The 71879-nt window shown below is 42.0% G+C and overlaps 5 protein-coding genes and 2 long non-coding RNA genes across 10 annotated transcripts in view; 3 read left to right on the plus strand and 4 right to left on the minus strand.

The window, feature by feature from the left end:
- Positions 1-5012: 5012 nt before the first annotated feature.
- On the minus strand, positions 5013-6599 carry LOC122764077 (PWWP domain-containing DNA repair factor 3A-like). 3 transcript variants are annotated; one of them, XM_044018443.1, is made up of 4 exons: positions 6445-6599; positions 5794-5889; positions 5317-5405; positions 5013-5204 (listed from the first exon to the last, which is right to left on the minus strand). In XM_044018443.1, the coding sequence occupies exons 1-4, from the start codon at positions 6499-6501 to the stop codon at positions 5078-5080; spliced, it is 369 nt and encodes a 122-aa protein (XP_043874378.1). In that variant the 5' UTR covers positions 6502-6599; the 3' UTR covers positions 5013-5077. The 3 variants fall into 3 exon arrangements, with proteins under 3 accessions (XP_043874378.1, XP_043874380.1, XP_043874379.1); XM_044018445.1 differs by lacking the exon at positions 5794-5889; XM_044018444.1 differs by lacking the exons at positions 5794-5889; positions 6445-6599 and adding an exon at positions 5525-5664.
- Positions 6600-7441: 842 nt separating this feature from the next.
- LOC122764080 lies at positions 7442-11240 on the minus strand. The gene is made up of 3 exons (XR_006359499.1): positions 11215-11240; positions 9246-9251; positions 7442-7490 (listed from the first exon to the last, which is right to left on the minus strand). It is a non-coding gene; the product is annotated as an uncharacterized LOC122764080 (long non-coding RNA).
- LOC122764079 lies at positions 7448-11214 on the plus strand. Its single transcript, XR_006359498.1, has 3 exons — positions 7448-7493; positions 7754-7788; positions 11191-11214. It is a non-coding gene; the product is annotated as an uncharacterized LOC122764079 (long non-coding RNA).
- A 1356-nt stretch (positions 11241-12596) lies between the features above and the next one.
- LOC122764076 (NLR family CARD domain-containing protein 3-like) lies at positions 12597-35934 on the plus strand (the record flags this gene model as incomplete). Its single annotated transcript, XM_044018442.1, has 7 exons — positions 12597-12619; positions 12740-12945; positions 13351-15154; positions 15686-15859; positions 16193-16366; positions 34616-34789; positions 35772-35934. Coding segments are annotated over exons 1-7 (2718 nt in total), but the record flags the coding sequence as incomplete, so codon positions are not given.
- LOC122764081 lies at positions 17563-19796 on the minus strand. 2 transcript variants are annotated; one of them, XR_006359500.1, is made up of 5 exons: positions 19390-19796; positions 19167-19235; positions 18464-18583; positions 17906-17995; positions 17563-17615 (listed from the first exon to the last, which is right to left on the minus strand). XR_006359500.1 is itself a non-coding variant. In XM_044018448.1 (4 exons), exons 1-4 carry the CDS (start codon positions 19708-19710, stop codon positions 17862-17864), a joined length of 732 nt encoding a protein of 243 aa, XP_043874383.1. In that variant the 5' UTR covers positions 19711-19796; the 3' UTR covers positions 17808-17861. The 2 variants fall into 2 exon arrangements, 1 of the variants encoding a protein (XP_043874383.1); XM_044018448.1 differs by lacking the exon at positions 17563-17615 and having other exon boundaries at positions 17808-17995; positions 19302-19796.
- Positions 35935-42372: 6438 nt separating the features above from the next.
- On the minus strand, positions 42373-44802 carry LOC122764078 (protein EFR3 homolog B-like). Its single transcript, XM_044018446.1, has one exon. The coding sequence runs from the start codon at positions 44698-44700 to the stop codon at positions 42373-42375; it is 2328 nt and encodes a 775-aa protein (XP_043874381.1). The 5' UTR covers positions 44701-44802.
- A 20276-nt stretch (positions 44803-65078) lies between these two features.
- The window catches only part of LOC122764075 (NLR family CARD domain-containing protein 3-like), a 12625-nt gene continuing 5824 nt past the window's right edge, over positions 65079-71879 (plus strand). Inside the window, exons 1-6 of the mRNA XM_044018441.1 lie at positions 65079-65186; positions 66205-66324; positions 68143-68262; positions 68944-69143; positions 69542-70878; positions 70921-71450. Coding sequence (XP_043874376.1) covers positions 65137-65186; positions 66205-66324; positions 68143-68262; positions 68944-69143; positions 69542-70878; positions 70921-71450 — 2357 coding nt within the window. The 5' untranslated portion in view covers positions 65079-65136. The remainder of the gene's footprint in view (positions 65187-66204; positions 66325-68142; positions 68263-68943; positions 69144-69541; positions 70879-70920; positions 71451-71879) is intronic.

A 71879-nucleotide genomic window follows, 5' to 3' on the forward strand; every position in this document is an offset into this window, starting at 1 on the left:
TCGTTTCCCTAATTCCTCAGTGTATATAACCACTCCCCCTTCCTTTATCTGTCGCCTCGTGATTCGCTGTTTTTCTGACCAGAGGATTTCTATGCACGTGTGTGCTTCAAGTGACTCTGTCAGTGTTCAGTTCCACGTCTTTACGCATATTTGAGGATCTTCGCTCTGCCTGCATTGTCTGTTTCGAGTGTTAATGAAGACTGTTACTTACTGTACTGCATCTGGGTCCAGTCCTGTTTGTTATACATGTAGATGTTGACAGTGGTAGTCTTAGCTGCACATTTAATTCACTGTTAGTATCAATTGGTTTTATTCAACATGTGAATAAAACCAATAAACACAAAGTCAATAAACACACACCATATTTATCACACCAGAGTCCAGTTTTTTCTTTGTCAAAACATTTTGCAAACGTGTTTTTAAATTTTGTTGCTAAAGGTTTTGACCATGTTTTGAAAAAGTCCAGTTAAAGAAGACAAAGGATGTTAAATTTAGAGAAATGAAATCCTTTGAATCCAGAGGACGGCATTAATGCAACGTTATAGATATCACCTGCTGTTCAACACCACGACCAAATGACCACTGAGACTGCTCGTCCAGCACATGAAGGATGTCGCTAATCTAAGTCTGACCACAAGAGGGCACCCTTGTCTAACAGACCAATTTAACAGCTTTAGGTAGAAATTGGTTTGTTGCGTCTGAGTGTGAAGGTGCAGCAGAAACTGCACTACACCACAGTAGTATAGTATCATAGTATTCATTATATAGTGTAGTCATGTGATATTTTCAATACAGTTAGTTAGTAATTGTGTTTATTGTGTGTTTGTATGCTGCCCAGTTTACAACAAAACAATACAATTTACTGCTTTTTTTAGATAAAAGAGATCAAATTTAATTTAATTCAAATGAATTCAAATTTGGCCCGGCCCTCAACAATATTGTTAGTTTCTCATGTGGCCCCTTGGGGAAAATAATTGCCCACTCCTGCTCTAAATGTAAACATGTAAGCTTATATAAACTAAGGCTTATACAGTCTAACTACAGCTATAATGAAGCTATGTGTCAAAATCCATTAAATGTATTCCCTCTATATTTCCACTCACACACCTATAGGGCAGCAGTGAAGGTGGTGAGGAGTGAGGAGTGAGGAGTCTCACCTTAGAACAAACAAAGTCATTATGAGGAAACAGAAGAACAAAAGTCACTCTCACATATGACGTCCTCTCTGAACAAATCACCTGACAGCACTGGTCACCTCCCATGTTGTTGTTGTTGTGTGTGTGTGTGTGTGTGTGTGTGTGTGTGTCCTCTGGCTCAGAGCTTTATCATGCAGCATACCAACGGTTTACCTGGATTGATCCTCTCCCTTTAGAATACACTAATATCCTGCCAAGAACAAGTTGAGCTGAACGTTACAGACGTGCTGCTCTGTAAGCACAGCAGCATAAAGACACTGGACTGTATCACCAGTGCGAGTGAGGTGTTCCCCCTCTGCTCACACATCGTGTGTTTGCTATTTAAAGGTACACACATGTCATCAGAGGACGAGGAAACATTTGACTGACAACAGTGGTCTGTATTTATATCGTGCTTCTCTAGTCTGACATGCTACAGTGTTTGCCATTCACCAGTTCACACCCATTCATTCACTCACACATTCACACAGTCCATTTATGTAAAGCCCACGTTTCTACCACTTGTCTTTCATATCCATTCTCATGCTTCCAGCACAGCCATCAGGAGCAACGTGGGACCGAGAGTCTTCATCAGCATGAGAAGGAGCCGGGAATCAAGCTCACAACCTTGTGGTTGAAACATGGAGGTGTGGTTTAAGGTTATAAAATGGCCGTCTTTAAAGTGGCCATCCATATGTCCAGAATCATCAGTGATATTTTGACGTGAATGCTGCTAATCCACTCATAACTATTCGTTGTCATCACCTGACTTGCTTGAATTCCATCCATCTATGATCTACTGCTTTATCCTCCACCAATCAGCTGAGCCACAGGATGATAGGTGGGGGTCCCACCCTGGACAGTTCACCAGTCCATCACAGGGACACACACAGAGACAAACTCCCAGAGAAAAGCCATGCTCCAACCCAAATCTTCCTGCTGCAAAGGCCAGAGTGCTAACCACCACAGCCACCGTGTGTCAGGGTTCGTACCACAGAGCACGAGACTGAGTCAGATAGGTGAAATCAAAAATGAGGCTTTATTGCTCTCTCAAAAACATGAAGAAAAAAGAATGCGGACGGCAAGAGAAAAAGGCCAAAAATCAAACCTATAACTAGAAAACAAAAACCAGATCAACTTGAATCTACACTCTAAACATGAACAAGGTCACGAAGGACATGGAGACGAGTGAGGGAAAGGGACCAGGTGCAAACACTCAAGGTAAACAGACAAGACAAGGACAAGCTAGAAGAAGTGCAGAGCAACAGGAAACCCTAAACCCTCACCAAAATAAAACAGGAAATGACAAAACGCGACTCCTTAAACAAAACAGAACTAACAAATCTGCCGACGTGTAACCACCGTGTGGGCGTCATTCTCTTCTCCTGCTGTGACTCTGTTGCTGCTGAAAATTGACCAAACAGGTGATTGTTTATAATAAATAAAACAGATATCAGGGTTCACGTGCTGCTCTAATGTTTTGAAGTGGGATTGCAGTCACTGTTTCAAACACTAGTGGCCGCACTTGTGATGTCATGTGATGACGAGCTCATGACGGAGCGCTGCAGTCCTCAAATGTGAGGACTGAAGTGACATTTTCTAAATTCAACTGCCGCTAAAGTGGTAACTAGCGCTATAGACGTGTTTGTAGCATCAGAAAAGTGACCTTAGGTGGAAAAGCCTGGATTTAAACATGTTCTGAATGTACTGAACCACGCTATCAAATGTCAAGAAGGTCAAATCTGACTATAAAGGTGTTTCCTTCCATGTATGATCATGTTATTGGAGGTCAGAGGTCAGATTTAGTGACCTTAACAACAGACTGATGGACCTTCAGAGCAACACAGACTTAGAGGTGATTAGAGTTCATCTTCATTCCAACTCTTCACGCTGTATGTGAAGCAGAAGTTAGTGTGAACCAAAATGCACATCACTGTTATTTCCTCTTACAATAGAAACAAGAAAAACACAGTTTGTTGTGACTTGGTTGAAAGTGTTTCTATAGGATATGATGTGTGTCATCAGCAGGAAAAAGAGTGCATTTACAGAGTCGTCAGCTGTCAGCTGACGTGTGCCACCCACAGAAACTCCGAGGTGAAAGACGTCATAGTGCTAACCGCGCTGCGTGATTGACAGGTGATTTCTGGGAAGGGCAGAGCACAGAAATGACTCCACGATGATGATTACTCAGACCTTTGCCATGGAGCCTGTGTTTCTGCCTCTGTTTGTCTCTTTGTGACTTTTTCAAGTCAACAATAGATTTTGATGAATATTTCTGGGGATGTAGTTTGTGGCGCTACTGGAAAAGTGAAGATTGGAACTGTTTACTTGACCAACCAAAGCCCAGTGAGACAGCACACATGTCTTTTCTGACCCTAACCTGAACCTAAGCACAGTCACATGCATCACAATCCAATCCATTAGTTTGGACGGTGACTTCATGCATTCATTCATTCATCGCTTACAATCATGATGTGAAGATGATTTTACGCAACACAGTTGTTCCACAAAATGATCTCTCACCCGAACTTGAACCTACAGTATGTTGAAAACCCAAGTAGGTCCAGCTGCAGACCCGCAGACCACTCAACAAAACGCCCCTTTACTAAACGAAACGCCCCTTTACTCAACGAAACGCCCCTTTACTCAACAAAACGCCCCTTCACACTACACAACACTCTGATTGGCTCTCAAGAGACTGCGAAACGTGATGATGTTTACTAACGTGATGACGTTTACTAACGTGATAACGTCTTCTTTTATTGAAACTTTATTTACACACGCGTATCTCATAGACACTTGTTGACAAGAGACTTTTATCCCGGTGTGCGACAGGGAAAGAGAAGAATAAATACTCGTGTTGACTTTTATGAACACAGAAATGTACTTTCTGTGAAATTTGTGAATAATTAATGTCACTTTGTAAAGTATGAAATGTTATAGCCAAACTGCTAAAATATATAAATGCCGATTGGAAAAGTTCTTTGAACATCACGTTTACACAATATAGTATCACGTTTTTGTGATATAATTATCACGTTTCTACAATATAATATCACGTTTATGTGATATAATTATCACGTTTATATAATATAGTATCACGTTTATGTGATATAATTATCACGTTTATACAATATAATATCACGTTTATGTGATATAATTATCACGTTTATACAATATAATTATCACGTTTATACAATATAATATCACGTTTATACAATATAATATCACGTTTATACACGTTTATACAATATAATATCACGTTTATACAATATAATATCACGTTTATACAATATAATATCACGTTTATACAATATATATCACGTTTATACAATATAATATCACGTTTATACAATATAATATCACAAATTCCACTTTGAACACACACTTTGAATAATTTCATTTGTTTTTGCAAACTTCCAACATCATGGCAACCTGTATGTTACAAAAAGGTGTGTTTAATATAGGCCTACATTTATTGAATGTCTTATTAGTCTGTAGTTTGACATGTTGTTCAACTGGACAGAACAACGATTAGAACTAATAAAAGTCTACTTGATCAGGTTTTTAACCTGAAAGAAACCCTCCTTAAATTCTGTGCTGGTGTGGTCCAGGTGGTGGTAGACAGAAGTTAAGTAGACAAGATCTGCTGAGTATGTCATTAAGGAGATGTTACCTATTTCCAGGAAGATATGTGAAACATTGGTATCTGAATCAAACCCAGCCAGTTGGACATCAGTGGGTCTTTTGATGAAAGTAAAACAAATGCACTGAAACCCTTGATTCTGCACAGAAAGTTGTATAACTTTCAAATCCATGTAATGAATACAAGTGATGAATGATATATTTTCTTTATTTTATACACAACAGACTATCCAGCAGACACATTCACTACCCAGGGATTACAGGCGCCTGAGGAATTCCTCACACTCCAAGGCTTTCTTGTAATTGCTCAGGAAGCTATCCAGTTTCTGCCTCGCTTTTGAGGAACTGTGGCTCTGAAGCTGTTCCCCAAGCTGGGTTATCTCACTGACAAGACAAAATGATATAGCAAAATAATGAAGTCGTTAAAGACACTCAAATACAAAATAAGATATAAACTGAAAATTGGATTAACAGTTTCCTAAACTATCCGGCTTACCTTGAGTCAAACTCTGTGCCACGCATGTACATCTCCTTGGCTTTGTCCAGGGAGATGGAGTGAACAGCTCCGAGGGCGTGTACTGTTGCCTGTGGCATGAAGATTAAGATTTAAGATTGTGTTAGACAGTGACCATGTGTTAAAAGGAGACAGACATATGCAGTCATATAACACATGTAGTCTACAAATCAGTGTCAGTGTCTGAGATCTCTGGCAAAAGTACATCCATTACGAATGCCACTGGATCTGCAGACTTCTTGTCTGTCTCAGTACGTTCGAGTACTTCAGACAAGAAGTGCATGACTTTGTCCACTTGTTCATCATCTTCAAAAAAAAGGATGACCCTGTCCTGTTTCTTGGCCCAAGGAGACACCGTGTTGCCTGTGATGATGATGAACTGATGATGTTTAGGATTTTAGTTTGGTATTCATCATATACAAATACACAAACACCACACTAAATGCCATTGTCACTCACTTTAAGGTGTTGCAGCATGCCCTGATCCTCTGTGATTACACTGGTTAACAGACAACATGCCTCGCGTCGCTTCTGTTGGGCTTGTTGGGCCCTTTCCTAAAATTAAATTACACATAATATGCAACACTGAATACATGTGATTAAGAACTTTGAATAAGACATTTTCTTTCCCTGATTATTTGCACTTCCTCTGATAAGAGGTGTCATCCTGGCTGGCAACTTGTTTGGCCACAGTAACATCACTGCCCTAAATGGATATACAGATAAGCCTGTCTGAGAGGCAAATTGTTACATTACTTCTGAGAACAATCATTATTATCAGGGGCATCTATAAAAATGCAGGAATCTTGAAACTTTTTCTCAATATCTAAATTCTCAACAAGAGTGAAAATAAAATACACATTGACTTAAGATTCTACACACATGAAGTACAGTACACATAGATGAAATGGCTCCAGCATTAGTTTACTTTACTTTACTTATTTTGAGTTTCTGATACTCAAATGGATGAGTTGAATAGTCTGATGGTCACAGTTATCCATGGTCAGGACAAACAGAAATAACATCACATTTAATAATACATAAGGCTCATGGGGAAATTAAAGCCTTTCAGCGTTGAAATGAAAAAATATTTGATAATTTAGGACTTACCACCGTACTCCACCATTGACCTTTGGTGTCCCTGCAGATGAGACACAAGCTTTGCATAGCTCCCCTTTTTTGTGCAGATCAGACACTGATAAGTGTCCGAGTCGCATCTCCTCAGCTCAGGGTCTGCTCCTTCACTGAACGTAGTGTTGCTCTATAAGAGAAAATGTAAATTAAAATTGTATTTTGTATTTTTAACATGGAAACATTTTTAATCCAGAATCAAGTAGTAATACACTGGACTGCATTTGCCTTTAAGACTTTCCCTGTCCTAAAATATATGCAGTCTAACTGAAATAAATCAAATCAAATGACACTGTTGACTGTGATTCAACAGAACTTCTCATTTCTAAACATGAAAAATATTATTCATCATCAAATCTTTTATCTTAACAATTGTAGAACTGAGATCACACGTTTTCAAATGAGCAAAGCTGTGTGCAACTTGTCAGAGTCATTTAAAGATTAAAAAACAGATAAATACTAATATATAGAGATCATATAGTTTATCTTATACGTTTCTTGGTTGAAAATGAGACAATGTTATAACCTGTACATATAAATAAAAGAAAAAAAGGAAAAAAAGAAAAAAAAGGGAGAAAATCGCTGCGTCTTGCTTGCTGTTACAATCGCTATCGTTACAGCATGCAGACATAACTGGTTAGTAAACCGCACTTAATTGATATAATAGATACAAATAATGACTATTCATCCAGTGTTCAATATCAAAGTGTGTTTTTTATCCATTCTTACCTTTTCCTCCGTTATTTTCCCGTGTTTTAACCGTGTTACTTTTTCGGGTTCTCTCTTCATACTCGGTCAACGTAAACTTCATCACGTTTCAGACGCAGTCTCTTGATAGCCAATCAGAGTGTCGGGTAGTGTGAGGGGGCGTTTCGTTGAGTGTGAGGGGGCGTTTCGTTGAGTAAAGGGGCGTTTCGTTGATTAAAGGGGCGTTTCGGACCTACTTGAGAGAGATGAGCAGAGAAAGTGAAAGTACCTGTAACTTTGCTTCAGTCGCCATTTTAACTGCGCAGCACGAAGACAGACTGGTGAGTGTTGACGTGATTATGATGATAATATATGATGATATATGATGATATATGATGATTTAGTGCGTGTGAGTCAAGTACCTTAAAGTGAGACTTGAGTAAAAGTCTTAAAGTTTGACATTTACTCTACTTGAGTATCAAAAATCATTTCTGATATAAAATGTAGTCAAAGTTGCTAGAAATAACAAAGTTAAGTACAAATACGTGGAATGTGTACTTAAGTACAGTCATGAAGTATATGTACTGCTTAATCCTGACAGATTAGAATGGAAACTTCCAGCCTGTCATAACTCCAGTCAGTCGTCTTTTGTTTTTCCTAAATGTGACGTCATGTTTTCTTCTTTATGTCAATTCTACTCAAGATCATTGTAAATGATCATTTGGATTAAAAGTGAAATAATAATGTCATATATTCATATTATCATCAAAATAATGACTTGATTTAGTAGCTTTAAGTACTATAAGTGCTTAATGCACTGAAGTCGGATGAAGTGCTTTTACTGTGAACTTTTGAGACTGTCAGGACCTTTCGTTGCAGACCTGCACTGTCAGGACCTTTCGTTGCAGACCTGCACTGTGAGGTCTCCTGTACTGTGAGGACCGGAAGCTTTTCAAAATAAAAGCGAGCATACCGGAAGTACGTATTTTTCGTTCCCGATGTTTATTTCTTGGGTCTTTATTTTATATATACAATGTAAATATGTTTATGTGTATCCATGTGTTTAATTGAAGAGATTTAAAAAAAAACTGTATATCTTTCCAGTTCAACTGGATAAGGTGAAAAACGCAGGATAATAATAAAGATAAAAAACCAACAAAATATTATATAAAAAAATAAAATACAAAACGTTATGACCCACTAGGGTTATTCTACAGATAATCAGTGCAAACTAGATGTACAGCTATTGTTATGATCCCCTTAAAACATTATTAGCCTCCTCAAAACATGCATTATTTTACTCCAGTATTTTAATTTAATTCGTAAAAAGGACAGCTGTTAGTTTAGTGTGCACTATAAATTAATTTTGAAAGAATAAATCTCTGTAAATACACCTTAATGTGTGATGGCATAATGCATCTACACTCCAACCTATTGCTGACTGTTCTTTTATACCATTATTTAGCATTGAAAATGTAGCCCCCTGCACTGTTGGACCCATTTACATATTGATTATATAGGCATATCTTATGTGTGTTTGCAATTGTAACACCTCATAATTAGGTACAGGGTTAGGGTTACACCAAACCCACGGTTCGATTTGTATCACAATTTATTATTTTCTTTGGGGGGGTTGAAAAAACCTTTATAAACTGAACACCAAAGAACAAGATTAACTATGCAAATTATTAACAATATAAATAGCCATAAATAGCCAAAGCTATAACACTTGTGTTTTCTTTGTAACAAAATACTGTTGAAAAACAAACAGAACTAAACTCCACTGTGGAGATGATTCGAGCATGTTGAAAATTCTTCTTCAATCAAGTTCTCTTACATTTACAAAGTAAATGAAATGGCTAGTGTTTCACACTGAGGTAACTGAGGCTTACTGCCTGTGCTGCAAACCACACATCAAGTAAGTAAACATGAAACAAATAAACAACTTCTTTCTCTTAAGAAAACCAAACTTGATTTAAGGGAGTTGAACATTCTTCTTCTTCTTCTTGTTCTTCAGAAGAGGAGGCTTGCTCTCTGTGCTGTGACAATGTCACCTGCAGTGACAGCTTGTGTAAGGGCAGCTGTAGCATCACCTGTTTCTCCTTCAACACAGCTGCAGCTGTTGTGCTGCGGTGGAAAAACGTGACAACTTTCCTCACTCTGCCGAGGAGTCGGGACATCTGGTGAACGCCCATCGCTCTCTGCGCAGCCAGATTAACGTATATGCGGTGAAAATCCGGCCGCTTCGACAGCATTGGCAATGTTTCTGCCGTTATCTGTTGTCACTTAAAGCACTTACAGCAAATTGTGTGGGTCTTGTCGACTACACGATTGCCGTCCTTTATCTCCACCATGTAGCCCAAATGTTGCCATACTGCTGACTGACATGAAGAGGGAGGATCTGCTATTTCTGGGTTGGTTGCCATTTCTCCTCACGTTCTTCTTCAACTAGCTCAACTTTTGCAGGCAGGCGTCACATGATTCATTGGATCTGAACGGGAGGGATCACTCTGGGAGTTGGAAGGGGTGTGTCGCGATTCTGCCTTCTCACACCGCGACACAGGATTGTGCATCTGAGTGTCGCGATTTCGGTTTCATATTGCATATTGTTACAGCCCTACTCATAATTCATTTAATAATTGCTTAATATTGTTTGTGCTATGTTCTTACCTTGTGGACCACATGGATTTGCCAGTGGAGGGTGTGAGGGTTGATGATTTAAAATGAACTTAGCTTTGTGTATTCAAAGTGAATGACTGAATACCTAATTACATGACCCACATAACCAATAACCTCTGTTACAAGAGAAAACAGTAGACACAAAACACGCTTTCAAATGTCTTTTTATTTTATTTTATTTTTTTGATTATTATTATTATTTTTTGGCTCACATAACGCACATAAATTTGGACTTGCAGAGCAGAGAATCTGATTCTAAACTTTTCATTTTTGAAAGTGACTAAAACTGTGAGGTGAGGTGTCAGGTGTTCTTCACTGCAACTTACATTCCCTTCATTTTCCTTTTCCCCTTTTACCAGCCAAACCACAACCTGTCAGAAGTTAGTAGCGTTGGCTCATACTTATGAGTACAAACACACAGACAAATACATTATGCTTACCTTTAAATAAAATGCCACCTTTCCTATGTGCCTCTAAGTGGCTCTGCAGCTTGGACAATTGTGTTGGTGTCACTTTTAGGAACAGGGGGCAGTGAAATCGCTTGCAGCATGACGTGCAGCGTTCAACTTTGGTACTTAAGATTGAAATATGCATCTGTAAGAGACAAATAATGTCGTAATAAGTAAAACAAAATGATATAAAAACTATATGATATAACTCAGTTTTCTTGGTCTTTGAGTAGGAAAATGGCACATTTAAGTGAGCACTATCGATACGATAACAACGCTAAAAACTACCCAAAAGTCCAAAACCCAATTCTTTCAAATTAATATAACTTTATATAGTCAATATATAGTGTGCAACATAACATTCTAGTGAATAAAGACTGTTTCTGTTTCTTCGTCTGACACAAAGTTGTTGTCACTTGACTTTTACTCACCTCGTCGTCTCCACACTTCTCATGGAGAACGAAAAATACGTGCTTCCGGTATGTTCGCTTTTATTTTGAAAGGCTTCGAATCAACTTCCAGTTCTGACAGTGCAGGAGACCTCACAGTGCAGGTCTGCAGCCAGACTGTCTTGGAACTTTGGGAGTAATCCAGGGTCAAAGTTGACTTGAACAAAACTGAGGTTATTCTTTTTTTGAAGTGGTATCAAACCCACATTTATGATTTAAATGTAATTGTACTTAATACTTTTTGTCCTTGATGAACAAATATGCAGTTAATAAGTAATCCAGGATCTAATTGGACTTTTGCTCTCAAAACTGAGCTCATCAGCTGACTTGAATGCAGACAACAGCCCTTCAGTCACATACAGAGTAGCCTAGCACCATCTACTGGCACAAATATGTAAGTGACATGAACAGCAGGTTTCATAAAACACCTTCTCTGACAGAAAACTCCTGATGTGTTACAGTTTTCTCTCGTGTGATCACTGGACTGAACACAGATCCACATCAGACGTCCTCCAGGAAACATGAAGGAGATTTTCCACTCAAACTGAGAGGTAACTCTTTAAAGTGCTTTCAATATGATGCTTTGAGTGGAGCAGTGATAAGTCAGTGAGGAGCTCATTTGCACAAACTCATGACAACAACAAAGAGAAGACGTGCTTTTTATATATGAGGTTTACACTTTACAGTAGAAAACAAGTTATTCTCTGTAAATCTGTATATTGGGACGGTTTATTCAATTGAATTTTATTTGTATAGCGCCAAATCTTAACATACATGATCTCAGGTCTGTACATAGACAACATCAAGGAGAGCAGAGAAACACAACAGTTCACACAATGAGCAAACACTAGGCATCAGTGGAGAGAAAAAACTCCCTCTTAACAGAAGAAGAAATCTCTGACAGAACCAGACTCACACATGTGCGGTCATCTGCCTCGACCGGTCGGGGTGAAAGGAAAATGGGGGACAGAAAGGGGGGAGAGAAAGGACAAGAGGGAGATGAGGTAGAGACACACATCTTCTAAATTTCTGCATCAGTAAATCTGTGATCAACCTGTGTGTGTGTGTGTGTGTCTCAGAATGACTGAAGTCCAGCAGATGAGTGGTTGTGTGGAGGAAGACGAGGACAGAGCAGAGTCTCCAGGACCCAGTGGTCTGTCTGTGAAGAGTAACCGGTCTATGAGACAACCTTATAACTTCAGTCATGAACCTGGAGCCTCAGAGACAAAGTAAGAGACTCAATAAATAATGCTCTCAAATCAATATGATATGCTCTTGAATTAAGATAAGAAATAACCTCCATCTGTTGGAGGGAAACGTCCAAACTTCAGAGCAGCTCTGAAAGCAGCTTCACATCAACAGCTCATTTCTTTTATTTGTGGTTCAAATTGAATTTGACTGGACTTTTGTGAAGGAAGAAGAACTAAATGTGTGTGTGAGCAACAGACTGAACTGAACTGATTCAGAATCTGATGAAACGGATCAATGAGTCAAACCATTGACGAGTCAGAGAGAGTGTGAGGATGAGCCTCAGGGTTAGACCTTTACAACAGTCCATCAGAAGCACTGTGAGACAAAGCTGTAAGGATGTCTTCACAGAGACATGTCCACCTGTCCCCGACATGTTATTGATAAAGAAATGTCTTCACAGACACATGTCCACCTGTCCCTGACATGTTAGTGATAAAGAAATGTCTTCACAGAGACATGTCCACCTGTCCCTGATGTGTCAGTGATAAAGAATTGTCTCCACAGACACATGTCCACCTGTCCCTGACGTGTCAGTGATAAAGAAATGTCTCCACAGACACATGTCCACCTGTCCCCGGCGTGTCAGTAATAAACAAATGCCTGTGCAGTGATAACCATGTCTGTCAGTGATAAAGAAATGTCTCCACAGACACATGTCCACCTGTCCCCGACGTGTCAGTGATAAAGAAATGTCTCCACAGACACATGTCCACCTGTCCACGACGTGTCAGTGATAAAGAAATGTCTTCACAGAGACAAGTTTGCTGTTTCTGTGGACGAGCAGACGTCCCGCTGTCCTCTGTGTCAGGACGTCCTAAAGGATCCAGTCTCCACCAGCTGCGGTCACTGGTTCTGCAGACGCTGCATCTCCTCATACCGGGACCAATCTGGTCCACCAGGAGACTCCTGCTGTCCCCAGTGTGGACAAAGACCCAGGACAGGACGTGGACCACAGAGCATCTTTGGTAAGACTCATAAGGAGAGCAGCTCCCATCAGCACTAGCAGACTTTAGAAATGGAAAAACAGGAGAAAACAGTTTAAAAGTTAAAAATGTGACTCATGTTAACTCCATGATGGAGTGTAACTCTCTGCTGCCCCCTGCAGGTTGAAGAAATGAAAGTTTCCACTCATTTTGCTGCTTTTCTCTCATGATTGTTCTCTTGTATGCAGATGATACTCTTTCCTTCACAATCATCACAGTTCTTCTAGAATGATTCAGTCTTTCAGAATAAAGTTATTCAAGTCATTACAGTGAAAATCTAGTTTTTCATTTGACAACAAACAACATAAAACAACAACGTCACAGAAAAACATGACACTGATGAAAATAATCCTCAGCTGCTCACATTCTTTGTCTCTTGTCTTTCAGCAGATGTTGGTCTGCAGAAGGTTCTAGATGAACATAAGATCAGTCTGAGGAGCAGATTTGAACATGTGACTGAAGGAACTGAAGGAACAGGAAGTAGAACCCTCCTGAACAGGATCTTCACTGAGCTCTACATCACAGAGGGACAGAGTGAAGAGGTCAATACTCAACATGAGGTGATGCAGCTGGAGACGACCTCCAAGAAGAAGACGGTCCAGGACACTCCCATCAAGTGCTGCGACATCTTTAAAGCCTTACCTCACCAGCAGGGGAGCATCAGAGTTGTCCTGACCAACGGCGTCGCTGGTGTTGGAAAAACCTTCTCGGTGCAGAAGTTCACTCTGGACTGGGCCGAGGGTTTGGAAAACCAGGATGTGGATCTGCTGATTGTGCTCTCGTTCAGGGAGCTGAACCTGATCAGAGATCAGCAGCACAGTCTTCTCACGCTGCTCCATGTTTTCCATCCAACATTAGAGAAGGTCAGAGCAGAGGAGCTCGCTGTCTGTAAACCTTTGTTCATCTTTGACGGCCTGGATGAAAGCAGACTCTCACTGGACTTCAGCAGCAGGACGCTGATTTCTGACATCACACTCAGGTCATCAGTCAACTCGCTGCTGACCAACCTAATCCAGGGGAATCTGCTTCCCTCGGCTCTCGTCTGGATAACTTCTCGACCTGCAGCGGCCAATCAGATCCCTCCTACATGTGTTGCCAAGGTAACAGAAGTACGAGGCTTCACTGACGACCAGAAGGACGAGTACTTCAGGAAGAGATCCAGAAGTGAAGTTCTGTCCAGCAGAATCATCTCACACATCAAGACGTCCAGGAGCCTCCACATCATGTGTCAAGTCCCAGTCTTCTGCTGGATCAGTGCTACAGTTCTGGAGCACATGTTGACCACAGAGCAGAGAGGAGAGCTGCCCAAGACCCTGACAGACCTGTACTCACACTTCCTGCTGGTTCAGACCAAGAGGAAGAAGAATAAGTACGATAAAGGACATGAGACGAGTCCACGGGAGCTGATGGAGGCCGATGGGGACTTTCTTCTGAAGCTGGGGAGGCTGGCCTTTGAACATCTGCAGAAAGGAGACATCATGTTCTACCAAGAAGACCTGGAGCGGTGTGGTCTTAGTGTGACAGAGGCCTCGATGTACTCAGGAGTTTGTACAGAGATCTTCAGAAGAGAGAGCGTGATCTTCCAGAAATCAGTCTACTGCTTTGTTCATCTGAGCGTTCAGGAGTTTCTGGCTGCAGTCTACATGTTCCACTGTTTCACCAACAGGAAGACAGAGGTACTGCAGGGCTTCTTCAGAAAAAAAGTTGATGATGATGATGGTGGTTACACTTCTCTGGATGTGTTCCTGAAAGCAGCCATGAAGAAATCCCTTCAAAGTGAAAATGGTCACCTGGACCTGTTTGTTCGCTTCCTTCATGGACTCTGTCTGGAGTCCAACCACAGACTCTTAGGAGGTCTGCTGGGTCAGACTCAGAACAGTCCAGAAATCATCCAGAGGGTTACTGAGAACCTGAAGAAGATGAACACAAAGAACATCTCACCTGACAGAAGCATCAACATCTTCCACTGTCTGACAGAGATGAACGACCAATCAGTGCATCAGGAGATCCAAGAGTTCATGAAGTCAAAGAACAGAGAACAGGAACTCTCTGAGATCCACTGCTCAGCTCTGGCCTACATGCTGCAGATGTCTGAGGAGGTTCTGGATGAGTTGGACCTGAGCAAGTACAGAACATCATACCAGGGGAAACAGAGACTGATTCCAGCTGTGAGGAACTGCAGGAAGGCTGTGTGAGTTCAGACATGATCAATAACATCATCAGTCAGTGATGATTCATCGTTTGGTTTATCAAATACACACAGAAGTCAGTTCTTCTCATTCTTCTCAGTTTGTTTCTGGAGATGTTTTAAATGATGAAAGTGAAGATTTGTCAGCTGGTTGTGATTCTTGTTTTGAACTGAATGAAAACACCAAATCACAACATTCTTTCAAGTCTCTGTTCATCATAAGACAGAAAGACAAGAGAAACCAACAGTTCACACAATGAACAAACACTAGGGGGCAGTGGAGAGAAAATCTGTGACAGAACCAGACTCAAACATGTGCAGCATCTGCCTTGACCGGTTGTGGTGAAAGGACAAAATGGAGGACAGAGGAGGTGAGGTAGAGACAGAAGAGAGAGACCAGGAGCAGAAATATAACAGTTGTGTCAGCTTCTAAGTTTAAACAGGACTTTTTTATACAACTACAATAATAATAACAATACTACTGGTTTCAAGCAGCAACTTTGTCTAAAATCTCATCTTTTATTCTTTATTCAGGTTAAGTGACTGCAGTTTGACAGAGATCGGCTGTTCTTCTCTGGTCTCAGCTCTGAAGTCCAACCCCTCACACCTGAGAGACCTGGACCTGAGTCTGAACCAGGTGCAGGATTCAGGAGTGAAGCTGCTGTGTTCTGGACTGGAGAGTCCACATTGTAGACTGGAGACTCTGGGGTGAGTTCACTGACTGAAGCTGGTGTTGTTTTTTTAAACTTTCATTTCATTTACATTAAACTCATTTTATTCACTGATGAATAAAATAAACTCCTTACACACATACACACACACTCACACACACACTCACAGTCACACACAGTCACTCACACACAGTCTCACACACACACACACACACATAGTCTCACCACACACACACACACACACACTCACAGTCACACACAGTCACTCACACACAGTCTCACACACACACACACATAGTCTCACTACACACACACAACACACACACACACACACAGCTGTCTAAAGTCTCATGTTTTATTCTTTATTCAGGTTGAGGGGCTGCAGTTTGACAGAGATCAGCTGTTCTTCTCTGGTCTCAGCTCTGAAGTCCAACCCCTCACACCTGAGAGACCTGGACCTGAGTCTGAACCAGGTGCAGGATTCAGGAGTGAAGCCGCTGTGTTCTGGACTGGAGAGTCCACATTGTAGACTGGAGACTCTGAGGTGAGTTCACTGACTGAAGCTGCTGTTGTTTTTTTAAACTTTCATTTCATTTACATTAAACTAATTTTATTCACTGATGAATAAAATAAACTCCTTACACACACACACACACACACACACAGTCACATGCGCACACACATACGGGTTTATATGGTTCCTGGGGACCAACTTTTTAATCATCACCTGTGGGGACCACCCTTTCTAGAGGTCTTAAAGGTGTGAAAAAAATTCAGCTCACTTATCAGTGTGTAGTTAGCTCATACATGCTTTAAAATCTATAAATTTCCATTGAAATGTTTTCCCCATCCTTTTTGGGGACCTCTGAAAAATCTAGTCACCGTGTTAATAGGGGACCAAATTTGCATATCATTTGCATCTTTCACACTATCATACTTCTTTGTGGGGACCATGCTGGAATTATTAGTATCACATTTATTATCAATATTATTGTAATAATACCAGTAATAATAATAATAAATCATGCATCTTTTGCAATTTACGTTTGATATAACTATGTTAAGGTCAAACCACAAATTATAGCATTTGATTAACTAAAAATTGAGAGAGAGAGAGAGAGAGAGAATGTAGGAGGAGTCGGGCAACCCATCCATTTCTCACCTGGACGATGTTGTGTGGTCCACTGGCAAAGTAGCAACAGCAAATGATATTAGTACAGTATGAAGCACATTATGTGAACTGTTGGGTTTCTCTGTTCTCCATAATTTATTATTATTACGTTATTATTATTAGTTCATTTTTATTTGTTTTAGTTATTTTCTACAGGACTTTGTTTCAGCTGTTGTATTTTAAAGTGCTTTATAAATAATGTTGGATTCGACATCATCACCCCTTCATGTGATATTGCTTTTTTTCCCCACTGAATGATGTAGTCCTTAGTAATGAATATCAATAAGGGCCAACTCCTAATCAAATTGAACATGTCCACTGTTTAATGAACAGAGTTAAAGCCAACAGTGAAAATAAACAATACAGCATCAGAACCAGCCTTTTCATTTGTCATCACCTTATGAATTACGCTGGACTTTCTTTTTGTAGGCTGTGATGCGGTTATACACATAGTATTTCAACGTTTGCCAGTCACGGTTCTTAAGAGCTGCAGGCTCCGCCCTTAAACATTTCTCGCAGTCATTCTTTGTTGGTACAATGCAAGAAGTGATCAACTGCTTCATGTTCCTTTCAACAGCTTTTACCTCTTCCTCCTGCCATGTTCTTTTTTGAGTAGATTTACCTGTAAGTGGGCAGAAAAAAAGATGTAAACACAAATAGACCTTATACCTATTTCTTGTTTTTTGCCACCATACAAAACACTGAACATGGGTGCATTCACCATTTCACACACATTCATACACAGGTAGCTGATACCACCTTCTCATCAGGAGCAATAGCCATTCACACACTGAAGGGAGAGTCATTAGGAGCAATTTGGGGTTTAGTCTCTGCATCAAGGACAACTTCACTGTAGGATTGAACTGTGCTATGTTAGAATGAAAAAGATTAAAAAAAAGAAAGAATAATCACCTTTGACAGACGTCACAGCTCTGAGTCTGTCATCCTTTCCTGATGGTGGCTTGCTTCTCTTGCTTGTTGATGGGACTTTATTCCTCGACCCTGATGACGATTCCAACAATAAGTAAATAGTATATTCAACAGATATATACAGATAGAGGGAGATGCATGAAAAGCTAGTTAAGTAAGCAGATAACAAGTCAGCACCAAGTGTAAAAATGTCAGTACTTAGTATTAGTATCAGCACCACTGTTTCCGTCCAATTCTTCTTACTATCCATTCATCCAATTTGTAATTTATTCAGGCTCACAAGCGCAGTGACCAAGGCCATATTTTTAGGTTTATGTGAATTGGGCTACTATGTCTTGCTGTACACCCTGTTGCCATTCCTCTTTTAGTTATTTTGTCACTGTAGAGCTGAAGAACTACATAGGCCTGTCTTCAGGAGGGGGCAGTAGAAGCTAGAGCCAATTCTATTTATCTTAAAATGCAGCTATATGTGAGTTAGGCAGCTGTGTTCTGATGAAGACAAGGACATGTTTAAGATGTTTATCTGTTACTACAAAAAACCTTCAACAGGTGTCACAGCTCCAACGCTGTCATCCTCTGCTGATGATAGTTTGTGTCTCTTGTGTAGTGGTGGGATGTCATTTTCCTCTGTAGGTGGAAGAGTCTCTTCTGCCAAAGACTCTAGGAAAAAAGTACATGACATATTGAATAAACATATTCCATATGTATGTCAGTGTACATATGTGTACAAAAGACAGCTAACAACTATAAGCATCAGAATTTGTAAATACAGAACATATTTAAGTTCTGCTTAATATCTTCAAACTGGTTGAAGTGTGAAGTGAGTCGTTATGTCGTCTTCCAAAATAAATGCACATTGAATGGCGACCCAGATTTATGGTGATGGTCTCATAGTAGAGCTGAAACAATTCATTGATTACTAAATTAATCGAAAACTATTTTGATAATCAATTAATTTGTTTGAAGCTTTTTTCATGATTAAAACAAGATTTCCACATTTTTAAACTTCTCTAATATGAGTATTTTCTTAATTTCTTTGCTCTGGACAACAAAGAATCATTAAAAGTTTATCATTTCGGTTTGTTGACATTTGAGAACATCATCATTTCCAAGTGATAAACACCAATCAACATTTTTTTCAAATAGTCGTTACAGCTCTATCTCATGCTGCTCTGACCAGAGTAATCAACTAAAGGTAAAGGTTCTGGACAGAAACTTTAACTTGAGATTTATGAATGCATACCTTGAGATGAATAGTGTCCTTCTCTGGTCTCATCCGTGTCATCTGTCTCATCATGACAAAGAACTGTGTCTGTGGGAGACACAAAAAGAACAGTAAAATAAAATCATGGTGGACAAAAGAAAAACGACAACATACCATCTGGACCTATGGTGATTTCATCCAGGTTCTTGCCATGGAACTCGGCCAGTCTTCCTTGCTCGAGGGCCATTAGAAGTTTGCTGACCTTGGCAAGCTGCAGTGTTTTCTCAGGTAGTCGATAGAACTCACGATGGACTCTAATGTCATGCCCAAGAAAGTTGGCCAACTGGTCCATCTCTGTGTCTGTCATGTTGAGGACTGTTGAGAGTGTTGCAGCATGTTTCCGTAGCCTGGTGGAAGTCAGTGCCTTGGGACACGTTGCACCACATGCTCCTGAAAAAGCCCGAAGGCAATCTGAGCCACGGAAATGCGTTTTAGCTGCTGGTCTTGCAAACATGTAGCCATTCTCTTCGAGAACCCCGCATGCCTTTCTCTCTAAAACCAGGAGTTCCAATGCATTCAGCATTTTCTGAGTTACGAGAATTGGAACCGGTCTACCTCTTTTCCCTCTGATCACAATCCTTGTGAAATGTCTGCAGAGTCTTTTCTCTACTTCAGAGAGTACCCAGTCCAAATCCTGGTGAGGAGCGGACTTGTCCCTTGACAAAAATGCAGACAATGGCATGCTTGCCACCTCTCCTTCCCTGCGACGGTTAAAGAGGATGATCTGTGCTAAGCACACCTTTGCCAGGTCTATCCAAGTCTTTGTGGAAGGACTGTCAGAGAGTTCACTGATGCACTCATCTTGCTTTTGATTGAGAAACTTATGCAGTTTCTGAACATCTTCCGTAAACGGCATCAGAGTGGGCACGTTCCACTTTGCTTCATTGATGTTACGCAGTGCTGTCGAAGAAATCATTTCATTCCACCTGTGATTGTGGACTTCCTGAAATTCAGTGGCATTTTTCACAAGCTCAGCGTTGTCCATTATCAAGCCCTGAGCTTTTAGGAGTTTGCTGGCTTTAACCAATGTATGGCCAAGTTTATTGGCAAGTGATGGAATCGCAAATTTGTTGGAATCACTGTCATAGCCACACGTTGCCTTGACAGCTTTGATCACCTGCAAGTAATTCTTTGGAATTATGAAATCTTCCATTGTTTTTAAGGAGGTAACTCTTCTTGCATTATGAACCAGTCTTCCTATTTCTCGCATCTTTTCACGCACACACTGTTGATTCTTGGCCGACATCCCACCCTTGTTCAACAGGTGCTGTCCAACTTGGATGATGACATTATCATTTTTCACAACATCGGTGATCGGATCAGGAATCATGGCACTGATGACTCCCCACATCTGTTTACCGATGTGCGGAGGCACAGGTTGCATGAATGTGCACATGGACTGAACACAATTCTTTCCTGGTTTGACAGGTACGGATGCAGGCTGAAGTTTGTAACTTCGCATGTGTCGCCACAGGACTTTTCGTGTAAAAAGTGCTTGGCAGTATGCACAGTGCATGAAATCCTTCCCCTGTGCATCTTTAGATGGGCGTTTAAATGGAACCAACTCCCCTTTCCCTGACTCTATAACAGCAGCGTTGTGGGCATAGTTGCCTCTGTTGCGAATGTACTCTAGCTGTTTCTTTCTCTCCAAGGAACCTTTTGGTAAACTAAGAGCTTTAGCCACATCCAGTTTATTATGGTGTGCACGTTCTAGATTTCTTGCCATCTTTGCATAGGCCTTCTTACAATACAAGCAATACTGTTTCTTGTCGTACACTCTACTGCCATTTCTCTTTTGGGAAGCTTGCACAACTATTGTGTCAATTGCATCCTGACTTGAACAGGGTTCTTCATTCACACTGATGTCAGATGTACTGCTGTTGTATCTCAAGCTTTCAAGGTGTGGTGTTGTGGTGTCACACACTGGAGGATACGATTCAGATTCAGAGTCATGGCATAATTCAGTCAGGGGCCACGGTTTTGTCCCAATGACTGATGTGAGGTTGAAATCACTGTCATCACTTTCAGTGGTGGAATCTGGCACATACTCATCACCACTGGATGTAGAATCATATAATTCATCAGGGTCTTCGAAATCAGTTTTTTCCATCTGAAAACACATTAATGGACTTAGATGATAGAGTGTATATGTGATAGATGGATTATTTTTAATAAGAGGTCATAAAAGATCATAAAATCAAGAGCGTTCATCGTTTAGTTTAGCCTCAGGAAAGACGATCAGTGATCGATTACTTTTGCCTGCTAAGGCCGGAAGGGGGAGCGCTCCGCACGATGCCTCATTCTCGGTAAAGCTGCCGGAGAGGAAACATCTTCGGAGTGATGTCGTATGTTTAAATCCCCTGTCCAGGTATGAGAAGTGACATTTGTGTGTTTAACTCATGCACTGTGGGATACAGGCTCTCAAGTCTGTATTATTGATGAAAAGTGGAAAAAGAGGCATTTGCCAAGAGAAAAATTAAGAGATGTCTCTGATTTTCTTGACACACCTGATGATTTGAAAATTACAGCTGCTAATGGACAAAGTATGCCTTATAAAGGTTTCATTGAAGTCACGTGTGGGCTAGCCACACCAGGCGCTAACCCCACAGAACTTGTTGTCCCCATGTTAGTGATGGAAGGTGGAAGACTTTCACAGCCCATTCTAGGCTACAATGTCATTGAACAAATAGTAAAAACTTGCACTGCAGAACAACTGGATGCTGCAAGAGAAGAGCAGTTCCATAACACATTAAAGGCAGCTTTCCCTAGTCTCGAAAAAGAAAGTGTTCCAGCCTTCATCGACCTTGTGACCACTAAGCAGTTGCATAACTATATTGTGAGAACAAAAGAGAGAGTTGTCGTGCCCAAACATACCTCCGTTCAGATTGACTGTAAAGTGCAAACACGGCCATTAAAAAAGAACACTACATTTCTCTTCGAGCCTGACATAAACCCACACTGGGCTGAAGGCCTTGAATTTTGTGAGACTTTGGTCACAATCAGAAGAGGTGTTTCACCTTACATTGTTCTTGATGTGCAAAATCCCACTGATCACAACATTGAGTTACCAAGAAGAACTGTTGTGGGCACAGTACAGCAAATACAAGCTGTTTATCCAGCTTCCATTTTGGAGAAACCTGATAATTTCCCCCCAGTGTCTGTGACTCAAGTGAATGTAGAGACTGAAAAAGTTACTGACAGCTCATGGGACCCACCCATTGACCTAAGCCATTTGACGGGACCAGAGAAAGAATTGGTGCAGAACATGCTTCGTGAAGAGTGCTCCTCTTTTTCCAAATCAGATGATGACATTGGACAAATAGAGAAACTGAAGTTGAGCATTTCATTGAAAGACATGGATCCAGTAGCACGCACTTACCTATCAGTACAAAGAAATGAAAGAATACCTCCACAACCTCATTGCACAGGGTTGGGTGAAAAAATCCAACTCGCCTTATGCGTCAGCGATTGTCTGTGTAAGAAAAAAAGACGGAAGCTTACGTCTTTGTATTGATTACAGAGAATTAAACAAGAAGGCTCGTCCTGATAGACAACCAATTCCTCGTGTGCAGGACATCCTTGACAGTCTTGGTGGTCACTCATGGTTTTCTTTATTAGACCAAGGAAAGGCCTACCACCAAGGTTTTATGGATGAAGACAGCAGGCCGTTGACTGCATTTGTTACACCATGGGGCCTTTACGAATGGATAAGGATTCCATTCGGACTAATGAACGCACCCGCAGCCTTTCAGCGCTGTATGGAGGAGTGTCTGGAGGAAGCGCGAGACAACATCTGTATCCCCTTCTTGGATGACACGCTAGTGTATAGTCAATCATTCGAAAATCATGTCACTCATGTCAGAAAAGTGCTCTAGCTGTTGAGAAAATACTAAAACCAAACTAAAACCCAGCAAATGTGAGATGTTCAAACGGGAGGTCCGCTATCTGGGAAGGATTGTATCGGCAGGAAGGTAGCGAAATTGACCCAGCGGACACCAATGCTGTGAGAGCTTTGAAAGATAAGAGACCAAGCAATGTAGGAGAGCTACGAGCTATCATGGGCTTATTAAGCTATTACAGACAATATATACAGAACTTCTCACATATAGCGGGGCCACTGTATGACTTACTGAAAGGGACAACAGAGGACAACAATGTGCCACAAAACAGGACATACACAAGACGTTTCACAGGAAAGAGGAAAAGCGTACCATCACACAAACCGATTAAGTGGACTGAAGATCATCAGCACGTCCTGGAGCGGTTAATAGACTGTTTGGTTGAGCCTCCAGTTCTTGGGTTCCCAGACTTCTCACAACCGTTTATCCTTCACACAGATGCCTCGACTCGAGGTCTTGGAGCAGTCTTGTACCAGCAACAAGAAGGGAAACTCCGTGTGATAGCCTATGGCTCCCGTACATTGACTGCTGCTGAGCGAAATTACCATCTCCACTCAGGAAAGTTGGAATTTCTTGCATTAAAATGGGCCATCACAGAAAAGTTTAGAGACTATCTGTATTATGCACCAACTTTTACCGTGTTTACGGATAATAATCCACTGACTTACGTCCTGTCAAGTGCTAAACTCAACGCGACTGGATGTAGATGGGTAGCAGAGCTAGCAGACTTCCATTTTACCATTCGGTATCGTCCGGGTAAAGAAAATGTGGATGCTGATATTCTGTCAAGAATGCCTGTCAAGATTGAAGAAATTATGAAACAATGCGTTGAAGAGCTCACATCAGATTACGTGGCAGCGACGACCCAAGCTGTTGAGACTCAAAACTCCAGTTCACCATGGGTCTGTCCAGTATTTACCTCTCTGCAATGTTCACAAGTTACAGAAGATGCACAAAAGCTTTTATCAATGGCTGAGATCAAACAAGCACAACAAGATGACAAAGACATTGCTCCAGTATTGCAGTGCAAACTGGAAGACAACAAACCATCAGGACAAGAATTTAAAGCCCTCAGTATTCACAGCAAGTGTCTGCTACGTGAGTGGGAAAGACTTCATATTGATGAAGATGGCATTCTCCGTAGAAGGACAACAAACAAAACACAGCTTGTGTTACCTGAGCGGTATAGGATCACAGTACTGAAAGAGTTGCATGATGAGATGGGCCATCAAGGCATTGATCGAACAACATCACTGATCAGAGATAGATTCTTCTGGCCTTACATGCAAAAAGAAATCGAGCATTATGTGGCAAGGACTTGTACATGCTTGAAACAAAAGACACCATGCAAAGAAACACGGGCACCACTTACCAGTATCATCACAATGCAACCCTTTGAACTTGTGTCAATTGACTTTCTCCACTTGGACAAGTGTAAAGGAGGATACGAATATATATTGGTAATTGTTGACCACTTCACCCGTTTTGCACAGGCTTACGCCACCACTTCCAAGTCTGCCAAAACAGTAGCTGATCGAATATTCAATGATTTTGCCCTGAAGTTTGGACTACCAGCACGGATACACCACGACCAAGGTGGTGAATTTGAGAATCAGCTCTTTGCCCAGCTCAAAAAGAACTGTGGTGTACTTGGATCGCGAACGACACCATGTCACCCCCAAGGAAATGGACAAGTCGAACGCTTTAACCGGACATTGCTACAAATGCTAAGAACACTCACCGAAAAACAGAAGACAAACTGGAAAGAATCATTGAATAAGTTGATCTATGCATATAACTGTACAAGATGTGAGGTAACAGGTTTCTCTCCTTTTTACCTGTTATTCGGAAGATCCCCAAGGCTACCTATTGATCTCCTGTTTGGTGTCACTACTGAAACAGGAAAGACAGACCACCAAACATACATGAAGAAATGGAAACGAGAAATGCAGGAAGCAAATGACATAGTGAGAGAGAATGTGAAGAAGTCAACAGAGAGAAGTAAAAGGCATTACGATGGCAAAGTGAGAACATCAGTTTTATGTCCTGGTGATCGTGTCCTTGTTCGAAATCTGACACCTCGAGGTGGCACTGGAAAGCTCCGTAATCACTGGGAAGAGGATATCCATATTGTGATACGACAGGTTGGAGAACACAACCCAGTTTATGAAATCAAACCTGAACAGGGTAGAGGGAGATCAAGAATCTTGCACCGAAACTTGCTATTACCTTGTGATCACTTACCTTTGGAAATTCAGCCGAAAGCAGCATCCAAACGAAAAGAAAAGATGACTGAGACACCTGCAGGGAATGCAGATCAAGAAGAAGACGATGACGAAGAGGAATGTGTGTACTACTACAAGCCAGTAGTGGAGCATCAAGTGCCTATTGCAGAAAGAGCTGCTGAACATGACACACAAGAGGACTGTGACCAAGAGACACCAGCACTGAACACTGATGAGCCTGGACCCTGCACGAACACAAATGAGGCTGAGATACAGCAAGAGAATGTGCTTTTGGAGGAGGAAAATCAGTGTGATGATGAACCACTGGAAGACGCACAGGATGAGATTCCAAATGTCTCCATACCCAGATTCTGGTGAGGAAGAAAGAGAGCAGAGACGTGAGTTATCAAGGAGAGAAAGACGACCTCCTAAATTCTTCACCTATGACAATCTTGGGACTCCAGCGTGCTATAGTGCAGCACGCTCAAACAGAATGCCTTACCAGTATCAGCCTTTAGCATATAGAGGAGTTCAGCCAGTGATGATGTGGACAAATCCATTCAAAGTTTACCAGCCTTACTATACGCAGGGATACTAATACTTTGATTCATGTACGAGCGGTACACCCATGCTTATTGTTAAGCTAACACCAGTTACTACAGGGTTGTTACCATCAAGACATAGTTAAGACGACAGGGAGATATTAGGTGGTACATATTAGGTCAGCAATGTTGTGATGTCGGGACGACATCTACTTTTGCAGGGGAGTGTGTGATAGATGGATTATCTTTAATAAGAGGTCATAAAAGATCATAAAATCAAGAGCGTTCATCGTTTAGTTTAGCCTCAGGAAAGACGATCAGTGATCGATTACTTTTTTTTACCGGAAGGGGGAGCGCTCCGCACGATGCCTCATTCTCGGTAAAGCTGCCGGAGAGGAAACATCTTCGGAGTGATGTCGTATGTTTAAATCCCCTGTCCAGGTATGAGAAGTGACATTTGTGTGTTTAACTCATGCACTGTGGGATACAGGCTCTCAAGTCTGTATTATTGATGAAAAGTGGAAAAAGAGGCATTTGCCAAGAGAAAAATTAAGAGATGTCTCTGATTTTCTTGACACACCTGATGATTTGAAAATTACAGCTGCTAATGGACAAAGTATGCCTTATAAAGGTTTCATTGAAGTCACGTGTGGGCTAGCCACACCAGGCGCTAACCCCACAGAACTTGTTGTCCCCATGTTAGTGATGGAAGGTGGAAGACTTTCACAGCCCATTCTAGGCTACAATGTCATTGAACAAATAGTAAAAACTTGCACTGCAGAACAACTGGATGCTGCAAGAGAAGAGCAGTTCCATAACACATTAAAGGCAGCTTTCCCTAGTCTCGAAAAAGAAAGTGTTCCAGCCTTCATCGACCTTGTGACCACTAAGCAGTTGCATAACTATATTGTGAGAACAAAAGAGAGAGTTGTCGTGCCCAAACATACCTCCGTTCAGATTGACTGTAAAGTGCAAACACGGCCATTAAAAAAGAACACTACATTTCTCTTCGAGCCTGACATAAACCCACACTGGGCTGAAGGCCTTGAATTTTGTGAGACTTTGGTCACAATCAGAAGAGGTGTTTCACCTTACATTGTTCTTGATGTGCAAAATCCCACTGATCACAACATTGAGTTACCAAGAAGAACTGTTGTGGGCACAGTACAGCAAATACAAGCTGTTTATCCAGCTTCCATTTTGGAGAAACCTGATAATTTCCCCCCAGTGTCTGTGACTCAAGTGAATGTAGAGACTGAAAAAGTTACTGACAGCTCATGGGACCCACCCATTGACCTAAGCCATTTGACGGGACCAGAGAAAGAATTGGTGCAGAACATGCTTCGTGAAGAGTGCTCCTCTTTTTCCAAATCAGATGATGACATTGGACAAATAGAGAAACTGAAGTTGAGCATTTCATTGAAAGACATGGATCCAGTAGCACGCACTTACCTATCAGTACAAAGAAATGAAAGAATACCTCCACAACCTCATTGCACAGGGTTGGGTGAAAAAATCCAACTCGCCTTATGCGTCAGCGATTGTCTGTGTAAGAAAAAAAGACGGAAGCTTACGTCTTTGTATTGATTACAGAGAATTAAACAAGAAGGCTCGTCCTGATAGACAACCAATTCCTCGTGTGCAGGACATCCTTGACAGTCTTGGTGGTCACTCATGGTTTTCTTTATTAGACCAAGGAAAGGCCTACCACCAAGGTTTTATGGATGAAGACAGCAGGCCGTTGACTGCATTTGTTACACCATGGGGCCTTTACGAATGGATAAGGATTCCATTCGGACTAATGAACGCACCCGCAGCCTTTCAGCGCTGTATGGAGGAGTGTCTGGAGGAAGCGCGAGACAACATCTGTATCCCCTTCTTGGATGACACGCTAGTGTATAGTCAATCATTCGAAAATCATGTCACTCATGTCAGAAAAGTGCTCTAGCTGTTGAGAAAATACTAAAACCAAACTAAAACCCAGCAAATGTGAGATGTTCAAACGGGAGGTCCGCTATCTGGGAAGGATTGTATCGGCAGGAAGGTAGCGAAATTGACCCAGCGGACACCAATGCTGTGAGAGCTTTGAAAGATAAGAGACCAAGCAATGTAGGAGAGCTACGAGCTATCATGGGCTTATTAAGCTATTACAGACAATATATACAGAACTTCTCACATATAGCGGGGCCACTGTATGACTTACTGAAAGGGACAACAGAGGACAACAATGTGCCACAAAACAGGACATACACAAGACGTTTCACAGGAAAGAGGAAAAGCGTACCATCACACAAACCGATTAAGTGGACTGAAGATCATCAGCACGTCCTGGAGCGGTTAATAGACTGTTTGGTTGAGCCTCCAGTTCTTGGGTTCCCAGACTTCTCACAACCGTTTATCCTTCACACAGATGCCTCGACTCGAGGTCTTGGAGCAGTCTTGTACCAGCAACAAGAAGGGAAACTCCGTGTGATAGCCTATGGCTCCCGTACATTGACTGCTGCTGAGCGAAATTACCATCTCCACTCAGGAAAGTTGGAATTTCTTGCATTAAAATGGGCCATCACAGAAAAGTTTAGAGACTATCTGTATTATGCACCAACTTTTACCGTGTTTACGGATAATAATCCACTGACTTACGTCCTGTCAAGTGCTAAACTCAACGCGACTGGATGTAGATGGGTAGCAGAGCTAGCAGACTTCCATTTTACCATTCGGTATCGTCCGGGTAAAGAAAATGTGGATGCTGATATTCTGTCAAGAATGCCTGTCAAGATTGAAGAAATTATGAAACAATGCGTTGAAGAGCTCACATCAGATTACGTGGCAGCGACGACCCAAGCTGTTGAGACTCAAAACTCCAGTTCACCATGGGTCTGTCCAGTATTTACCTCTCTGCAATGTTCACAAGTTACAGAAGATGCACAAAAGCTTTTATCAATGGCTGAGATCAAACAAGCACAACAAGATGACAAAGACATTGCTCCAGTATTGCAGTGCAAACTGGAAGACAACAAACCATCAGGACAAGAATTTAAAGCCCTCAGTATTCACAGCAAGTGTCTGCTACGTGAGTGGGAAAGACTTCATATTGATGAAGATGGCATTCTCCGTAGAAGGACAACAAACAAAACACAGCTTGTGTTACCTGAGCGGTATAGGATCACAGTACTGAAAGAGTTGCATGATGAGATGGGCCATCAAGGCATTGATCGAACAACATCACTGATCAGAGATAGATTCTTCTGGCCTTACATGCAAAAAGAAATCGAGCATTATGTGGCAAGGACTTGTACATGCTTGAAACAAAAGACACCATGCAAAGAAACACGGGCACCACTTACCAGTATCATCACAATGCAACCCTTTGAACTTGTGTCAATTGACTTTCTCCACTTGGACAAGTGTAAAGGAGGATACGAATATATATTGGTAATTGTTGACCACTTCACCCGTTTTGCACAGGCTTACGCCACCACTTCCAAGTCTGCCAAAACAGTAGCTGATCGAATATTCAATGATTTTGCCCTGAAGTTTGGACTACCAGCACGGATACACCACGACCAAGGTGGTGAATTTGAGAATCAGCTCTTTGCCCAGCTCAAAAAGAACTGTGGTGTACTTGGATCGCGAACGACACCATGTCACCCCCAAGGAAATGGACAAGTCGAACGCTTTAACCGGACATTGCTACAAATGCTAAGAACACTCACCGAAAAACAGAAGACAAACTGGAAAGAATCATTGAATAAGTTGATCTATGCATATAACTGTACAAGATGTGAGGTAACAGGTTTCTCTCCTTTTTACCTGTTATTCGGAAGATCCCCAAGGCTACCTATTGATCTCCTGTTTGGTGTCACTACTGAAACAGGAAAGACAGACCACCAAACATACATGAAGAAATGGAAACGAGAAATGCAGGAAGCAAATGACATAGTGAGAGAGAATGTGAAGAAGTCAACAGAGAGAAGTAAAAGGCATTACGATGGCAAAGTGAGAACATCAGTTTTATGTCCTGGTGATCGTGTCCTTGTTCGAAATCTGACACCTCGAGGTGGCACTGGAAAGCTCCGTAATCACTGGGAAGAGGATATCCATATTGTGATACGACAGGTTGGAGAACACAACCCAGTTTATGAAATCAAACCTGAACAGGGTAGAGGGAGATCAAGAATCTTGCACCGAAACTTGCTATTACCTTGTGATCACTTACCTTTGGAAATTCAGCCGAAAGCAGCATCCAAACGAAAAGAAAAGATGACTGAGACACCTGCAGGGAATGCAGATCAAGAAGAAGACGATGACGAAGAGGAATGTGTGTACTACTACAAGCCAGTAGTGGAGCATCAAGTGCCTATTGCAGAAAGAGCTGCTGAACATGACACACAAGAGGACTGTGACCAAGAGACACCAGCACTGAACACTGATGAGCCTGGACCCTGCACGAACACAAATGAGGCTGAGATACAGCAAGAGAATGTGCTTTTGGAGGAGGAAAATCAGTGTGATGATGAACCACTGGAAGACGCACAGGATGAGATTCCAAATGTCTCCATACCCAGATTCTGGTGAGGAAGAAAGAGAGCAGAGACGTGAGTTATCAAGGAGAGAAAGACGACCTCCTAAATTCTTCACCTATGACAATCTTGGGACTCCAGCGTGCTATAGTGCAGCACGCTCAAACAGAATGCCTTACCAGTATCAGCCTTTAGCATATAGAGGAGTTCAGCCAGTGATGATGTGGACAAATCCATTCAAAGTTTACCAGCCTTACTATACGCAGGGATACTAATACTTTGATTCATGTACGAGCGGTACACCCATGCTTATTGTTAAGCTAACACCAGTTACTACAGGGTTGTTACCATCAAGACATAGTTAAGACGACAGGGAGATATTAGGTGGTACATATTAGGTCAGCAATGTTGTGATGTCGGGACGACATCTACTTTTGCAGGGGAGTGTGTGATAGATGGATTATCTTTAATAAGAGGTCATAAAAGATCATAAAATCAAGAGCGTTCATCGTTTAGTTTAGCCTCAGGAAAGACGATCAGTGATCGATTACTTTTTTTTACCGGAAGGGGGAGCGCTCCGCACGATGCCTCATTCTCGGTAAAGCTGCCGGAGAGGAAACATCGTCGGAGTGATGTCGTATGTTTAAATCCCCTGTCCAGGTATGAGAAGTGACATTTGTGTGTTTAACTACTGAATAACTTAGTTTTGTAATTCTATTTGTGTTTTGGGTGTTTTGGGAAGCTGTGCCTTCATGTTTGTGTTTTGGTCGGGTTTGCCAGTCTAAAGTGACATCTAGTGGCCAGAGATGAGAGGATCTCGTGATGCTTGCATGCACATGTAGTTTAAAAAAGAGTTATTATTATATATTAGTTTTATAGAGTTTTATATAGATAAATTAGTGTTAAGATAATGTTTTGTTTATTATTTAAGGAACTGTTTTTGTGAATGTCCACCTTGCTGTATTATTGTAATGTTTTTTATGTTATTATTTTGTGTACCTAATTGTAAATATTTAAGAAATAAAACTGAGATTCTCGGTAAAGCTGCCGGAGAGGAAACATCGTCGGAGTGATGTCGTATGTTTAAATCCCCTGTCCAGGCTGTAACATATATTTGACATTAATAGCATACAATGTATCATTTAAACATAATTACATCAAGTGCAGTATGATACGACATTTCAATCAGCTTACTACTGATCCAGACATGCAATTGAGTACTTACTACGATACTTTTTGTCCGTCTAAGTTTTGGGACAAAAGTCCCATCTTCATTTCCGACGTTTGTCACAATCTGTGATGAATAGCAAACCAACAGACCATTAAAACATCTTAGACATGTTTGTAAAGAGTCAATAATGGTTACCAAATCAGAATTGTTCTATTGTAGGAATATTTTAAGGTGTTAACACTGGCATTGTTTCTGCAAATGGTTTATACAGTACTGCCTCTTTTCTCAGTTTATCTCAAGATAGGGAAAGTATTATTATTCATATTACTATTTATTTTACTAAAGACACAGCTCTGAAATGACATACATGGTAAGAGAAACCAAATGTGAGAGATGAAATATCAACTGCAGTGACTCTTCCTGCTTTGTGAACCACTTGCTGATTTCACACTAACTGAAGGAACAAGCTTTGTGGGGACATGTCAAACACACACTCGAGTCACCACTTGTGGGGACCACTTGTTAAGATTGAAGTAAGTCAAGACTTCACACAATCTACAAGCTCACACTGAGGGGAAAGTGTGTTGTGGGGACGTCGTAAATGCCCCTGAATAGAAGGATATTTTATCAAATGTACAATCTCTACAAAGGTAAAATTGTGTCCAGAACATCCCATTATCATTAGCCATCTTTCAGCATAATGTGAAATTAGTGTAAGGGATTCACTCAGGACAGAGCCCTGATCTGAAGTAAATCAGTTTCCATTAGTTTAAATTAGTTTCAAATTAGTCACTGTCATTCACTAAGTTATTCCAAAACATTTGAAAATGGCGCAGAAGTTCCACATACTTGAATTCTCCAGGGGCAGTCATCCCCTCCGTAGTCATAGGTAATTTCCTCGCCTTCATTAATGTCTTTGATGGCGAAAAGACACAAGTGCGGCTTTCATCTACATCGATCTTTTTCATCCTGCAGTTCGGGCCTTTGTGCTGATCATTAACTAGTCGCCCCAATGAATTGTCTTCTCTTGAGGCATCAATGCTTAGGACAAAAAGAAGGGAAAGTGAGTGAACCCATTTCATATTCATATGTACAGTTCCTCTACATAGAAATGCTATTGACATACATGTTAACATATGGTACAACTTGATCAATTGTCCATTCTTTTTGAGTTGTTCTTTTTGCATACAAAGTAAAGTTCATTTGCAAATTACCACCATAATTTTCCTCTCCACTTGAAAGCAAAAAAAAAGGCAGTGCATGATGGGTGGAAAATCTTTCGTCTTCTTTGGGCTTCAGCATCATTGATCATATCACTCCTGTATTCCACTATAAATTCTCCGCAGCAGAATGTCTTTCTGGCAAATACTCCTCGTCCTTTAAATACAACAAGATATTTTTAGTGGAACAGGAAATATCATCTACACAAATTGTCAAATACTTGTAGAAATTAAAACACAAAATACCACATCTCACAATGTCTTACCTTTCTCTGCATTTATGTATTTCACCTCCAGTTTTGATGTTTTATCCATCTTTGAGAGAACATGATGGATCATTTGTCGGACTGAGCCTTGGTGGCATTTCAAACTGCAGACAAATATCTACAAATAAGAGAGTCTCGAGCTTCAATTATTGTCAAATAATATGATTCTAATATTACTGACAATATGTTATTTCTTATAATTAGACATTTGACAAACAGAGGGACTGCAAATTTAAAAAGCTTGGGAAAAAAAATTCCATGTCCACTCTGGCACTTCAGGTCATATCACAGCACTAAACTTTTCAAACTATTACTTAATTTGACTAAATCTGTTGTGTTAAGAAACATTTTGCTAGCTCAATATTGCTAACTCCCTATTGTTAGCTCACGTGTTCGTCGCGTCATAACCAATTGCAAGCACCTGGACACGTAGCACTTAGCTAAAAAAAAAACGTAGCACTTAGCTACGCTGCTATATAATTAACGAGTGTGATTAGCATCCTTAACAGACAGTTTTTATCAATAAACCGCGTCACACGGCACAAAACTCTACAATGATTGAATAGGTTGCATTTTATGAGAAATACTGCGACACTTACCAAACACAATTGTCTCCAATCTAGATTCTGAGCTGTGTGAACTTGTGCACGAAGCGAGAGAGGTCGTTTACTGTTAAGCTGCTGTCAAACGTACAGCCGGCTTCCTGTGTGATTTCAAAGTAAAAGCCTTTCACCGGAAGTCAGAGTTGCACATATACCCCATCGTATTTTATTGCAAAATGATATCTCAGGTACAGAGCCTCTTTTATTAAACACTATTAAATAGTTTTTTCTACAACTTCTCCTCCACACTCAACTACTGTATGTCTTGTTGTGCAACTCTGTTATGTAGAATGACAAATTACCTTCAAATGCTCTTGAGTAATTTTATTGCTGCATCTGTCATTCACATAAAGTGCAAACCCACCTTCTTCTTATTATTGTTATGCTTGTGCAGCTGCAAAAGCAACATTTCCAATAAAACACTGAACATTTCATTTGCTCCTTAAAACCTTACTAATGGGGACCAGGAAGTGGGCGGTCCTAACCATATTTGGAAGATGCGTGTGTGTGAAGTGGGAGGTGCAATTACCAGCGAAGGCCTTTAGGGGGAGCAGCTTCTCTCACACTCACACAAAAAAATACAGAAAAATGTGTTTTTTGGGCCAAGGCTAAAAATCACATAGGCACCTTCAGAACAACTCCTGAAGGCTTTTAGAAAGAAAAACGTTATGGGGACCTCGATTTTGGTCCCCAGACTGTCAGCGGTCCCCACACTGTGACTGTGTAAACAGGCCGATGTCCCCACAATGTGATAATTACCAGAGCACACACACACACACACACACACACACACACAGTCACACACACACACACACTCACACACACACACAGTCACACACACAGACACACACAGTCTCACACACACACACACACACACACAGTCACACACACAGTCACAGACACACTCACACACACACACACACAGTCACACACACACACTCACACACAGTTGTCTAAAGTCTCATGTTTTATTCTTTATTTAGGTTGAGTGACTGCAGTTTGACAGAGATCAGCTGTTCTTCTCTGGTCTCAGCTCTGAAGTCCAACCCCTCACACCTGAGAAAACTGAACCTGCGTGATAACAAGCTGCAGGATTCAGGAGTGAAGCTGCTGTGTTCTGGACTGGAGAGTCCACATTGTAGACTGGAGACTCTGGGGTGAGTTCACTGACTGAAGCTGCTGTTGTTTTTTTAAACTTTCATTTCATTTACATTAAACTCATTTTATTCACTGATGAATAAAATAAACTCCTAACCCTGGATTTCCACTGGACGCGGAACGGCCGCGGAATGGCCGCGGAACGGTAGCCGTTGCAAATCGCTTCCATTCTAATCAATGTGAGCATTCCCACCGACCGCAGCGCTATCGATAGGAATCAGTTCTTTTTTTTCCGTTGCCGCTGCTGAACCTCGTAAATTTCAACGAAGCAGATCGCACAAGACAGGAAGTCCGACACAGTATCAAAGTAAAACACTTCCGCCCCCCTTTCAAAATAAAACACAATACGTTTATTAACTAATTTATTAACTATGTTATTACATTGTCAATACTGCACAGACAATCAGGACATAATGAAACTACATAAAACGAGGCAACTAGAGAAACTGACTAGCAAACTTCCACATGGTAGAAGCACAATATCGAAAATAGATGGCCAGATCAACAGTTCGTCCATGTCGGAGAATGAAAGAAGCTGTGTTGTTGTTGTTGTTTCCTTTATACACACAGTCTATCGCGGGATCTCGCGTCCGTTCGAGATTATCGCGCGATCTTCCGTGAATACCGCTGGCTCCCAAGGCTCCGCGCCGCTGCCGTAACGCGCCCGGTGGGGATTGACGTTTGGGAGAGGACGAAGCAGAACCGCGCCGCGGCCGTTCCGCGTCCAGTGGAAATCCAGGGTTACACACTCACACACACAGACACACACAGTCTCACACACAGTCTCACACACACACACACGCACACACACACACACACAGACACACACAGTCACACACACACAGTCACACAGACACACACACACACGGTCACACACACAGTCACAGGCACACACACACTCACTCACACACACACAATCACACACACACAAACACACACACACACATTGTTCTAAAGTCTCATCTTTTATTCTTTATTCAGGTTGATAAACTGCAGTTTGACAGAGATCAGCTGTTCTTCTCTGGTCTCAGCTCTGAAGTCCAACCCCTCACATCTGAGAGTCCTGGACCTGAGCTGGAACAAGCTGCAGGATTCAGCAGTGAAGCCTCTGCGTGATCTTCAGAAGAGTCCAGACTACAGACTGAAGACTCTGTGGTGAGTAGAGTGTTGTTCTAATCACAGTCAGACAAACATCAGTGTTTCCTCAGTGAAGCTGTGACAGCACAATAGTGACAGACTTCATGATTGGACACAAAGACACAGAGAGACAACAGACGAGCCACGAGCTGCTGCTACTCACAGACTAGAGCTGAGCGCCTCACATGATGAGCGTCCATCAGCTGTTTGTAGTTTGACTTCATCACAGATTATAGATCCACTGTATCATACACTGTAAAAACAGCAGCACATCTTGTTTGGTTAGAAAACGTCAAAGTAGCCACTTTCAGACTGGAACGTCATTTTCCTTCAAACTCTGACAAAAGCATGAAGAAATGAGCAAAATATAAAGAAATGATCTTTATCACAAGCAAAGAAATGAAACTGAGTCTTCTCTGACTTTAAGAATTGACACCTTGGCAAGGGAGAACCCAAAAGCACGACAACGAGGCAGGAAAGCGCAGATTACTAAGTCCAAAAGCAGGAAATCAGTCACAAACAGGCAAACACATCAGAACAAGAAGACTAACTAGAAATGCTGGAGCAAAAAACCAACACAAGACCATCTGAAAATGGGCTGCTATATAATCACTGAGGGACTAATGAGCCAATGGAAAACCAGGTGAGGGAAATGAGTTGATTGCATGGAAGAAAGATGACAGGAGAACTAGTGACAAGACATGGAAACAAATGAAAAAGACATGAAACAAACTAAGAGTTAGTGTAAGTACGTAAGTACAGAGAGAGTGAATTTGACCTTTGTGTTTTAAACACAGCAGTAGTGAAGCAGGAGCAGCAGGGATTTCATTCAAACTGTTGTTTGTTACTGTTTATTAAAGCTTACATGAAGTTGTCATTCTCTTCTTTTAAGACAATGTTAGAGTTAGTTTTCTTCACTTTTTCTGTCAAAAATGAGGACAATTTCCCAGAAAGTAGACTTCATTGACCTTTTTTTAAAAGTCTTCCACAAACACCTTCAAGTGTAAACCACATAAAACCACGAGAAAGTCATTTACATTCACATTATATCAAATAACATGAAGAGGCTGCAGACACAGACATTATAATGACTCTGCTGTAAACATGAACACTGGAGGGACAAACCCCGCCCCTTTCTGTTGGACCTCAGGTTAAAGCTCCGCCTCCAAGACTCTGTAACATGAGTCAAAATCAAAGTTCTCTCTGGTTTAAGGTTTATAGACAAATTCTGCATGAACAGAATATAAACACAACTTTTTCCTGAAGAAATATGCAAATGAGTGACTTGAGTATCGTCACCATGTGTGTGTGTGTGTGTGTGTGTGTGAGGCAACATGAAACAGTGGCAACAACAATTCAATCAAAAAACCAAATGTCCCTGAAATATATCTACTAACAAATACTTTCCATCAAAGTACACAGAGTACGCATTTAAGGCCACAGCTGAACATGTGACCTTGACTTCCATGTCAACAGAGATGAACATAAAGAAACAGCAACCCCTGCTGGTGAGGAGTAGTTCCTGCAGCACTATAGATGCACTATATGGACAAAAGTATTTGAATTGACGTGTTTCAATGGGGCTTTGGACTCTCGGCCTCTTCTCTCAGTGAAGGACAATCTGAAGTTCAGCAGCCGCAGACATTTCTACTCCAACATGACTGTGTCCCAGTGGACAAAGCAACCACTATAAAGACATGAGCCCTGACCTTTAACCCCATCCAGCACCTTTGGGATGAACTGGAACAGAGATTAAGAGCCAGACCTTGTGGTCCAGCATCAGTGTGTGACCTCATCAATGCTCGACACAATGAATGGACACTAATTGTCACAGAAACACTTCAAAGTGTTGAGCAAAGTCTTCCAAGAAGAGTTGAAGCTGTTAAAGCTGCAAAACTCCATATGAAAATACTGTGAATGTATTTGAATACTTCATAATAGTCCAAATACTTCTGTTGATTTGTTTTCACACAACTCCAAACAACCAGTGTTTGGTGAATGAATGAATGTGAGCTGTTGTAACATGTGATGTTATTATTCCACATCTGAGCTGCATCACTGACTCTGACTCTGACTCTCTGTCGTCTTCTCTCAACAGGTGGAGGCCATGAGTGTGTGTGTGTGTGTGTGGGAGTGTCAGTGTGTGTGTGTGTGTGCAGTGCAAAGCGTGTGTCTGTGTGTGTGAGAGGTGTGTGTGTGTACATGCTGCGGGCGTGCGTGTGTGTACTGAGAGTGTGTGATTGTGTGTGCGTGCAAGTGTGTGTGTGCAGTGGGTGTGTGTGTGTGAGTGTGTGCGCGTGAGTGTGCATGTCTGTGTGTGTGTGTCTGTACGTTTGTGTGTGAGAGTGTGTGATTGTGTATGCGTGCGCGTGTGTGTGTGTGTGCGTGCGTGTCGCTGCTTCAACAGATCTGTGAAAGAACTCCAACGATGATGGCGTAGGGATGACTACGTGAAGAGAAAGGTTCAATGAAACTGTTTGACGTGAAGTGTAACTTGTGAATAAAGACAATGGGTCTGCTCCTTATGGCAGGGTGATAGCAGACCCATTGAGACAGATAAATACCATGTGTTTCCTCCAAGACAGGGAGTCTTCACTTTGTAACTGGCCTCTGTGTTGCTTTCTCAATTTCTCAATTATTTTAACAGTTCACAGTATGTGGAGCTAAAGAGAGTGTTTGTTTTAAATCAGTGGAATGTTCCTTTGTTTACTTCAAACCTTAAAACAGAGCATGTTGATCCATGATTTCACTGATCTCTTTGTAAAATGATGGTTTATCATTATTGTCTGGTCCTTACAACAATAATGAGGCTTTTAGGGCTTTTAAAGGGGGCTGAGACCTGGTTTTAGGGTTAGGCATTTGGTTGTCATGGTGAAGGTTCAGGAATGCATTCTGTCTACGAGTGTCCTCACTAAAAATGCTGTACAAGAATGTGTGTGTGTGTGTGTGAGGGCTTGAGATGTATAGAATGACTCAGCTCTTATGAAACTAAGACACTGATCCTGGTTTGGGTTTTTCCAGACAGAAATGGTCCTAACAGGGTAACAAATACAAGAACACACACATATTCTTGTACAGCAGTGGTCACCAACGTGGTGCCCGCGGGCTCATTTCACTTCACCTCACTTGCATGTTTCCATATGATCACTGAGTAAAATGTCTTTGATATTGTTTATAAAACTGTGATAATCGTTAGTAAGCACTGAAATGAATGTGTATGCAACTGAATGCATAATATTCGTCATTTAAATGGTAATTAAATGTATCAAATGTTAATATGGTAGCCTTCCATATTATTCTCTACCCTTCAGGTAGCTCTGGGTCTCAAAAAGGTTGGTGACCCCTGTTGTACAGTGTTCTTCTTGAGGACACCCTGAGACATCATTTTATGTCAAAAAGAAAAATGGATTAGCATGTAGCTTTGTATCGCTAGAATAGCAGTAGTATTTGTTCTCTCTCAGTTTTCCATTGAGTTGTAAAAAAAGCAGCATGGGGCAAACTTGGACCCATAGGGGGACGAGACTTCATTCCCAGAATGTAAACACGGTGTCCGCCATCTTTGCTAACGGTTATGCTAACTGTCTCTTGCTCTGCAGAGTAAACTGAGAACGACAATGATCGAATGTAGTTTTCAAACTGATATGGCTGCGAGGGAAAAAACCTGTATTTTAGTGAAAACTAGGAGACGGCGGGTGGCGGCCAGCACCGGCCTCGCGGCGAGCTGCGGTTATTAAGACAGGGTTAACACAACCCTAACCCATCTGAAACAAAGCCAAAACACATGAACACAAACATGAAACGGCGCAAAACCAAAAACACACAAATCCCAAAGCAACTGCAGGAGAGAAAACCTGCATTCAATAACAGAAGTGCTCCGGGCCTGTGGGGGGCGCTGTCGTGCAGCTCTGCGACCAGCTGTTCTGACTACATCATTCTTTACATAGTGTTGAACGAGAGGATCAAAGTTCTCCTGCTGTAACCCCGCAGTAGTTCGTGACTCGTGGTAAAGCCGCCGTCATGTGACCATGCTCGACCAATAAAGGAGCCGCTTTTTGTAAAGAATAGAATCAAATGTCAGAAAACAGTAACGACGACGAGGAAAATACTCAGTCCTTAAAGAAAGTGATGTGTAAGAATTATAAACGCTGTATTTCATCATAGACAATCCTGTCGTTTTGTTACGATCTAAACATGTAAATCTTACAATATATGACACTGTCCAGATTTCTGCTGGCTGGTCTTCCCAGCTCGTCTTTCGAATGAAAGACAAATAGCTTTGCCTGCTAGAAAGTTCTACAGACACTGTGTTTATATATATGCCAAACAAGTTTCTGACTTCCTGGTTTATTTCCGGGTTGTGCGGCCCATAGAGCATGTACAGTAGTGTTACTCCCATAATGCCTTTCATCTGTGTGAACGACTTGCTCGGCGCGTCCATGAACAGTGAAAGGCATGATGGGAGTACGCTACTGACGTGCACAAGCGGATTTCATGAATACCGATGGCACGTTTGCGTCAGGCTTTAAACCATGGATTTGTAAATGAAAACCAACGATAGTGAATACAGTAAAGTGAAAAGTATAATGATGTCATTACAGTTAAAATGATCAATTTAATGGTTCATTTAATTGACCGTGAATATTAGTTTATATGTGTTGTTACAAGAATGATGTTGTTTTCTTCCATTCACTGATAAACTGTATGATAATCACTGTCACATGACTCAGGGGTTATATATATTATTGTCCAAGAAAATAATAGTAAAGTACTTTTATTATGATAAAAAAAAACAATTCCATTGAATATTAACCATGAATATGATTTTTGGTCTCATTGCTATGCTTTGTATTTTGGTTTAAATTTCAAAGTTCAAATTTTTGTATAGGTGGTTTACAAATAAAGCTAACTTATCTTTATAATTACAATTTATGGTAAATATAATAATCATAAAATATTAAAATAGTCAGGCCAGAAAACCTGCAGACTCACGATCATATTATTAGGAACAATAACAATGTGTTAAACGTGGTTTAAAACTCCAGATTTTTTCACTCAACATTTTACTTCAACTCTAATTCATGTGTTCATCACATTTATCACTTTATGAACCGATAAGCCGATCCCAAGACGTCACATAACCGTGCTTTGCTGTGCTCGTACACAGCTGTGACGTCACTCTGGGAAATAAGATGTTTCTGGGCTTTTTATGGCCTTTAGGAAGGTTTTACTATTGTGAAACTCCATGAATTCAAAATATAGAATATAAAGATCTTTACATGTCTGTGTCCATGTCTCCAGGTGTCCTGTGGACACTTTTACAGGTGTCTCTTTTACTATTCTGCTCAATGGGAAAATTGCTTTTTGGGCTGCATGAATATTTGTTGTTGCAGTAGCTTCCTAAGGCCCACCCACAAACAAAAGAACATGGCACAAAGAAACAATAAAACAATAAAATACAATATTTTTGAATGATTAAATCAATATTTTTTTTGCTTCTTGAAATTGTTGTTTGAAAATCTAATTCCATATAAATCGGTTTTGTGTCAGTGTTTAAACCAAACTACAGTACAACAGGGTGTATGTTTGGACAAGTATATTTTTCGTCTTTTACGGCCAGAAGCAGAGGTGTTGGAATACTTATTAGACATACTCTGCCCTTTAAAGTGGTGAAATGCCTTAAAGATAAAAAAAACAAGTCCTAAAACGCCAGCAAGTCCAAAAACGCCAGCACGTCCCAAAATGCCAGCAAGTCCTGAAATGCCATCAAGTCCCAAAACGCCAGCAAGTCCCAAAACGCCAGCAAGTCCCAAAGCGCAGTCCCAAAAGCGTCAACCGTCCTAAAACACCAGCAAGTCCTAAAAGCGCCATCAAGTCCTAAAACATCAAGTCCCAAAATGCCATCTAGTCCCAAAACGCCAGCAAGTCCCAAAGCGCCATCAAGTCCCAAAACGCCAGCACGTCCTAAAAGCCATCAAGTCCTAAAACGCCATCAAGTCCCAAAACGCCAGCAAGTCCTAAAATGCCATCAAGTCCCAAAACACCAGCAAGTCCCAAAAGCAAAAAAACGCCAGCAAGTCCTAAAACGCCAGCAAGTCCCAAAACGTCAGCAAGTCCTAAAACGCCATCAAGTAAACATGTTACACCAGAAAAACAACATGCACAGGATCAACTATCAATGCACAGCCAGTTTTTTAAGCATCAGTATTAATATGAGAGCAGTCGCTGTGACTCTGACATTTAGTTTTATGTTTGGGATGGCCTGAAGTTCTGCCCGCTGAGTGAAATAATTGTCATTTCAGATGACTAAGTTAAAAAAAATGTTTTAAAGTGGCCTGGATACAACATTTGTTATTGCTGAATATCTCTTGTAAATGATGGGGTTAACAACTTTACAGCCATTAAAGTGTATACAATACTTATTCAACACCTCAGTTGACTTTCTGGTTTAGTACAAAAACAGGTCAGGAAATGTCATGTCATAGATGGGTACAGAGGATCTTTGACTTTGGCCATGACTTGATAACATGGTTCCAGCAGGACTGGGTGGGGGTCTAATTGTAATCTCTAAGATTTGATTTAGTCTCCTATGCAGTTGTGTGGCCCTTGGACCACAATGTGCAGCTATTTCCTTAAAGGGTGCCTTCTGAAACTTCTCCATCACTCGTCTCCTCCACTCCCTGTCCTGCTCCTCCATATCCACACTGCCCACAATGACATTTTTCAAGGCTTTGAATGTGATCTCCTCTGTCACTCTCCTCTCCTCTTTCTCTGGACTATTTCTAGACTGTAACTCCACCTGTGAGACAGTTTCACCAATGGACAGATGATCATCATCTGTGTACTGAGGAATGAAAGGTATAGAAAGTCTCTCTGTGTTATAACCACCACCCCCAAGGACTTCAGAGATTTTTGACTGGAGAAATAAAACATCCCCTTCCACATTCTCCAGTGAGGCAGGCAGCTTGGGGTTGTACGTGAAGACACCCTCGGGTAAAAGGTGAGGGCTATTTACCTGCCTGACCTTAATAACCTCGTGTATATACTTGCAAAAGGCTGGAATAGTGGTGAGCTGGCAAATAAGGTTGAAGTAAGCGGCAGTCAGGGAATGAATAGCACAGCGATTGTAAATAGGCAGATCCTCATCAGTTGACAGTGCCAGGTCCTGCAATGCAACTGTCAGGCGAACGAGGTCCAGAACCACCTCTGGATTTGCCAGCTCCACACTCAAAATGGCAAACAAAGCAAAAAGTTTCTCGTAATGCTGCCTACCATTACTCTGCTCCTTGCACGCCAAGTAGATGTGTTGGTAAAGCTGCTGGCCGTGACCTTTCATGAATAAGTTATCTTGTCTGGAACACTTGACCACTTTGATCTTGAGCACAGATATGTCCAGGATGCTGCTCATGCTGAGGAGCTTGGACCTGTTGTCATGCCAATCCATGAGACTAATAAGTATTTGGAGTGCCAACAGTTGCACCTCTGGATCCTTGGTGAGAGACACGGACAGCAGTGGCTCCAGGTAAGAGCTTAGCTGGGTTTTCAGCATGTTGGTGGTATGGAAACTTGCTGTCACCTGGACTAAGGACTTAAGTAACATGACTTGAATCATCCTGGTACCCTCAGGCCCTGAGCCTGTGGATGGCATGGCTGTGTGAATACCAGGGATTTTGCCCATAATGAAGAGCATGACCTCTGACCTCTGGTAAGCTGGCAGAGTGTTGGCAAATGAACTGATGGTACGGATGACAGCCTCCTGCAGCTGCCTCTCCTCGTGAGCGTTGGTGATCTCAGATCCGATGTTGATACTGCCGTCATATGAACCTGTCAACTCATAGTCAACACTCAAATGAAGCTGCTGCACCAAAGTGTTGAAAATCTCCAACACTGTGAGACCAACAGAGCAGCTGGCTGCGATGGCAGCTGCCTCCAGCAAGACCTCTATGATTCCAGCTCGCACTGTGGCTGAGTTCTTGCTGTTAGCAGCCAGGTGACCAAGAAGCTGCTGGATGACCAAGTGAGAGTGCTGAGATCGGATGGAGTACATAATGATTTTGAAGCAATGCACTGCAAAGGTTGTCCCCTCCCATAGACAATGATTATCTAAGTGCATTAGCACAGGTGTGATGACATTCTTGATTTTGCCATAGGCAGCTCGTCTCAGAAGCTCTCTAAAGCAGCACTCTGTCAACTCCACCAAGCCACTCTTTTCTTTCTCTGACATCTGCAGCAGCGAAGGGGAGTGGTTCTGTGTGCATTCTCCACTCTGCAAGTTGAAAAGTAGAGAGGGGACAATCTTGCCCATGAGCTCAGGGTCCCAGATATTGGCCTGTAGGTCGTCATTCACCGTCTTCCTCACTACTCCATTTAGACCCTTGATACCTGCCATGCGAATCTTGAAGCAGATATCGGGGTCCTCGTCGCTAAAGTGGCACATGTCACTGAAACGTGACACAAAAAAATGGTAACAGCGGTGGTAGGAGGGGTTGTCCTCTTGTATATTGGCAAACTTCACAAAGGAATTGGTTCCTAGGATCTGTAGGCTAGGTTTGTCCGACTCTAGCACCTCACGCACCATCTTCAGGAAACTCTCCACAAACAGGTTGATGCTCTGAGAGCGACAGGCCATCAGCAGCTGGTCCAGCGCTTCCATTGCTATGCACACATACCTGTATCTTTGTCGAGCCACATCCTTTGACATTCTCTTAGACAGGTAAGCGCCAATACAGTCAAGCTCTTCTGGAACCGACAAGGCATAGAATGTCAGCTTCTCCATGTTGGCTTTTACTAGCCCATTCTTTTGGTTTGCTGGAAAGATGTTGTCTACCAATCGCTTGTACAGAGGACTGAGTGCTCCACAACAGTCACCGATCAAGAAAGATATGATTCTTTGCAGTGACATGGTTGTGAAATTTGTTCTTTTTTAAGTAAGACTAGAAGAGAGAGCAGTAATGCAACCGTGTGAGTTCCAACTGATGTGGAGCACTAGAGGTTATCTTGTAATGTAAGAACTCCTTCCAGGTGACATGGAACACTAGAGAAGTCTTTGAAGAGGAGCTTTGATGCTGGCACATAATAAACACGATGGATGTTACTTTGACATGCAGATGGTCTCTGCCAGTTTGGACTTCCCAGGACAATTAAAACACTTTTTTCATGTAGTATATTCAAAGGACAACAGGCTGACCTGGGGCGCTCAGGTTTTTCCCTATAATAATTTTTTAATATTGAGAAGAATTGTCATCTTGCCATTAAGGCAATTTTCTTTAAGGTGTTTTGAATGCAACAAAGAAGGACGAGAAGATGATACTGAGAACTTTGAACAGTGATTGCGAACTTCAGAACTTTGAACAGTGGAGGGCAGCATTACACCTCTCAGTGCAAAGTCTGCTGGAAATGATTAGAGCAAGAAGTCTTTGATCTTCTGAAAAGCAACGGAATAAAGAAGAGCTTTCCTACTAAAATGGGAATTACATGGTTTTTCCACCTGGTTCCTGTTTATAAATGTTGCTGTGTTTTTGGCATGAAATGAACTGTTTTATTATGGGGAAGGAACACCATATTTCTGTATATGTAATATTTGTTAGCTAATTAGTGTTAAATACTTTCCAGATATAATAACTATAATTAACTGTCAGGAGCAACACAAGGTTAAGGGTCTTGCCCTTAACCCACAAACCCACAACCTTTGAGTTGAAAGGAGGGTCTAACTTTGTGCTGCTGTTTTTGATAAAAGGGCCCAGTTGCATGATGGTCATTTTTCCTCAGTAAGTTTACTCTATGATGACTGTATCTGCACTTTAGAGAGGAGAGGTCAAAGGGGAAGTGATCAGAACCATGATCCACAGCAGAGGAGCTGTTCAGTGTCACTGTCACTGTGCTGAAATCATTCTGGTCACTTTTTCAACAATCTATAAATGTGCCAGTGTCACACGTCATGATCCAATGACACACAGAATAAAGTGTGTAATGACTCATTTACTGTCCCTGATTGTGTTTTGGAAACAATGAAAATTGAGTGATTTGAATTCACAAATGTCACTCACTACAACTAATAATCACACAAATTATGAACAACATAAAACACCAGTGACTGTGATTTTCTAGTTGTAGTGAGTGACATTTGTTAATTCAAATCACTCGATTTTCTTGATGTGCTTTTGATATTCATTGATCTAGATTGATTCAAGTTGCTTAATTCATATTATTAAGTTATATTGTTTATTCACTTAAAGGCTCTGTGTCTTTTGTGCACGTATGCTGTGACAGAGAGTTCAGAGAGCCAGTGCACAAATCTTTTCCTTCAAAATTGTTTTATTGGGATATTAGGATTGCGTAGACTGATTTTAAACACATACCGTAGATTGATTGTCTCTTCTCGTTTTCGGGGTGGATCCTCGATTTACAAAATTAACATTTACTTTATTTTTCAAAAATATTTAAGAAATAAGCAACTATTAAACATAATTATTTAATTATTTTTAACAATCACCTGATTGCCCATAACTGTTGTTCCCCAACAATTAAGATATATTTTGCACAGGTAGGTGGAACCACCTCCAGCTGCAACTACATGTTAGCTCCTCCCGCTAACCTAAAGCTGCTACAACTACTAGTTAGTAACCATGGCAACTACTGATTGAACTACTGAAGTAGAAAAGATTCACATTTAAGAAGCTGAATGTCGTGTTATAGAAGCGTTGTGATTGGAGACAAATACAGCCAGTCTAAATTTCTGATTGGTTGATTTTGTGGCACATTTGTAACGCGAGATTTGAGATGTGAGAGGACATATGAGTAAAATTGATTAAACTGTTAAAATTAATATTTGCAAACATGCAAATACATGTATTAAGCTTGCAAAATATATTTTTCTGTGCTCAAAATCTCACATTGTTCCTTCATGAATGTGGCCTGTGAAAGAAATTCATCAGTGTTCAGTGAATCATATCTTTACTTCATGTATAAAGGAGAGACCCTGTCACCAAGAAGTTCTAAATGTTCTCTCCCGTTTCTCAAGAAAGCTTTACCATTTATACAGAAACATCAAAGTAAAACAAGAACAGACACCAGACCTAACGTTTATGACCCCATTAGATCTAATGTTTACGACGACTAACAGATACCATTATGTGCAACCCTTACGTTGACCCTTCCTTATCATACAATTTCCCCAGCCTTCATTCACAGCTTGACTGTTAGTAGATAGTTATCTTAACCACTACAGGAAACAGAAAGACAACTGGTTATTTCCCACATTTCCTCCTTTTTGACACAAAGTGTCAACATAATTTTTGGGAAATCACACGGTCCCGTTAACTAACTTTTGACTACACACTGCAATCATATTAGTATATATAGTTAACTATTCACTCTCAGAAAAAAAAACAAAAAAAACAAAAAACAAAAAAACAAAAAAAAACAAAAAGCAAACCAAAACAATTCTATTCACATTATCTCTTCATCTGAATCACTCTCACTATACGGGTTACCTGGGGCCCATTCTGAAATGTGACACACATTTGATTCACAATCCTTACTTTGTTCACAAGGTACTTTCACATACATTGGTGCTCTGTCACCTCCCTCTATCCACAAACACTTGCATACAAGTGAGTGCACAAGTACAACAACAAAAAGTTATACCAAACACAATTAGCACACGGATACACACATGAACAATGATTGCAACCCAGGGACCAAATTGTTCGTTTAACCATCTATTGAAACTAAAACCTGCTGATTTCTCTCTACTTTTAAAGTCAGAAAAAACTGAGGTCATTATACTCGGCCCTAAACACCTCAGAGAAAAACTTTCCGATCACATTGTCACTTTAGATGACATCACCCTGGCTTCCAGTTCCACTGTGAGGAACCTTGGAGTTACTTTTGACCAGGAAATGTCATTTGATTCACACATAAAACTAATTTCCAGAACAGCCTTCTTCCACCTCCTTATTATCAGGATGTTCCAACAAGTCTGTTAGAACCCTTCAGTTAATTCAAAATGCTGCAGCACGAGTTCTGACAGGAACTAGAAAGAGAGACCATATCTCCAGTGTTAGCTTCTCTACACTGGCTCCCCGTAGTCTAGAATTCAATTTAAAATCCTCCTCCTCACGTACAAAGCACTTAATGGTCAGGCCCCTTCATACCTGAAAGACTTAGTCTTACCCCATCACCCTAATCGATAGACAAATCTTCGAGACATGGTGGCTAGTCATGCAGCACATCAAGTCAGCCCTCCCCCCCACCCTAGACCCCTTCCAGTTTGCATATCGGTCAAACCGCTCGACCGATGATGCCATGTCCGCTGCCCTCCACTCACCTGGAGACTAAAGACTCCTACGTTAGAATGCTGTTCATTGACTTCAGCTCAGCAATCAACACAATCATCCCCCAGCAGCTCATTCACAAACTGGACCCCCATAATGCACACCTTCTACAGAGGCACCATCGAGAGCATCCTGACAAGCTGCATCACCTTGTGGTATGGTGCCTGCACCGTGTCCTGCCGCAAGACCCTGCAGCGCATCATGAGAGCAGCTGAGAGGATCATTGGTGTCTCTCCCCAGACATTTACAACACCCGCATCACCAGGATTACAGGTGACCCCTCCCATCCGTCTCACAGCCTCTTCAGCCTGCTGCCATTGGGGAGGAGACTGGCAATAATCCAATACCCCATTTTTCTCCCAACGAAATACGCCAATGATATGATGAGAGGGTGGAAAACTGTGCCATCTCTCGTTTATGAACGTGCATAGGGTTTGAATTTTGATTCAGAGTTATTAGGAGTATAGCTAAATTAGCAATAATTGAGTTAACAAAATAACAACACCCAGACCATTCTGGTGGTAAAAACAAGAATGCCTCATTACCACAAAGCCAATAAAAATTTCCAATAGGAGGTATACCTTTATGTGCAGGAGCATGAAGATATTTATTGACTAGCACAGTTTCTTTATTTCCAAATGTTATTTTAATGGGACCGGACTTAAATCGATTTGTGTTTAAACTAATAACAGGGTTTGAACAATGTCAGATTCCCATGAACTGACCTGCCGTTTGAACATAAACAAACAGAATGTGAGAGATTTGTACTCTTGTTAGGAATCTCAGTTGGTTCGGCATAAGTGGAATTTGAAGGGAAAGATTGTGGAACCATGTTCTCACAAAACCAATCTACACAAGTTAAATACATATTTGCCTGATATGTCGTATGACTTTAGACATTCTTTCTCGCCGTATACCATGCATGGTGAGAAGCCTTACACGATTTCCGACTTGTAGTGTCAGTGTGGGGACAATCAGCGTAATATTGCACTAAACTAATGACAGGATGTAAACAAGGACAATGTCTCACCTCCAGCTGGAACAAAGAATGCCAGTTAGCTGGAGGACTCTGAACAATTAGTACAGTAGTGTTTGAGCCGTACACCTTTTTTTTTTGACTAATTCTTCTGTGACAGTGAGTTTTTTATCCATGTCTTCTGGGATCTCTTGATCCTGCATGGGTGACACACCCACGTCACTTCTGCCCTCAGTGTCTTTGTGCTCCCTCGATGTCTTTCTTCATTCCTCGGTGGAAGATTAGGTGTCAAAGTATCAGTGTAAATGACGTCAGTTCGACTGGTGAATGTGAGTGAATCAGTAGTATGTGTGGTTGTTGATGTTATATGCTGACTTTTGAAGTCCATTTGTCGCAGGCTATCATTTTTCTGATGTCCAGGCCATTGGACTGCCACGCCTGTAGAAAACTACTAGCAAGGTTTTGCAGCATTTTCCTCGATAAATTTCCCGTTGTTGTTGTTCTGTTGGCTGAGGCATTTCCAGGAAAAGGTTTACGATGGGTCGCATAGATCCAGGTATCCCTTTCAGCAGTTGGAGTTGTCAGCAGCACTTGGAATGGTCCTGACCACCGGGATGGATGCCAATGCTTCCGTCTGAGATCCTATACCACTATCCAGTCTCCGAGCCGGATGTGGTGTAGTTCAGCTACTGCAGGGTCAGGAAGGGCTGCTTTCACCTTAGGGAAGATAAGTTTGAGAACAACATTTGAGTGCACAACAATATCTTAACATGTCATCATCCATCCCTATCAGAGTTAGCCTGTTTTGAGGATAAGGAGTATTCGTCATTCGAATAGGACGCCCAGTAAGAATCTCATAAGGAGATAATCCAGTCGTTTTATGTAGGCTTCCTCTCATGAACATGAGAGCGAGGGGTAGAATTTCAACCCATGGCAACTTTGTTTCAGCCATTAATTTTGTTAATTGTATCTTCAGGGTCTGATTAGCTCTTTCTACCGCTGGATGATACGCACAGTGTGTTTTTAGGTTGATCTGAAGGCTTTCTGATAGACTTTGAATGACACTATTCACAAAATGAGAACCACTGTCGCTAGTCAATTTGGACGGCAAACCCCAACGTGGTATTACTTCCTTCAAGAGTGTTTTTGCCACTGAAACGGCCGTTGCATGCCTACATGGGAAACATTCAATCCATTTTGAAAACATGTCAACTATTACAAGGCAGTACATGTACCCCTTGCATGGAGTGATTTGCACACCTCTGCCAACGTTGTTAGTGACACAAATTACACATTTTTTACAAAAGTCTGCAGCAAATGTTGAAAACCCTGGCGCATACCATAGTTTATTTACAATATCTAACATCCCTCCTTTTGACGCATGGTCAGGACCATGGGTCAACTTAGCTAGAAAAGGGAATATAGATTTTGGAAGAACTGCAAGACCATTTATGTCTACCCAGACTTCAGATGGGAGTTTTGTGCACCCTTTTTTCTTCCAGAATGCTTTCTCCCCAGTATCAGCTCCTGTTTGAAGCAAAGAGACATCATTGAGGGAAAAAAAATCATCCTGGAGAGTTAGGGGAATTTGCAAAATTGGGGAGGCAGGACAAAGAGCAGCTCTCTTAGCAGCTGCATTGGCTGTTGCATTTCCCTGTGACACTGGGTCGTTAGAACCAGTGTGGGCTCTGCATTTGCATACTGCTACAGAGACAGGCAGGAGTAATGCAGATAAAAGGTTGAGGATGAGCAGTCTGTGAGCAATCGGTTTTCCTGTAGACGTAAAGAAACCACGGTTTTTCCACAAAGTGTGAAAGTTATGGCATACATTGGAAGCATATTGTGAATCTGTGTATACTGTAATATTCTGTTCCGCTCCTAGGATGAAAGCACGGGTTAATGCAAATAACTCTGCTGCCTGAGTTTGGAACGTTAGGCGTGTACTGAAGCGTTTGCCGCTTTCAGGTCCTGGACAAAGCGCCACTCAGGATTTCCAGGTCCGTCTTGTGCCTTCTGAACTGGGAAAATGGGATTGTTCACTGGTGATGTGTTGCAGGGGACAATTACTCCAGCCTGTAACAGAGAATCAAAAACAGGGTGTATACCTTCTATCGCCTGGCGCGAGAGAGGATACTGCGCACGTTTAGGTCTGAATGAGGACTTGGGAACAATCTCCACGGGCACGCTATTTTTAACCAGTCCCACATCATATTTGCTGCTAGTCATGAAGTCGGTGTCTGGTGCATGCACATGGTGTTTCGCACACTCAAACAACAATCTCCCCGCACCTTCATTCATCAGCCACTCATACACATACAAATGGGTGGTGTCATATGTGCACAGGAGATCTGAATCATTCTCCAAATCTGGAGCCTCATCTGAATTTGGAGACGGTGTGGGCTGTGGCAAGCCCCTTCTCACAGCTTTCATTCCCTCAGGAGAAGAGATGATGTTGACCCCGAGCTGGAGCAGCAGGTCTCTTCCCATAAGGTTAACTGGACAATTAGGGGATAAAAGGAAAGAAAATTTTAATTTCACAAATGGATTGTTATGCTCACATGACAAGGGCAACGTGAAATACTCCTTAACTGTTGTCCCTGTGGCCCCCAGTGCATATATGAACCGTTGTCCCATCTTAGCCTCAGGAAAATCTGCTTCTGTAATAACAGATCTTGTGGCACCTGAGTCTACCAAAAATGTTATTTTCTTACAGCCAACCTTCAGAGTAAGTTGCGGAAGGTTAAAAAAAGATTTTGGTGTCATAAATGCATATGCTCCCACTACAGATGTTTGTGTTTGTGTTTCTAGTTTATCAATTGCCTGCAGGACTTGTGTACATTCTTCAGGAGTGAGTTTCTGATGTGTGTGTGTGTTTTCACTTCCCTCTGGCGTTGTGTGAGGCCATTCAGTTGGAGGCATTACACAGGAAACCCGCGCAGCAGAGGGGAAGGTTTGGTTTCAGTCGGCTTTGAAATGTTTTAGTTCATATGCATGCCCTCTTCCTCCGCCCTGGCCTCCACGTCCTCGCTGGGGTCTCCCAGCTCGCACTTTGGGATGAGGACAGTCCTGTGACTAGTGTCCTTTCTCTCCACAGTTGAAACACACGTCATTAGGCACTCGTGGTGGGCCTTGTGGATTCGATGGGGTGCGTGAGAAATTTCCTCTGCCCCGCTGCATGGTTCTTCCGCGTCCCACAAACGATGGTTTCCCTGTTGATTGGAACAGGCGCAGTGATGCCTGATGTAAGTCTCTCTCTGTTTTCTCCTTCCACTTCTTTTTGGATTCATTTAACAGCCCTTCAGCATGGACTGCGTGGCGAACAATCTCTGGGAACCTAGCACGATTCCATCCTCTCCTCCCCCAGAGATGGGAGGGAGTTGACTAAGTGATTCTTTGAGTCCAGTTATTGTCCATGGTCGGAAAACATTTTTTGTTTTTTTTTCCTCACCAGGTTTGAACCACTTGTTTTTATCCCTCGACACCTTGTCAGCATGAGCACACTTTGGGTACAATGTGTTGTCATGAGTATGCACATCCTGCATGTGATTTATTATGGATGTCCACTCTGCCTCCTCCTCTGGGCCTGATGTTGTGGACGTTACACTGTCGTACACATGGTTCTTTATGCCACACAGCCAAAACACAAATACATTTTATAGAACACTTTTTCATCTACCTATGACCTACTGACAAATATTCATCCACTTCTTAGTGAAATGTAGTTGAAGCAGAGGTGAAAGGGCTCAGATTTTAGCTTCAACTGTCAGAAGACGCCTCGTGTTTGAGACAAATAACCATAAGTTTCGGTGGTCGCTATTTGAACACTTTTTTCTCAATTTGTACAACATACAATACATAGTCATACAAGTATGTTATGAGAAGCCTAGTGATAAAAATGACCACACGTCATAAAACTGTGTCATTTGTAGGCGTCTCAGAAACTTCTGTCCGTAACAATGTAATCCACACCCAAGCCAATGGATTGCAGACTTGGTCGTAGCCCCTCCTTTTCCATGTGGTAGCTACCGCCCACTTCATTGCTCTGTTGAGAGAAAAACAAACACAAAGTAGAAGCAAAAAAATAAAAACATATCTTTATACAAAGTAAAAAGTCACAAGAATAATTCTACACACCTGAACTAGCTGGAGGTCCAAAAAGAAATAGCTCCCACATTTTGCAGAGTGCCCTGAAGTAAACAGAACAATGTGAAAAAAACAAGTGCTTTTTTATGTTTAAAAGTCATTGGTATTGGTAATGCAGCGTTAATTGGAGCTTCCAGTCTATGTCACCTTTCTCACGTACCTGTCCAAATGTAGAGAAAACATAGTGTCACAAAAAAACACAAGGGTAGAGGGAAAATAAATAAAATTAAAGCTGCGACCTGCAATGTGTGGGCCCTCGCAGCCGCCGCCCCGCCAGCAGTCCGGGTAAGCCCTAGACTCTGTGCTCTGGCCGGGTCACATATCTCTCATGTGAAGTTTAGTGCAGATTGGTATGGCAATGTTACGGGTCACTTCCTGTCTTCCTGTCTTCCTATCTTCGAAGACCTACTTCCTGTGTGCAGGTCATGGCTTGCAGACGTGTTCAGGGCGGGCCCTTAGTCTCACATATCAAGTTTTGAGCAGATTGGTCAATGCGCTGCGAAGTTGAAGGGCACTTACTGTTTCACTCGACCTACTTCCTGTGTGCAGTTAATGTCTTGCAGATGTGTTCAGGGCCTCTGAACACACTTACATATGAAGTTTGGAGCCGATCGGTCAATGTATGTGAGATTTAAAGTGCACTTCCTGTTTTGGGTGACCTACTTCCTTTGTGCAGTTAATGTCTTGCAGACATGTTCAGGGTTGGCCCTTGGTCTCACATATCAAGCTTGGAGCCATCGGTCAATGTATAGTGTATATACATATACATTTTGATTTGATTTTTGATACTTTATTAATCCCCTTAGGGAAATTATTCTCAGTCTCAGATCGACTGATTATTCTCTGCATTTGACCCATCCTAGAATTAGGAGCAGTGGGCTGCCACACTGAGTAGCGCCCGGGGAGCATTGGGAGTTGGGTACCTTGCTCAGGGGTACCCCAGCCCTTTTTGGCCGGTTGGGGATTTGAACCAGCGACCTTCCAGTTACAAGTCAAGTTCCCTTTCCACTTACGTATGTATATATATATATATATATATATATGTGTATGTATATATATATATATATATATATATATATATATATATATATATATATATATATGTATGTATATACCTCACGGCCTACTTCAAATAGACGTGAACACGCACTTACCACAATCAGAATATTGGATTTTTCTTCAGAGTTGGGTTAGGGTTAGAGATCTTCACGGTTAGATCCTTCAGAGTTGGGTCAGGGTTAGAGATCTTCACGGTTAGACCATTCAGAGTTGGGTTAGGGTTAGAGATCTACAGGGTTAGACCCTTCAGAGTTGGGTTAGGGTTAGAGATCTACAGGGTTAGACCCTTCAGAGTTGGGTTAGGGTTAGAGATCAGATCATTCAGAGTTGGGTCAGGGTTAGACCCTTCAGAGTTGAGTCAGGTTAGAGATCTTCAGGTTAGACCCTTCAGAGTTGGGTTAGGGTTAGAGATCTCACAGTTAGATCATTCAGAGTTGGGTCAGGTTAGACCCGCCAGAGTGAGTCAGGGTTAGAGATCTTCAGGGTTCCCTTCAGAGTTGGGTTAGGTTAGAGATCTAGGAGACCCTTCAGAGTTGAGTCAGGGTTAGAGATCTTCAGGGTTAGACCCTTCAGAGTTGAGGGTTAGAGATCTACCGGGTTAGACTCTTCAGAGTTGAGTCAGGGTTAGACCCTTCAGAGTTTAGGGTTAGAGATCAGGGTTAGACCCTTCAGAGTTGGTTAGGAGAGATCTACAGGGTTAGACCCTTCAGATATGAGTTAGGGTTAGAGATCTACAGGGTTAGACCCTTCAGAGATCTCTTCTCCATTTCTGCATCAGTAAATCTGTGCTCGACCTCTACTTCAAATAGACGTGAACGCGCACTTACCACAATCAGTTACACACGACTTGACTAAGCCACGCCTTCTCATCCTGGTTTGATGTCCGTGTAACAGACAGAATAAATTTAGTATCGTAGATTAAGACTGGAGGAGCAGCAACCAGAGGCGCGGTCGAGCCGTTAACCCTGACAGGAAGATCACGCCTCCGTAAGAGCTGATAAGGCATGTGATCACCTAACCTTAGGTGACAGTTCTGAGGAAGGCAGAAGATAAACGGCCAAAGTGGTCAGACAAGGTAAAACTTCCCTTTGTGTTTTTTCTTTTGATGTAAAAAAGTGTCTTGTCACTGTTTTTGTCAGTGTTGGATTATGGAGATCTTTTATGAATGTTTCTGCTCAATGTCTGTGAAAGCTTGATAAAATAAGATCATCCTTTGGCACCGTTTATCTACCGTGAGTCCCTGAGGTTTATTATGGACTGTAAAGTATCGACACACTATTGTGAGTTCTACTCTCAGGAGCCTGAAGCACCAAAGTACAATTAAGAAATCCAGGATTCTTAAAAAGCAAGTCTTAATCTGTGATACTAATCTATGATGGAATTTCTTTGATGTCATTTTTGATGACAGTTTTTTCAGTTGGTGGTAGTTGGTAGTTTTATTGTAATTCTTTATTTTAATTTTGCTTTCAGATACTGTGTATTCTCACATTATCTTCATTATGAATAGTTTTAGATAGAATCTGTCACACAGGTGACTGCAGTTAACTTTAGTCTTGTTCAGTCCTGATAAACCTTCACCTTAACAAGCACTGATCTTTGTCACTCTGCTCTTACATCATATTATTTGTGGCTGTAAAAGTAAACGCCCTGGTTGACTCTCTGGAGAACATAGAAACCTTCTACCTTCTTACTTTTCTGTAAAGTTAAAGCACAGTGAGTCGTCCACATCTAGTTCAGGACATGTTAACTGAGTCTGAGAATGTATGGAATCAGAGGAAACTAAATACAAATGTTTCTATTATAGACTGTGTATTCAAAAGAAAACTGTATTGATTGACTGGAATTTAACACTGGTTTTCTGTTAGTGTGTAAATATTTTTCTTTCTTTTTTTTAAATGAATAGGATTTTTGTGTCTTTATTGTGAACTATTTATCTTTCCATATCAAAATAAACATTTCTATTTTGATAATCTGAGAAATATAGCCATGAACATCGTTGTTAAAGTCACATCGCTCACCTCTACTGAACTGTAACAGAAAAGTGAGCAAATAATTCAAACAATAAGTTAAGCACTGACATAAAAGTGTGAAATATAAGAACAATAAATGTGAATGTGTGATATTGAGAGGAAACAACTGAAATATCAATGTGGAAAAAGTGCAGTACAAAAAATTACAAAGGTTTTAAAAGTCAAAATATACTTCAAAAAAGAAAAGAAAGAATGTCAACAACTCATTGATTGGTTTAGATTTGATATTTATGATGCCACACCTGTGAAATCCCCCTCATTACTACAGCAACGGCTCAGAGGTCGAAATTTATCAAATTTCCTTTATCGAGTTTCTACATGAGTCATCAACTTTTTTTGAATTAATAAAAGACAGAAGGCGTTAAAGCAACAAAGTGACGTGAAACTGATTCTAGAAAACCACCAATAGACTGACTGCCAAACAGTGAACTTTTCTATAAAACAACCAACAGACTGACTGCCAAATGGTGAACTGTTCTATAAAACCACCAATAGCCTGACTGCCAAATAGTGAACTGTTCTATAAAACCACCAATAGACTGACTGCCAAATAGTGAACTGTTCTATAAAACCACCAATAGACTGACTGCCAAATAGTGAACTGTTCTATAAAACCACCAATAGAACTGTTCTATAAAACCACCAATAGACTAACTGCCAAATAGTGAACTGTTCTAGAAAACCACCAACAGACTGACTGCCAAATAGTGAACTGTTCCACAAAACCACCAATAGACTAACCAAATAGTGAACTGTTCTATGAAACCACCAACAGACCGACTGCCAAATAGTGAACTGTTCTATAAAACCACCAATAGACTGACTGCCAAGTAGTGAACTGTTCTATAAAACCACCAACACACTGACTGCCAAATAGTGAACTGTTCTATAATACCACCAACAGACTGACTGCCAAATAGTGAACTGTTCTAGAAAACCACCAACAGACTGACTGCCAAATAGTGAACTGTTCTATAAAACTACCAACAGACTGAATGGCAAATAGTGAACTGTTCTATAAAACCACCAATAGACTGACTGCCAAATAGTGAACTGTTCTATAAAACCACCAATAGACTAACTGCCAAATAGTGAACTGTTCTATAAAACCACCAACAGACTAACTGCCAAATAGTGAACTGTTCTATGAAACCACCAACAGACCGACTGCCAAATAGTGAACTGTTCTATAAAACCACCAATAGACTGACTGCCAAGTAGTGAACTGTTCTATAAAACCACCAACAAACTGACTGCCAAATAGTGAACTGTTCTATAATACCACCAACAGACTGACTGCCAAATAGTGAACTGTTCTAGAAAACCACCAACAGACTGACTGCCAAATAGTGAACTGTTCTATAAAACTACCAACAGACTGAATGGCAAATAGTGAACTGTTCTATAAAACCACCAACAGACTGACTGGCAAATAATGAACTGTTCTATCAAATCATCAAAAGAGATAAAAAAAAGAAGAAGCAAATAAAATCAATAGTTTACACACTGTGTCTCATAATTGGTTTGCAAGTTGTAAATAAAGTTTGTTGTTAATGACACAAATTGAATTCCATACACACTGAAGCAGCCACTAACACTTTTATTTCCCTAACTGATTCATCGCTGGTTGACTTGTTTTTAACTCATTTGTTATTTGGTTCATAAACTGTTGGAAAATGTTGAAAAATGTTGATCATTGTTTCACAAACCTTGAAATGAAGACATTTCCAAATGTCTTGTTTGGTCCCCAGACCAGAATGATTCACTTTTGTATATGTTATTATTTAAAGTAAAATGTATTGATTCATTAAACTCACAATCAGCGCTATCATCACTTGGTGTGGGTTCTCGTGCCTGTGGTGTCTCTTCCTGCTCATGACCACCAGAAGGTGGAGTGGCCACTATTCCACTGGAGGTGGATGCTGCTGGAACTGATATGACAAAAAACAAAACAAAACAGTGTATATTGTCATAAAGAATCTTTACAGGGCATGGTATATGTTATTAATTAAAGAGGAATTTGGACTTACGGTTTTAAATTTGTGGTGACAAATTTAAGTAATGATCCTGAGGAGAGATAAGAGACAGATTTGTAATTGTTCTTCTTGGGCATAGCTTTAATTATTCATTGCTATCATAGCATTCATAGCTTAACACTACCTATTAACTCTTACACAACTTTAGTTACAGAAAAAGTCAAATTCTAAATCACTCCAATACATTTTGTACCTTTACAATAAATACTGCATAAGAAGTTAAAAACAAGTTAAAAGTGAATAAAAAGTCAGTCAGTCAGTCATCATCTAACCGCTTTATCCTCCACCAGAGGGTCGCGCGGGGTGCTGTGCCAATCTCAGCTACATCGGGCGATAGGCGGGGTACACCCTGGACAGTTCGCCAGTCCATCGCAGGGCCACACACAACTAGAGACAAACAACCATTCACTCTCACACTCACTCCTATGGTCAATTTAGAGTGTCCAATTCACCTAATCCCCACATTGCATGTTTTTGGACTGTGGGAGGAAGCCGGAGAATCCGGAGAGAACCCACGCACACACGGGGAGAACATGCAAACTCCATGCAGAAAGGCCCTTGTTCCAACTGGGGCTCGAACCCGGGTCTTCTCGCTGCAAGGCGAGAGTGCTAACCACTACACCACCGTGTGGCCCCGTGAATAAAAAGTGTGGCATATAAATAGTTGTTAAGGGGGCTTCAATGCAGATATTACATATACACATATATAATAATACTCCTTCTCATTTCACTGGTATCATTAATGATACCAGTGAAATGACAGGGTGCCACATTCGCGTAAGTTAGTGTTAACGTCAACTAGCGTTCTGACGCTAATGTTAGCTGCTGTTCAAGTCTGTGTCCCCGTTAGACAAAGTAACAGTTCAATCTGCGCGAGCAGCACCACTGTCTTTTTTTCTTCATCCTCTTCTCACTACCTGATTGATAGTTCCTCTTCATTTGACTTCAGCTTCATTCAAATTGCAGAACATTACATTACATGTCATTTAGCAGACGCTTTTATCCAAAGCGACTTACAATAAGTGCATTTAAACATTTGGGTACAAATAAGAGCTAGAAGTAAGTAAGAGCTTCAAGTAAGCCAAAATATGAAGTGCTAGTCATAAGTGCGATGTATACGTTTGGTTTTTCGTCGTCTTAGTCAAGGTAGAGTCGGAAGAGATGTGTTTTTAGTAGGTGGCGGAAGATGTGGAAGCTTTCCGCTGTCCGTATGTCGATGGGGAGCTCGTTCCACCATTTGGGAGCTAAGACAGTGAACAGTCGCGAGTTCCTCTGCGATCCTCTCAGTGAGGGGGCAGCAAGCCGGTTTGCCGATGCAGAGCGGAGTGGGCGGGCTGGGGTGTAGGTTTTGATCATGATGTTGTACAACATGTATCTGCAAGATGGAGATGACTTCTCTGACTGGACGTTGAAGTCACCAAGAAGAACAAGTGGCGGTCCATTTTCTGGGATGTTTGAGAGGAGGACATCTAGTTCCTCCAAGAAGTGTCCCAATGGGCCTGGTGGACGGTAGATGACAACAATGTTTGTTTGACTGGGTGAGTTACAGTTACGGCATGAAATTCAAACGACTGTCAAGAGAAGTGTGGCAGTGGGTAAGGAGTGAAAGTCCAGTTGGGGTTGATGAGCAGACCTGTCCCGCCACCTCTTCCAGTGGATCTGGGTGTGTGGGAGAAGGAGTGGGCGGAGGAGAGAGCCGCAGGGGTGGCTATGTTGGAGGGTGTTATCCAAGTCTCAGTGAGAGCAAGGAAGTCCAGGCATTGCTCAATGGCAAAGCCAGAGATGAGAACTCAGTCTTGCGAGTAGCTGACTGGCAGTTCCACAGGCCCCCTGCAACATGCTTCAAGTAAGCCAAAATATGAAGTGCTAGTCATAAGTGCGATGTATACGTTTGTTTTTTTTTTTTTGTCGTCGTCTTAGTCAAGGTAGAGTCGGAAGAGATGTGTTTTTAGTAGGTGGCGGAAGATGTGGAAGCTTTCCGCTGTCCGTATGTCGATGGGGAGCTCGTTCCACCATTTGGGAGCTAAGACAGTGAACAGTCGCGAGTTCCTCTGCGATCCTCTCAGTGAGGGGGCAGCAAGCCGGTTTGCCGATGCAGAGCGGAGTGGGCGGGCTGGGGTGTAGGTTTTGATCATGACCTGGATGTAGGCTGGACCGGATCCGTTTGTAGCATGGAACGCAAGCACTAGAGTCTTGAAGCGGATGTGAGCAGCTATAGGAAGCCAGTGAAGGGAGCGGAGGAGCGGTGTAGTGTTGGAGAATTTTAGTAAGTTGAAGACCAGTCGAGCTGCTGCATTCTGGATGAGTTGCAGAGGTCGTATGGCACACGCAGGGAGACCAGCCAGGAGGGAGTTGCAGTAATCCAAGCATGAGATGACAAGAGCCTGGACCAGAACCTGTGCCGCCTTCTGGGTTAGAAGAGGCCGTATCCTTCTGATGTTGTACAACATGTATCTGCAAGATGGAGCTGTTGCAGCAATGTTGGCAGTGAGGGAGAGATGGTCATCAAGTGTCACACCCAGGTTCCTTGCGGTATGAGAAGGAGTTACCACAGAGTTGTCGAGGGTGATGGTCAGGTCAGTGGTGGGAGAGCCCTTTCCTGGGAGAAAAAGAAACTCAGTCTTGTCGGATCCTCTCCAGGTTACTCTGTATGTTCGGCTTTGAAGATAGGACAGGAGTAGGGTAAGTGCAGAGCCTGAGACACCTAGTTCTTGAAGGGAGGAAGTAAGGATCTGGTGGTTAACTGTGTCAAACGCTGCAGAAAGGTCCAAGAGGATGAGCACAGAGGAGAGAGAGGCAGCCCTGGCAGTGTGGAGTTGCTCAGTGACAGCAAGAAGTGCAGTTTCGTTCGAGTGACCTGCTTTAAAACAATACTGAAGAGGATCAAGAAGGTTGTTCCGGTGAAGGTAGGAGGAGAGTTCATTAAAGATAGCACGCTCCAGAGTTTTGGAGAGAAAAGGAAGAAGAGAGACAGGTCTGTACGGGTCAAGGTTGGGTTTTTTAAGGAGGGGGGTCACTCTGGCCTCTTTAAGAGAGGCCGGAAAGCAACCAGATGATAGAGATGTGTTAATGAGGTGGGTGAGGAAAGGAAGAAGATCAGAAGCAATTGACTGAAGGAGGTGAGAGGGGATAGGGTCAAGGGGGCAGGAGGTGGGGTGGGCAGAGGTTATTAGGGAAAGAACTTGATCATGAGATAGAGGGGTGAAAAAGGAAAGAGAAGGAGCTGAGTGGTGAGATCAGGAGGTGGGGTTGAGAAAGAAGAGCGAATGTCATCTACCTTTTTTGTGAAGTAGTTGCCAAAGTGAATTGGTAGAAGGGAGGAAGGAGGAGGGGGGTGGGGGGGTCAAGGAGGTTAGAGAAGATCGAGAAGAGTTTTTTGGGGTTAGAGAAAGAGGATTGAATTTTAGCCTGATAGAAAGATTGTTTGGCTGCAGAGATAGAAGCAGTGAAGGTGGAGAGAAGAGAATGATAGGAAAGCAGGTCGTCAGGGTGTTTTGATTTCATCCATTTTCTTTCTGCTGCCCGTATCGTGGCTCTCTCAGCATGCACCGAGTCAGACAACCACAGGACTGGGGAGGACTTACGAACCCGCCGTGAAGTAAGAGGACAGAGAGGAAGAGAGGAAGGTGTCTGTGGCAGAGTTGGGATGCATGAGGGAGAAGGAGCCAGCTGAAGGAAGTGCTGATAGAACAGTTGAGGAGAGAGATGAGGGAGAGAGAGAGCGAATGTTCAGACGGACAAGTGCAGTGCAATGAGATGAGATCATCAGATTGGGAGAGTGGGAGAGAGTAGGAAATGAAGAAATTATCAGAGACATGAAGTGGAGTTACCTTGAGGTCGGAGGTGGAGCAGTTTCTCGTGAAGATGAGGTCAAGGTGGTTGCCAGCTTTGTGAGTTGGTGGAGAAGGAGCAAGTGAGAGAGAAAGAGAGGAAAGTAGATCAGATGACTTCTCTGACTGGACGTTGAAGTCACCAAGAAGAACAAGTGGCGGTCCATTTTCTGGGATGTTTGAGAGGAGGACATCTAGTTCCTCCAAGAAGTGTCCCAATGGGCCTGGTGGACGGTAGATGACAACAATGTTTGTTTGACTGGGTGAGTTACAGTTACGGCATGAAATTCAAACGACTGTCAAGAGAAGTGTGGCAGTGGGTAAGGAGTGAAAGTCCAGTTGGGGTTGATGAGCAGACCTGTCCCGCCACCTCTTCCAGTCGATCTGGGTGTGTGGGAGAAGGAGTGGGCGGAGGAGAGAGCCGCAGGGGTGGCTATGTTGGAGGGTGTTATCCAAGTCTCAGTGAGAGCAAGGAAGTCCAGGCATTGCTCAATGGCAAAGCCAGAGATGAACTCAGTCTTGCGAGTAGCTGACTGGCAGTTCCACAGGCCCCCTGCAACATGGTGTTGGATGTGTGTGGAGCGGGTGGGATAGATAAGTGAGGACAGGTTACGGTGGTGCTGTGAGTGATTGTGAGGTTTTTAATATCTATGAGAAGAAACATGGACAGGAATGGAAAAAGTGCACATATGTGAAAGGTAGGAAACAATTGCAACAGTTGACAGGTACTTAGCCTCGTTAGACTCCGGTTTAGACTCCTTTGTCTTTGTCTTCCTGAGTCTTCGTCTGAAGAGTCTGCCGCTGAAGCTGCCGCTTCAAAGTGAGTGCTGATTTTTAAAAGACACCGGATTAGGTGCTGATTGGTTACAACTGTGTTGGCCACTCCCCTGTAGCCAGTGAAACTTCACACCTGGTGATGGCTCAATAGAAACTATGTCAAAACAGCAACAATAACAACTTTCTCTTTGACCTAGCAGACAAAATATCAACAACAAACTTTCACCTTAACTAAACAGACAAGTCAAAAAGTCAAGCAACCCAGCTAGATAAGATTAGATACAATAGCAATTAATGAAATAGCAACCAAATAAGAAAGACCTACAGAAGTGATACTTAGCTTAATTCCAGTAATCCTATGAGATACCCAGATAGTCCAAATGCACACTCTGTGCATACACGGTAACTTCACACAGGTTAACGTGAGGTAGGATGATGGGATTGACGTGGGGCCCCTTTAGGGAGGTTTCATACTGAGACGTCATTGCAAATCACGGGGATCCAGCTGGTCACTGCACATTTTTGATACATTTCGGTAAAAACAGCCCTCAGGCTCCGAGTCTGGGGGGCCCCCTATCGGCTCGGGACCCCAAGCAGTTGCCTGCCTTGTCTGTTCACAAGCTGCGCGTCTTATCATTATATTAATATCATTCTTACATTGAAATTATATTAATATAACGATCAGAAAATATTAAAATCAATTCAGGCCAGAAAAACCTGCAGACCTATGATCATACTGTTAGGAACAATAACTGAAAATAATAAATTCAAAAATTATTTCTGATATAAAATGTAGTAAAAAGTGCTAGAAATAACAAAGTAAAGTACAAATATACGTGGAATTTACAGAGTACAGTAATGAAGTATATGTACTGCTTAATCCTGACAGATTAGAATGGAAACTTCCAGCCTGTCATAACTCCAGTCAGTCGTCTTTTGTTTTTCCTAAATGTGAAGTGCGTCATGTTTTCTTCTTTATGTCAATTCTACTCAAGCGTCCAAACGGAAACATAAAGTCCCGTCAAATGCGAATACAATGTTAAATGAGATTAAATTAAAGATTGTTAATGATCATTTTGATTAAAAATGAAATAATAATGTCATATATTCATATTATGATCAAAATACTGACTTGATTTAGTAGGTTTAAGTACTATAAGTACTATAAATACTATAAACGCTTAATGCACTAAAGTCGAATTTAGTGCTTTTACTGTGAACTTTTGGATTAATCCAGGGTCAAAGCTGACATGAACAAAACTGAGGTTATTCTTTTTTTGAAGTCGTATAAAATCCACATTTTTCATTCGTAGTTTATGATTTAAATGTAATTGTACTTAATACTTTTTGTCCTTGATGAACAAATATGCAGTTAATAAGTAATCCAGGATCTAATTTGACTTTTGCTCTCAAAACTGAGCTCATCAGCTGACTTGAATGCAGACAACAGCCCTTCAGTCACATACAGAGTAGCCTAGCACCATCTACTGGCACAAATATGTAAGTGACATGAACAGCAGGTTTCATAAAACACCTTCTCTGACAGAAAACTCCTGATGTGTTACAGTTTTCTCTCGTGTGATCACTGGACTGAACACAGATCCACATCAGACGTCCTCCAGGAAACATGAAGGAGATTTTCCACTCAAACTGAGAGGTAACTCTTTAAAGTGCTTTCAATATGATGCTTTGAGTGGAGCAGTGATAAGTCAGTGAGGAGCTCATTTGCACAAACTCATGACAACAACAAAGAGAAGACGTGCTTTTTATATATGAGGTTTACACTTTACAATAGAAAACAAGTTATTCTCTGTAAATCTGTATATTGGGACGGTTTATACATTCAGTCCGTCTGTAATGATCTGATGTGTGTGTTTGTGTGTGTGTCTGTGTGTGTGTGTGTGTGTGTGTGTGTGTGTTTCTCAGAATGACTGAAGTCCAGCAGATGAGTGGTTGTGTGGAGGAAGACGAGGACAGAGCAGAGTCTCCAGGACCCAGCGGTCTGTCTGTGAAGAGTGACTGTTCTATGGGAACACCTTATAACTTCAGTCATGAACCTGGAGCCTCAGAGACAAAGTAAGAGACTCATGCACTGACAACAAGAGAACATCACACTCTCACTCTTGTGCACTCTAAATGCTGACTGTACCTGTAGAGCAGTGGTCCTCAACCCCCGGGCCGTGGACCGGTACCAGTCCGTGGGTCAATTGGTACCGGGCCGCAGAGAAAGAATACATAACTTCCATTATTTCCGTTTTATTTATTATCAGATTGTGAACCATTCTCTCGCCACATCTGTCTATGACTCACTCTTGACACATGTCAACATGCTTGCCTCGGTCACATGTCACGGTCGAAGAAGAAGATCAACTGCTGGAGATGGCAAAATGACGGCGGCATTAAAAGTATGTTTGAGACAATAAGTCTGCCGGTGTTGTGGATTAAAGTCATGACAGAAAACCCTGAGATCACCACAACAGCAACATCCTATCTGTGTGAAGCAGGGTGAGCGGGTGCTGCTGCTGCTGCTGTTGACGAAGCACCCGTCTCCTGGCTCGCGTCATCTGGGTCCTCCGTTACCGCTGCTGCGCAATGAACAGACGGGACTTCACATTTGTCCTTTGGTCAGCGGCAGCATCCGCAACTGGTTGATGGACTCGGCCATTTTTCCCCCAGCCGGTGCACATGCCGCTGACGCACGGCTGCGCTCTGTGCAGTATCGTTGGCGCGATGTTACGAGGACGCTGCTAATACATTTGCATACACAGTGGATTCATGTTTATTATTATATTCACAAAAGACCACTTTTTATGCCGGTCGTATCATTTTATTTTTTATTTATTTATTTATTTTTGTATTAAAGGCCGGTCCTGAAAATATTGTCTGACATTAAACCGGTCCGCGGCCCGGGGGTTGAGGACCGCTGCTGTAGAGGATCAGTCTTTACACAAAGATCAGCGACCACAGGCTGTAAACCTGAAATCATTCCCTTCACTCCAGACTCTGGAGGTCACACTGACACTGAGGCTGCTTTGTGATCAAAGTGTCTAAACAAAGACCATCATCAGTGATCATGTGATGTTTGTGTTTGCAGAGGTCAGAACCAGAGACAGAGAGCAGAGTCTCCAGGACCCAGCGGTCTGTCTGTGAAGAGTGATGAGTCTATGGGACAACCTTTAACCTTCAGTCATGAACCTGGAGCCTCAGAGACAAAGTAAGAGACACTTTGTCCTGTGAAGAAGTCACAACCAAACCTGTGTCCTCACAAAGACAGAATCACACACACACACAGCTGTTTTAGCGTCATAAAAACTTTTATCCTGAGAAAACTTGTAACAATGCACTGACAACAAGACAACAACAGACTTTGTTGTGCGCTAAACACAAATGCAAAAAACGAGTGGAAAACTCAACTAGAAGTGAGTGAAAAAGTCACTAGAAAGATTCATGTGATTGGTTCTACAACGACATCAAAGTCATTTGTCATCAGCTGTGAGTTTTTAAACCAGCTGCAGTTGTCCTTGGGTCACATGACTCACTGCACGTCATCATGATGACATCCATTGTATTGATCTTTGTCTAAATGTTCAGAAATAGCAGGCTTGATCATATTGACCATAACTCTTTGGAAACACTGTATTTCCTGTACTTGTTTGTGTTGTTTTCAGCCGGACATGAGAGCTTCAGCACAGGAATGATAATAGAATGCTTCCATAGCTCTGGAACAACAGGATTCTCTGTCAGTTTTTCAAAGATTGCACAGAAAGCATCATGAAGTTCAGGAGAGCAGTTTTTTAGCACAGAGGCTGAGAAACCATCAGGTCCTGTAGATTTCTGACTACCGTCATGTCTAAATGCTGACTGTACCTGTAGAGCAGGGCCGTCACACTCTAATGACCTGGGGGCCAACGAGCGTCTATTCTGGTCAAGAGGGGGCCGGACTACGGAACATAGAGTCGTCAAAAAACAAGTGTTCAGTAGCACGAGCTTCAAGTTAAAACACAATCTTGCATCATGATATCACACGTATACTTTGTGATACTGTTTATGATGCAAAATCAATCTGTTCATATCAAATACACATTTATTTCAAATGACGCAAATAATAATGTGGATGTCGGCAGAGCAAGGTCATACAGCGGCGACACGTGGCGAACCCAGATCAGCACAAACTTAAAGGAAAAGAAAGAAGACGCTCTTCTCCATCACTCTGCTCCACGCTCATGAACTGCAATCAGACGCAGCTTTGATTGAACATGCTCAGTATCACAGGTGGCTCGTCACTTTCACACATGAAGTTTGCCCAACATCAATAAACAATCAATACAAATAAACAAAGAATAACTGAGGGCACAGTTCAACAGTGGACAACTGTAATGAAACCATCAAACTAGGACTGATGATGGGGAGTCGGGGAGTGCAGCAGTTCCCTGACCTCACTTTTGAATCCACCAAACCTTTTGACAGCTTTTCACCTTTCGTGTGTCAAGGTACAAATTGGCGCTTTTTTATAATAATAATAATAATAATAATAATGATAATAATAATAATGACATAATAATAATGATAAGAAGAAGGATAACAATGGTTTCCTCACACAAATTTGTGCCAGGAGCCGTTTCAGCCACTGCCATTCGTAGCTCGGTCCCTAACAAGCTTATTTATATATGTAATTGAATGTTTTATGTCATAAATTTAATAATGTGATCATTATGTCTTATTATTACTGTTATAAAAACATATATTCTATCACCTCGCTGGCAGCTGTGCCTCAGCTACACACTGTGTTTAAAACAAGGTGAGGTCGTGGGCCATGTTTGTATTATAACATGATATTTAAGTGGGGGGACCGCATGTAATCGATTGAGGGGCCACATATGGCCCGCAGGCCGCCAGTTTGGCACCTGTGCTGTAGAGGATCAATCTTTACACAAAGATCAGCGACCACAGGCTGTAAACCTGAAATCTGTTTGTGATCAAAGTGTCTAAACAAAGACCATCATCAGTGATCATGTGATGTTTGTGTTTGCAGAGGTCAGAACCAGAGACAGAGAGCAGAGTCTCCAGGACCCAGCGGTCTGTCTGTGAAGAGTGACTGGTCTATGGACCCACCTTTATACTTTGGTCATGAACCTGGAGCCTCAGAGACAAAGTAAGAGACTCAATAAATAATGCTCTCAAATCAATATGATATGCTCTTGAATTAAGATAAGAAATAACCTCCATCTGTTGGAGGGAAATGTCCAAACTTCAGAGCAGCTCTGAAAGCAGCTTCACATCAACAGCTCATTTCTTTTATTTGTGGTTCAAATTGAATTTGACTGGACTTTTGTGAAGGAAGAAGAACTAAATGTGTGTGTGAGCAACAGACTGAACTGAACTGATTCAGAATCTGATGAAACGGATCAATGAGTCAAACCATTGACGAGTCAGAGAGAGTGTGAGGATGAGCCTCAGGGTTAGACCTTTACAACAGTCCATCAGAACCACTGTGAGACAAAGCTGTAAAGATGTCTTCACAGAGACATGTCCACCTGTCCCTGACGTGTCAGTGATAAAGAAATGTCTCCACAGACACATGTCCACCTGTCCCTGACATGTCAGTAATAAAGAAATGTCTCGACAGACACATGTCCACCTGTCCCCGACGTGTCAGTGATAAAGAAATGTTTCGACAGACACATGTCCACCTGTCCCCGACAGTCAGTGATAAAGAAATGTCTCCACAGAGACATGTCTAGCTGTCCCTGACTTGTCAGTAATAAACAGATGTCTTCACAGAGACATGCCCACCTGTCCCTGACATGTCAGTGATAAAGAAATGTCTCCACAGACACAAGTTTGCTGTTTCTGTGGACGAGCAGACGTCCTGCTGTCAGGACGTCCTGAAGGATCCAGTCACCACTAGCTGCGGTCACCAGTTCTGCAGACGCTGCATCTCCTCATACTTGGACCAGTCTGGTCCACCAGGAGACTCCTGCTGTCCCCAGTGTGGGAAAAGACCCAGGACAGGACGTGGACCACAGAGCATCCGTGAGTAAGACTCATAAGGAGAGCAGCTCTCATCAGCACTAGCAGACTTTAGAAATGGAAAAACAGGAGAAAACTGTTTAAAAGTTAAAAATGTGACTCATGATGGAGTTTAACTCTCTGCTGCCCCCTGCAGGTTGAAGAAATGAAGGTTTCCCCTCATTTTGCTGCTTTTCTCTCATGATTGTTCTCTTGTATGCAGATGATACTCTTTCCTTCACAATCATCACAGTTCTTCTAGAATGATTCAGTCTTTCAGAATAAAGTTATTCAAGTCACTACAGTGAAAATGTAGTTTTTCATTTGACAACAAACAACATAAAACAACAACGTCACAGAAAAACATGACACTGATGAAAATAATCCTCAGCTGCTCACATTCTTTGTCTCTTGTCTTACAGCAGATGTTGGTCTGCAGAAGGTTCTAGATGAACATAAGATCAGTCTGAGGAGCAGATTTGAACATGTGACTGAAGGAACTGAAGGAACAGGAAGTAGAACCCTCCTGAACAGGATCTTCACTGAGCTCTACATCACAGAGGGACAGAGTGAAGAGGTCAATACTCAACATGAGGTGATGCAGATGGAGACGACCTCCAAGAAGAAGACGGTCCAGGAAAATCCCATCAAGTGCTGCGACATCTTTAAAGCCTTACCTGACCAGCAGGGGAGCATCAGAGTCGTCCTGACCAACGGCGTCGCTGGTGTTGGAAAAACCTTCTCGGTGCAGAAGTTTACTCTGGACTGGGCCGAGGGTTTGGAAAACCAGGATGTGAATCTGCTGATTGTGCTCTCGTTCAGGGAGCTGAACCTGATCAGAGATCAGCAGCACAGTCTTCTCACGCTGCTCCATGTTTTCCATCCAACATTAGAGAAGGTCAGAGCAGAGGAGCTCGCTGTCTGTAAACCTTTGTTCATCTTTGACGGCCTGGATGAAAGCAGACTCTCACTGGACTTCAGCAGCAGGACGCTGGTTTCTGACGTCACACACATGTCATCAGTCAATGTGCTGCTGACCAACCTCATCCAGGGGAATCTGCTTCCCTCGGCTCTCGTCTGGATAACTTCTCGACCTGCAGCGGCCAATCAGATCCCTCCTAAATGTGTTGCCAGGGTAACAGAAGTACGAGGCTTCACTGACGACCAGAAGGACGAGTACTTCAGGAAGAGATCCAGAACTGAAGATCTGTCCAGCAGAATCATCTCACACATCAAGACGTCCAGGAGCCTCCACATCATGTGTCAAGTCCCAGTCTTCTGCTGGATCAGTGCTACAGTTCTGGAGCACATGTTGACCACAGAGCAGAGAGGAGAGCTGCCCAAGACCCTGACAGACCTGTACTCACACTTCCTGCTGGTTCAGACAAAGAGGAAGAAGAACAAGTACGATAAAGGACGTGAGACGAGTCCACAGGAGCTGATGAAGGCCGACAGCGACTTTCTTCTGAAGCTGGGGAGGCTGGCCTTTGAACATCTGCAGAAAGGAGACATCATGTTTTACCAAGAAGACCTGGAGCGGTGTGGTCTAAGTGTGACAGAGGCTTCGGTGTACTCAGGAGTTTGTACAGAGATCTTTAGAAGAGAGAGCGTGATCTTCCAGAAATCAGTCTACTGCTTTGTTCATCTGAGTGTTCAGGAGTTTCTGGCTGCAGTCTACATGTTCCACTGTTTCACCAACAGGAAAACAGAGGTACTGCAGGACTTCTTCAGACAAGAAGATAAAGACAGGAAGACAGAGGTACTGCAGGACTTCTTCAGAAAAAAAGACAGTACGAAAAAGTCACTGAAAGAGTTCCTGCAGGGCTTCTTCAGAAAAAAAGTTGATGATGATGATGGTGGTGGTTACTCTTCTCTGGATGTGTTCCTGAACGCAGCCATGGAGAAATCCCTTCAAAGTGAAAATGGTCACCTGGACCTGTTTGTTCGCTTCCTTCATGGACTCTGTCTGGAGTCCAACCACAGACTCTTAGGAGGTCTGCTGGGTCAGACTCAGAATAGTCCAGAAATCATCCAGAGGGTCATTGAGAACCTGAAGGAGATGAACACAGAGAACATCTCACCTGACAGAAGCATCAACATCTTCCACTGTCTGACAGAGATGAAAGAGCAATCAGTGCATCAGGAGATCCAAAAGTTCATGAAGTCAAAGAACAGAGAACAGAGACTCTCTGAGATCCACTGCTCAGCTCTGGCCTACATGCTGCAGATGTCTGAGGAGGTTCTGGATGAGTTGGACCTGAGCAAGTACAACACATCAGTCCAGGGGAAACAGAGACTGATTCCAGCTGTGAGTAACTGCAGGAAGGCTCGGTGAGTTCAGACATGATCAATAACATCATCAGTCAGTGATGATTCATGGTTTGGTTTATCAAATACACACAGAAGTCAGTTCTTCTCATTCTTCTCAGTTTGTTTCTGGAGATGTTTTAAATGATGAAAGTGAAGATTTGTCAGCTGGTTGTGATTCTTGTTTTGAACTGAATGAAAACACCAAATCACAACATTCTCTCAAGTCTCTGTTCATGATAAGACAGAAAGACAAGAGAAACCAACAGTTCACACAATGTACAAACACTAGGGGGCAGTGGAGAGAAAATCTGTGACAGAACCAGACTCAAACATGGGCAGCATCTGCCTCGACCGGTTGTGGTGAAAGGACAAAATGGAGGACAGAGGAGAGGAGGGGGAGAGAAAGTGAAAGAGGGAGGTGAGGTAGAGACAGAAGAGAGAGACCAGGAG

This window comes from Solea senegalensis, unplaced genomic scaffold (assembly GCF_019176455.1).
Source record: "Solea senegalensis isolate Sse05_10M unplaced genomic scaffold, IFAPA_SoseM_1 scf7180000017201, whole genome shotgun sequence".
Classification (NCBI taxonomy): Eukaryota; Metazoa; Chordata; class Actinopteri; order Pleuronectiformes; family Soleidae; genus Solea; species Solea senegalensis.

Coding starts and splice junctions, on each gene's coding strand:
- LOC122764077 (XM_044018443.1), bottom strand. CDS start 6,501: ATGCAAAGCTTGTGTCTCATCTGCAGGGACACCAAAGGTCAATGGTGG. Junction 5,890..6,444: donor GTCAATGGTGGAGTACGGTG/GTAAGTCCTAAA, acceptor ATTTAATTTTAG/GAAAGGGCCCAACAAGCCCA. Junction 5,406..5,793: donor GCATGCTGCAACACCTTAAA/GTGAGTGACAAT, acceptor TTCATGCCACAG/GCAACAGTACACGCCCTCGG.
- LOC122764081 (XM_044018448.1), bottom strand. CDS start 19,710: ATGCTGAATGCATTGGAACTCCTGGTTTTAGAGAGAAAGGCATGCGGG. Junction 18,584..19,166: donor AGGACACTATTCATCTCAAG/GTATGCATTCAT, acceptor CTTTTTTCCTAG/AGTCTTTGGCAGAAGAGACT. Junction 17,996..18,463: donor AGCTGTGACACCTGTTGAAG/GTTTTTTGTAGT, acceptor AATCGTCATCAG/GGTCGAGGAATAAAGTCCCA.
- LOC122764078 (XM_044018446.1), bottom strand. CDS start 44,700: ATGGAGAAGCTGACATTCTATGCCTTGTCGGTTCCAGAAGAGCTTGAC.